A 72089-nucleotide genomic window follows, 5' to 3' on the forward strand; every position below is an offset into this window, starting at 1 on the left:
TAATACTGATATTCACACACTGACTATACCCCTGTGATATCGTTGCTGTAATTCTGATATTCACACACTTTACCTGTGTTATCAGTGCTCTATTTCTGATATCCACACACTGTCTGTACTTGTGATATCGATGCAGTAATTCTGATATTCACGCACTCTACCTGTGATATCACTGCTTTAATTCTGATATTCACACAATGTACCTGTGATATCACTGCTGTAATTCTGATACTCACACAGAGACTGTACCTGTGATATCGGTGGTGTAATTCTGATATTCACACACTGTGCCTGTGATATCAGTGCTTTAATTCAGAAAATTCACACATTGTACCCATGGTATCAGTGCTGTCATTCTGATATTAACACACTGTACCTGTAATAGCAGTGTTGTAATTCAGAAAATTCACATACTGTACCTGTGCTATCGGTGCTGTAATTCTGATATTCACACACTGTATCTATGATATCAGTGCTGTAATTCTGATATTCACACACTGTACGTCTGATATCAGTGCTGTAATTCTGATATTCACACACTGACGATGCATGTGATATCGTTGCTGTAATTCTGATATTCACACACTGACTATACCACAGTGATATCGGTGCTGTAATTCTGACATTCACACACTGTACTAAGATATCAGTGCTGTATTTCTGATATTAACACACTGTACCTGTGATATCAGTTCTGAAATTCTGATACTCACACAGAGACTGTACCTGTGATATCGGTGCTGTAATTCTGATATTCACACACTGTACCTGTCATATCGGTGCTGTAATTCTGATATTCACACACTGTACCTGTGATAGTGGTGCTGTAATTCCGATATTCACACACTGTACCTGTGATATGGTGCTGTAATTCCGATATTCACACACTGTACTTGTGCTATCGGTGCTGTAATTGTGATATTCACACTCCGTACCTGTGATATCGGTGCTGTAATTTTGATAGTCGCACATTGTACTTGTGATATCAGTGCTGTAATTCTGATATTCACATACTGTACCTGTGATATCAGTGCTGTAATTCTGATATTCACATGCTGTACCTGTGATATCAGTGCTGTAATTTTGATATTCACACACTGTACCTGTGATACCGGTGCTGAAATTTTGATATTCACCCTCTGTACCTGTTGTAGCAGTGCTGTAATTCTGATATTCACATACTGTACCTGTGATATCGGTGCTGTAATTCTGATATTCACACACTGACTATAACCCTGTGTTATCGTTGCTGTAATTCTGATATTCACACACTGTACCTGTGTTATCAGTGCTCTATTTCTGATATTCACATACTGTCTGTACCTGTGATATCGATGCTGTAATTCTTATATTCACGCACACTACCTGTGATATCACTGCTTTAATTCTGATATTCACACAATGTACCTGTGATATCACCGCTGTAATTCTGATACTCACACAGAGACTGTACGTGTGATATCGGTGGTGGAATTCTGATATTCACACACTGTGCCTGATTTCGATGCTGTAATTCTGATATTCACGCACTGTACCTGTGATATCAGTGCTATATTTCTTATATTCACACACTACCTGTGATATCGGTGCTGTAATTCTGATATTCACACACTGTATCTGTGATATCGGTGCTGTAATTCTGATATTCACGCACTGTACCTGTGATATAAGTGCTGTAATTCAGAAATTCGCGCACTGTACCTGTGATATCGGTGCTGTAATTCTGATATTCACACACTGTACCTGTGATATCGGTGCTGTAATTCTGATATGCACATACTGTACCTGTGATATCAGTGCTGTAATTCTGATATTCACACACTGACTATACCTGTAATATCGGAGCTGTAATTCTGTTATTCACACATTTTACCCGTGTTATTAGTGCTTTATTTCTGATATTCAAACGCTGACTGTACCTGTGATATCGGTGCTGTAATTCTGATATTCACACACTGTGCCTGTGATAACGATGCTCTAATTCTGACATTTACACACTGTACCTGAGATATCAGTGCTGTAATTCCGATATTCACACACTGTACCTGTGATATCAGTGCGGTATTTCTGATATTCACATACTATACCTGTGATATCAGTGCTGTAATTCTGATCTTCACACAATGCACCTGAGATATCAGTGCGGTATTTCTGATATTCACATACTATACCTGTGATATCAGTACTGTAATTCTGATACTCAGACAGAGACTATACCTGTGATATCTGTGCTGCAATTCTGATATTCACACACTGTACCTGTGATATCAGTGCTGTAATTCTGATATTCAAACACTGTACCTGTGACATAGGTGCTGTAATTCTGATATTCACACACTGGACCTGTGATATTGGTGCTGTAATTCTGATATTCACACATTGTACCTGTGATATCGATGCTGTAATTCTGATATTCACACACTGTACCTGTGATATAAGTGCTGTAATTCTGATATTCACACACTGTAACTGTGATATCGGTGCAATAATTCTGATATTCACACACTGTACCTGTGATATAAGTGCTGTAATTCTGATATTCACACCCTGTAACTGTGATATCGGTGCAATAATTCTGATATTCACACACTGTACCTGTGATATCGGTGCTGTAATTCTGATATTCACACACTACCTGTGATGTCGGTGCTGTAATGCTGATATTCACACACTGTACGTCTGATATCAGTGCTGTAATTCTGATATTCACACACTGTATCTGTGATATCGGTGCTGTATTTCTGATTTTCACACACTGTATCTGTGATATCAGTGCTATAATTCTGATATTCACACACTGTACCTGTGATATCAGTGCTGTAATTCTGATATTTACACACTGTACCTGTGATATCGGTGCTTTGATTCTTATATTCACACACTGTACCCGTGTTATCAGTGCTGTAATTCTCATATTCACAAACTGTACCTGTGATATCAGTGCTGTAATTCCGATATTCACACAATGTACCCGTGTTATTGGTGCTGTAATTCTGATATTCACACACTGTGCCTGTGATATCACTGCTGTAATTCTGATATTCACACACTGTACCTGTGATATCGGTGCTGTAATTCTGATATTCACACACTAACTATACCCCTGTGATATCGTTGCTGTAATTCTGATATTCACACACTGTACCAGTCATAGCAGTGTTGTAATTCAGAAAATTCACATACTGTACCTGTGATATCGGTACTGTAATACTGATATTCACACACTGACTATACCCCTGTGATATCGTTGCTGTAATTCTGATATTCACACACTTTACCTGTGTTATCAGTGCTCTATTTCTGATATCCACACACTGTCTGTACTTGTGATATCGATGCAGTAATTCTGATATTCACGCACTCTACCTGTGATATCACTGCTTTAATTCTGATATTCACACAATGTACCTGTGATATCACTGCTGTAATTCTGATACTCACACAGAGACTGTACCTGTGATATCGGTGGTGTAATTCTGATATTCACACACTGTGCCTGTGATATCAGTGCTTTAATTCAGAAAATTCACACATTGTACCCATGGTATCAGTGCTGTCATTCTGATATTAACACACTGTACCTGTAATAGCAGTGTTGTAATTCAGAAAATTCACATACTGTACCTGTGCTATCGGTGCTGTAATTCTGATATTCACACACTGTATCTATGATATCAGTGCTGTAATTCTGATATTCACACACTGTACGTCTGATATCAGTGCTGTAATTCTGATATTCACACACTGACGATGCATGTGATATCGTTGCTGTAATTCTGATATTCACACACTGACTATACCACAGTGATATCGGTGCTGTAATTCTGACATTCACACACTGTACTAAGATATCAGTGCTGTATTTCTGATATTAACACACTGTACCTGTGATATCAGTTCTGAAATTCTGATACTCACACAGAGACTGTACCTGTGATATCGGTGCTGTAATTCTGATATTCACACACTGTACCTGTCATATCGGTGCTGTAATTCTGATATTCACACACTGTACCTGTGATAGTGGTGCTGTAATTCCGATATTCACACACTGTACCTGTGATATGGTGCTGTAATTCCGATATTCACACACTGTACTTGTGCTATCGGTGCTGTAATTGTGATATTCACACTCCGTACCTGTGATATCGGTGCTGTAATTTTGATAGTCGCACATTGTACTTGTGATATCAGTGCTGTAATTCTGATATTCACATACTGTACCTGTGATATCAGTGCTGTAATTCTGATATTCACATGCTGTACCTGTGATATCAGTGCTGTAATTTTGATATTCACACACTGTACCTGTGATATCGGTGCTGAAATTTTGATATTCACCCTCTGTACCTGTTGTAGCAGTGCTGTAATTCTGATATTCACATACTGTACCTGTGATATCGGTGCTGTAATTCTGATATTCACACACTGACTATACCCCTGTGTTATCGTTGCTGTAATTCTGATATTCACACACTGTGCCTGTGATAACGATGCTCTAATTCTGACATTTACACACTGTACCTGAGATATCAGTGCTGTAATTCCGATATTCACACACTGTACCTGTGATATCAGTGCGGTATTTCTGATATTCACATACTATACCTGTGATATCAGTGCTGTAATTCTGATCTTCACACAATGCACCTGAGATATCAGTGCGGTATTTCTGATATTCACATACTATACCTGTGATATCAGTACTGTAATTCTGATACTCAGACAGAGACTATACCTGTGATATCTGTGCTGCAATTCTGATATTCACACACTGTACCTGTGATATCAGTGCTGTAATTCTGATATTCAAACACTGTACCTGTGACATAGGTGCTGTAATTCTGATATTCACACACTGGACCTGTGATATTGGTGCTGTAATTCTGATATTCACACATTGTACCTGTGATATCGATGCTGTAATTCTGATATTCACACACTGTACCTGTGATATAAGTGCTGTAATTCTGATATTCACACACTGTAACTGTGATATCGGTGCAATAATTCTGATATTCACACACTGTACCTGTGATATAAGTGCTGTAATTCTGATATTCACACCCTGTAACTGTGATATCGGTGCAATAATTCTGATATTCACACACTGTACCTGTGATATCGGTGCTGTAATTCTGATATTCACACACTACCTGTGATGTCGGTGCTGTAATGCTGATATTCACACACTGTACGTCTGATATCAGTGCTGTAATTCTGATATTCACACACTGTATCTGTGATATCGGTGCTGTATTTCTGATTTTCACACACTGTATCTGTGATATCAGTGCTATAATTCTGATATTCACACACTGTACCTGTGATATCAGTGCTGTAATTCTGATATTTACACACTGTACCTGTGATATCGGTGCTTTGATTCTTATATTCACACACTGTACCCGTGTTATCAGTGCTGTAATTCTCATATTCACAAACTGTACCTGTGATATCAGTGCTGTAATTCCGATATTCACACAATGTACCCGTGTTATTGGTGCTGTAATTCTGATATTCACACACTGTGCCTGTGATATCACTGCTGTAATTCTGATATTCACACACTGTACCTGTGATATCGGTGCTGTAATTCTGATATTCACACACTAACTATACCCCTGTGATATCGTTGCTGTAATTCTGATATTCACACACTGTACCAGTCATAGCAGTGTTGTAATTCAGAAAATTCACATACTGTACCTGTGATATCGGTACTGTAATACTGATATTCACACACTGACTATACCCCTGTGATATCGTTGCTGTAATTCTGATATTCACACACTTTACCTGTGTTATCAGTGCTCTATTTCTGATATCCACACACTGTCTGTACTTGTGATATCGATGCAGTAATTCTGATATTCACGCACTCTACCTGTGATATCACTGCTTTAATTCTGATATTCACACAATGTACCTGTGATATCACTGCTGTAATTCTGATACTCACACAGAGACTGTACCTGTGATATCGGTGGTGTAATTCTGATATTCACACACTGTGCCTGTGATATCAGTGCTTTAATTCAGAAAATTCACACATTGTACCCATGGTATCAGTGCTGTCATTCTGATATTCACACACTGTACCTGTAATAGCAGTGTTGTAATTCAGAAAATTCACATACTGTACCTGTGCTATCGGTGCTGTAATTCTGATATTCACACACTGTATCTATGATATCAGTGCTGTAATTCTGATATTCACACACTGTACGTCTGATATCAGTGCTGTAATTCTGATATTCACACACTGACGATGCATGTGATATCGTTGCTGTAATTCTGATATTCACACACTGACTATACCACTGTGATATCGGTGCTGTAATTCTGACATTCACACACTGTACTAAGATATCAGTGCTGTATTTCTGATATTAACACACTGTACCTGTGATATCAGTTCTGAAATTCTGATACTCACACAGAGACTGTACCTGTGATATCGGTGCTGTAATTCTGATATTCACACACTGTACCTGTCATATCGGTGCTGTAATTCTGATATTCACACACTGTACCTGTGATAGTGGTGCTGTAATTCCGATATTCACACACTGTACCTGTGATATGGTGCTGTAATTCCGATATTCACACACTGTACTTGTGCTATCGGTGCTGTAATTGTGATATTCACACTCCGTACCTGTGATATCGGTGCTGTAATTTTGATAGTCGCACATTGTACTTGTGATATCAGTGCTGTAATTCTGATATTCACATACTGTACCTGTGATATCAGTGCTGTAATTCTGATATTCACATGCTGTACCTGTGATATCAGTGCTGTAATTTTGATATTCACACACTGTACCTGTGATATCGGTGCTGAAATTTTGATATTCACCCTCTGTACCTGTTGTAGCAGTGCTGTAATTCTGATATTCACATACTGTACCTGTGATATCGGTGCTGTAATTCTGATATTCACACACTGACTATACCCCTGTGTTATCGTTGCTGTAATTCTGATATTCACACACTGTGCCTGTGATAACGATGCTCTAATTCTGACATTTACACACTGTACCTGAGATATCAGTGCTGTAATTCCGATATTCACACACTGTACCTGTGATATCAGTGCGGTATTTCTGATATTCACATACTATACCTGTGATATCAGTGCTGTAATTCTGATCTTCACACAATGCACCTGAGATATCAGTGCGGTATTTCTGATATTCACATACTATACCTGTGATATCAGTACTGTAATTCTGATACTCAGACAGAGACTATACCTGTGATATCTGTGCTGCAATTCTGATATTCACACACTGTACCTGTGATATCAGTGCTGTAATTCTGATATTCAAACACTGTACCTGTGACATAGGTGCTGTAATTCTGATATTCACACACTGGACCTGTGATATTGGTGCTGTAATTCTGATATTCACACATTGTACCTGTGATATCGATGCTGTAATTCTGATATTCACACACTGTACCTGTGATATAAGTGCTGTAATTCTGATATTCACACACTGTAACTGTGATATCGGTGCAATAATTCTGATATTCACACACTGTACCTGTGATATAAGTGCTGTAATTCTGATATTCACACCCTGTAACTGTGATATCGGTGCAATAATTCTGATATTCACACACTGTACCTGTGATATCGGTGCTGTAATTCTGATATTCACACACTACCTGTGATGTCGGTGCTGTAATGCTGATATTCACACACTGTACGTCTGATATCAGTGCTGTAATTCTGATATTCACACACTGTATCTGTGATATCGGTGCTGTATTTCTGATTTTCACACACTGTATCTGTGATATCAGTGCTATAATTCTGATATTCACACACTGTACCTGTGATATCAGTGCTGTAATTCTGATATTTACACACTGTACCTGTGATATCGGTGCTTTGATTCTTATATTCACACACTGTACCCGTGTTATCAGTGCTGTAATTCTCATATTCACAAACTGTACCTGTGATATCAGTGCTGTAATTCCGATATTCACACAATGTACCCGTGTTATTGGTGCTGTAATTCTGATATTCACACACTGTGCCTGTGATATCACTGCTGTAATTCTGATATTCACACACTGTACCTGTGATATCGGTGCTGTAATTCTGATATTCACACACTAACTATACCCCTGTGATATCGTTGCTGTAATTCTGATATTCACACACTGTACCAGTCATAGCAGTGTTGTAATTCAGAAAATTCACATACTGTACCTGTGATATCGGTACTGTAATACTGATATTCACACACTGACTATACCCCTGTGATATCGTTGCTGTAATTCTGATATTCACACACTTTACCTGTGTTATCAGTGCTCTATTTCTGATATCCACACACTGTCTGTACTTGTGATATCGATGCAGTAATTCTGATATTCACGCACTCTACCTGTGATATCACTGCTTTAATTCTGATATTCACACAATGTACCTGTGATATCACTGCTGTAATTCTGATACTCACACAGAGACTGTACCTGTGATATCGGTGGTGTAATTCTGATATTCACACACTGTGCCTGTGATATCAGTGCTTTAATTCAGAAAATTCACACATTGTACCCATGGTATCAGTGCTGTCATTCTGATATTCACACACTGTACCTGTAATAGCAGTGTTGTAATTCAGAAAATTCACATACTGTACCTGTGCTATCGGTGCTGTAATTCTGATATTCACACACTGTATCTATGATATCAGTGCTGTAATTCTGATATTCACACACTGTACGTCTGATATCAGTGCTGTAATTCTGATATTCACACACTGACGATGCATGTGATATCGTTGCTGTAATTCTGATATTCACACACTGACTATACCACTGTGATATCGGTGCTGTAATTCTGACATTCACACACTGTACTAAGATATCAGTGCTGTATTTCTGATATTAACACACTGTACCTGTGATATCAGTTCTGAAATTCTGATACTCACACAGAGACTGTACCTGTGATATCGGTGCTGTAATTCTGATATTCACACACTGTACCTGTCATATCGGTGCTGTAATTCTGATATTCACACACTGTACCTGTGATAGTGGTGCTGTAATTCCGATATTCACACACTGTACCTGTGATATGGTGCTGTAATTCCGATATTCACACACTGTACTTGTGCTATCGGTGCTGTAATTGTGATATTCACACTCCGTACCTGTGATATCGGTGCTGTAATTTTGATAGTCGCACATTGTACTTGTGATATCAGTGCTGTAATTCTGATATTCACATACTGTACCTGTGATATCAGTGCTGTAATTCTGATATTCACATGCTGTACCTGTGATATCAGTGCTGTAATTTTGATATTCACACACTGTACCTGTGATATCGGTGCTGAAATTTTGATATTCACCCTCTGTACCTGTTGTAGCAGTGCTGTAATTCTGATATTCACATACTGTACCTGTGATATCGGTGCTGTAATTCTGATATTCACACACTGACTATACCCCTGTGTTATCGTTGCTGTAATTCTGATATTCACACACTGTGCCTGTGATAACGATGCTCTAATTCTGACATTTACACACTGTACCTGAGATATCAGTGCTGTAATTCCGATATTCACACACTGTACCTGTGATATCAGTGCGGTATTTCTGATATTCACATACTATACCTGTGATATCAGTGCTGTAATTCTGATCTTCACACAATGCACCTGAGATATCAGTGCGGTATTTCTGATATTCACATACTATACCTGTGATATCAGTACTGTAATTCTGATACTCAGACAGAGACTATACCTGTGATATCTGTGCTGCAATTCTGATATTCACACACTGTACCTGTGATATCAGTGCTGTAATTCTGATATTCAAACACTGTACCTGTGACATAGGTGCTGTAATTCTGATATTCACACACTGGACCTGTGATATTGGTGCTGTAATTCTGATATTCACACATTGTACCTGTGATATCGATGCTGTAATTCTGATATTCACACACTGTACCTGTGATATAAGTGCTGTAATTCTGATATTCACACACTGTAACTGTGATATCGGTGCAATAATTCTGATATTCACACACTGTACCTGTGATATAAGTGCTGTAATTCTGATATTCACACCCTGTAACTGTGATATCGGTGCAATAATTCTGATATTCACACACTGTACCTGTGATATCGGTGCTGTAATTCTGATATTCACACACTACCTGTGATGTCGGTGCTGTAATGCTGATATTCACACACTGTACGTCTGATATCAGTGCTGTAATTCTGATATTCACACACTGTATCTGTGATATCGGTGCTGTATTTCTGATTTTCACACACTGTATCTGTGATATCAGTGCTATAATTCTGATATTCACACACTGTACCTGTGATATCAGTGCTGTAATTCTGATATTTACACACTGTACCTGTGATATCGGTGCTTTGATTCTTATATTCACACACTGTACCCGTGTTATCAGTGCTGTAATTCTCATATTCACAAACTGTACCTGTGATATCAGTGCTGTAATTCCGATATTCACACAATGTACCCGTGTTATTGGTGCTGTAATTCTGATATTCACACACTGTGCCTGTGATATCACTGCTGTAATTCTGATATTCACACACTGTACCTGTGATATCGGTGCTGTAATTCTGATATTCACACACTAACTATACCCCTGTGATATCGTTGCTGTAATTCTGATATTCACACACTGTACCAGTCATAGCAGTGTTGTAATTCAGAAAATTCACATACTGTACCTGTGATATCGGTACTGTAATACTGATATTCACACACTGACTATACCCCTGTGATATCGTTGCTGTAATTCTGATATTCACACACTTTACCTGTGTTATCAGTGCTCTATTTCTGATATCCACACACTGTCTGTACTTGTGATATCGATGCAGTAATTCTGATATTCACGCACTCTACCTGTGATATCACTGCTTTAATTCTGATATTCACACAATGTACCTGTGATATCACTGCTGTAATTCTGATACTCACACAGAGACTGTACCTGTGATATCGGTGGTGTAATTCTGATATTCACACACTGTGCCTGTGATATCAGTGCTTTAATTCAGAAAATTCACACATTGTACCCATGGTATCAGTGCTGTCATTCTGATATTCACACACTGTACCTGTAATAGCAGTGTTGTAATTCAGAAAATTCACATACTGTACCTGTGCTATCGGTGCTGTAATTCTGATATTCACACACTGTATCTATGATATCAGTGCTGTAATTCTGATATTCACACACTGTACGTCTGATATCAGTGCTGTAATTCTGATATTCACACACTGACGATGCATGTGATATCGTTGCTGTAATTCTGATATTCACACACTGACTATACCACTGTGATATCGGTGCTGTAATTCTGACATTCACACACTGTACTAAGATATCAGTGCTGTATTTCTGATATTAACACACTGTACCTGTGATATCAGTTCTGAAATTCTGATACTCACACAGAGACTGTACCTGTGATATCGGTGCTGTAATTCTGATATTCACACACTGTACCTGTCATATCGGTGCTGTAATTCTGATATTCACACACTGTACCTGTGATAGTGGTGCTGTAATTCCGATATTCACACACTGTACCTGTGATATGGTGCTGTAATTCCGATATTCACACACTGTACTTGTGCTATCGGTGCTGTAATTGTGATATTCACACTCCGTACCTGTGATATCGGTGCTGTAATTTTGATAGTCGCACATTGTACTTGTGATATCAGTGCTGTAATTCTGATATTCACATACTGTACCTGTGATATCAGTGCTGTAATTCTGATATTCACATGCTGTACCTGTGATATCAGTGCTGTAATTTTGATATTCACACACTGTACCTGTGATATCGGTGCTGAAATTTTGATATTCACCCTCTGTACCTGTTGTAGCAGTGCTGTAATTCTGATATTCACATACTGTACCTGTGATATCGGTGCTGTAATTCTGATATTCACACACTGACTATACCCCTGTGTTATCGTTGCTGTAATTCTGATATTCACACACTGTACCTGTGTTATCAGTGCTCTATTTCTGATATTCACATACTGTCTGTACCTGTGATATCGATGCTGTAATTCTTATATTCACGCACACTACCTGTGATATCACTGCTTTAATTCTGATATTCACACAATGTACCTGTGATATCACCGCTGTAATTCTGATACTCACACAGAGACTATACGTGTGATATCGGTGGTGGAATTCTGATATTCACACACTGTGCCTGATTTCGATGCTGTAATTCTGATATTCACGCACTGTACCTGTGATATCAGTGCTTTAATTCAGAAAATTCACACACTGTACCCATGATATCAGTGCTGTAATTCTGATATTCACACACTGTCCCTGTAATAGCAGTGTTGTAATTCAGAAAATTCACATCCTGTACCTGTGATATCGGTGCTGTAATTCTGATATTCACAAACTGTATCTGTGATATCAGTGCTGTAATTCTGATATTCACACACTGTACATCTGATATCATTGCTGTAATTCTGATATTCACACACTGACTATACATGTGATATCGTTGCTGTAATTCTGATATTCACGCACTGACTATACCCCTGTTATGTCGGTGCTGTAATTCTGACATTCACACACTGTACCTGAGATATCAGTGCTGTATTTCTGATATTCACACACTGTAACTGTGATATCAGTTTTGAAATTCTGATACTCACACAGAGACTGTACCTGTGATATCGGTGCTGTAATTCTGATATTCACACACTCTACCCGTTTTATAGGTGCTGTAATTCTGATATTCACACACTGTACCTGTTGTATTGGTGCTGTAATTCTGATAGTCACACACTGTAGCTGTGATATCAGTGCTGTAATTCAGAAAATTCACACACTGTATCTGTGATATTGGTGGTGTAATTCTGATATTCACATCCTGTACCTGTGGTATTGGTGGTGTAATTCTGATATTCACACACTGTATTGTGATATCCGTGATGTCATTCTGATATTCACACACTGTACCTGTGATATCGGTGCTGTAATTCTGATATTCACACACTTTACCTGTGATATCAGTGCTGTAGTTCAGAAAATTCACATACTGTACCCGTGATATTGGTGCTGTAATTCTGATATTCACATACTGTACCTGTGGTATTGGTGCTCTAGTTCTGATATTCACACACTCTATCTGTGCTCTCAGTGATGTAATTCAGAAAATTCACACACTGTACCTATGACATCGCTGATGTAATTCTGATAGTCACGCACTGTAGCTGTGATATAGCTGCTGTAATTCTGATATTCACACACTCTACCTGTGATATCGGTGTTGTAATTCTGATGTTCACACACTGACTATACCCCTGTGATATCAGTGAAGTAATTCTGATATTCACGCACTTTACCTGTGTTATCAGTGCTGTATTTCTGATATTCACACACTGTGTACCTGTGATATCGATGCTGTAATTCTGATATTCACACAATGCACCTGTGATATCACCGCTGTAACTCTGATACTCACACAGAGACTGTATCTGTGATAGTGGTGCTGTAATTCTGATATTCACACACTGTACCTGTGATAGTGGTGCTGTAATTCTGATATTCACACACTATACCTGTGATATAGGTGCTGAAATTCCGATATTCACACACTGTACCTGTGCTATCGGTGCTGTAATTATGATATTCACACTCCGTACCTGTGATATCAGTGCTGTAATTCTGATGATATTCACATACTGTACCTGTGATATCAGTGCTGTAATTCTGATATTCACATGCTGTACCTGTGATATCAGTGCTGTAATTTTGATATTCACACACTGTACCTGTGATATCAGTGCTGTAATTCTGATATTCACATGCTGTACCTGTGATATCAGTGCTGTAATTTTGATATTCACACACTGTACCTATGATATCGGTGCTGTAATTCTGATATTGACAGACTGTACCTATGATATCGGTGCTGAAATTTTGATATTCACCCTCTGTGCCTGTTGTAGCAGTGCTGTAATTCTGATAATCACATACTGTACCTGTGATATTGGTGCTCTAATTCTGATAGTCACACACTGTACCTGTGATATCAGTGTTTAATTCAGAAAATTCACACACTGTACCTATGATATCGGTGCTGTAATTCTGATATTGACACACTCTACCTGTGATATCGGTGCTGTAATTCTGATACTCACACACTGACTGTACTTGTGATATCAGTGCTGTAATTCTCATATTCACAAACTGTACCTGTGATATCGGTGCTGTAATTCTGATATTCACACACTGTACCTGTGATATGAGTGCTGTAATTCAGAAAATTCACATACTGTACCTGTGATATCAGTGCTTTATAACTGATATTCACACTCTGTACTTGTGATATCAATGCTGTAAATCTGATATTCACACAGTGTACCTGTGATATCAGTGCTGTAATTCAGAAAATCTCACTTTACCTGTGATATCGGTGCTGTAATTCTGATATTCACAAACTGACCGTACCTGTGATATCGGTGCTGTAATTCTGATATTCACTCACTGCACCTGTGATATCGGTGCTGTAATTCTGATATTCACGTACTGTATCTGTGATATCGGTGCTGTAATTCTGATATTCACACACTGTACCTGTGATATCAGAGCTGTAATTCACAAAATCTCACACTGTATCTGTGATATCGGTGCTGTATTTCTGATATTGACGCACTGAATTGGAGGGAAATTATGCAGACCTTCAGAAAACTCGGGAACCCAAAACAACCCAAGGGCCTACACAATGGCTACAGGAGGCCAACGCAATCAACACCTACTCAAACCTTGAGTAGGTTAACATCCTGCATTAATCTAAAAACCCGCAATAATCTAAAACTGCTGCATTTTTCAAAATCACAAAGCCCACCAATGGGAAGGATCGATTTCAGCACGCGAGGCGGACTGGATAATCTGGCTATCAAAAGGGGTTTCTGACCCAGTGTGTGTGGTTCTGCTCTCATGATCCAACAACCAGCAAGCCTCTTGACACTGAAGGAAAACCAGTGTCCGAAGACACCGAAGATAGAAGAAACAAACCACTAGACTGCAGAAGGCACAGTAGTGAGTATAACCTCTGGTCCCCAGAACTCCCAACTCAGTTAGGCCAGGAAAGGTGGGAGGTTGGGCATTGTACTGTTAAACTTGTGTAAAAATTTTCGTTGTGTCCGTTTAGTGGGATTTAAGGGAATTGTTTTGTTGGTGTATTGCTGTTTGTTGAGATACACCTTGTCAAATAAATTGGAAGCCTAAGTTCCTCTTGGAATCACCTTGTCTCAGTTCTATTGTATTACATCTCCTGATTGTGAGTCTTATGTCAGAACAGTGTAAGGGAAGCTAGGAGCACCTCGAAAATGCTCAACTGTGTGTCACCGGCTAGGGAAGAAGGGGTTAGGAGTGTTTGACACTCACAGGTGCCTCACAGGCTAGGCATAAGCTGTGGGGACGCACGAGTCTCAAAACCCCCTTCATAAGCTGTGGACACAGTCTCTCCAGTGGTGCTCTTGAAGCACTCAGGGTACCTCACAGGCCAGGCATAAGTTGTGAGGGCAGAAACCCAGAGAGAGACACCCAAGGCACAACAACACTCCCTTACAGAACATGGTGACCGTGGCAGGACATAAGCAAAGAGGAGATGTTAATATAACAGATGAGGTGATAAGAGAGGAAACTAAAATGGAGGAGAGAATTTCCTCATACATTTTTGGCAAGGTGAACCTCACCAAACCTTGGGTGCAAGCCCTCACTCGGGCAGAGTGCCCAGTGGATGCTGCTGCCCAGTGGACAGCAGGGAAGGACCACAACCGCAGGGTGGAAAAGGCCATCTGGCTTATCTGCTTCACCCGCCAAGTCCGAAAGCTCGACCAGCAGGTGAAGGACTTGGAACAGAGTCTTCAGAAATCAGAGGAGCTCCCTGCTATCCAGGCTGCGGCTGGGGACAACCTGCTGGCCGAATTAGCTGAGGAGCAGCAAGGGAAGAGGCAGTTGGAGGAGACCTTCCAAAATAGCCGGGACTATCTTCAGTGTCAGGCCACTGAGGCCAAGGGTAGTGAGGGGTCCCTCCGGGAACAGAACTCTCGGTACACCCAGAAAAATTTGGAACTAGAGAATAAATTAAAAGACGTACAGGCAGCCTATAAAGTGGCCAGTAGCAGTGAGTTTGCAGATCACTGTCCCTGCCAGGAGAGGATTAAAACTCTCACCCACGCTCTATCCCAGGCAAAGGGGATGGTCGCCCTGATTGGACCTGGAGGGTCCACAGGGGACAAAGGAGAGTTTTGGGGGGTAGAGGAGAATCCAAAGGCAAGAGACGCCCGACCACCTCCTGAGGCACCGGTGGTTTGTCCGGTGGGGTACCAGGAGGGGCGGGGTACGCAGGTAGTAGCATACCCAGGGCTGGGGGCAGGACCAATGTGTCCCGCTCGGCAGCAGGGATGTGAGGCTCCAGCCGAGGGTCAGTTAAAGGTTGGATCAGGTGACCAAGCACTGTCTGCTGCACCGGGTATGGTGGGACAGCCGGAGGTAGAGGGACCAGCGCAGAAAGATCCTGAACCAGGGCGGATGTGCCCGGTCAGGCAGCGCAAGTACGGTCCTCCACAGGGAGGTGGCCAAGGTCAGGGAGAGCGACTTTATTATTCCCCATGGAGTTCAATCACTCAGGGCCATGGTGGCCCATTTGGCCAAACTCACTCGCAGCGGGAACCCGTCTATCCACTTCATGGAGGTGATGCAGGCAGGGGAAATCAATGGGTGCGACGAGGAAGAGACAGCCAAGCTGCTGCTCTTCTCTCTGGACAGCAAATTGTACCAGGCCCTACTGGCAGAATGCCGGAGGGGGCAGCGCACATTTACTGAGGTCCAGAGGGCCGTCCTTGAGGCTATGGGCTTCGATGACGGCAGTCCTTTCGAACGGGTCTGTGGGGAGCTCCTGTGGGGAGCTCCTCGACCGGGCGAATCTTTCCGTGGTACAGACTGGCCGATGGCTGAGGATGCTGGTGGCAAACTGCTTGCCCTGGCTCAAGGCCAGGGCAGAACTGTGGTTTGATTCCCGGGACCCCAACCTCACCGAGGAAGCAGTGGTCAGGCAACTGGCACTGGTCCAATGGAATGGAGGAGGGGAGGAGGAGAAAACCTCCAACGGTCGGGTAAATGAAGTAAAACCCAACTCGATTCCCAAAAGGGAATGGCACCAGGAGGGTGGCCACTCATCTGAAAAGGAGGGAGTGTGCTACTGGTGCGGGAAAGCTGGGCATTTTAAAAGGGATTGCAGGAGCCCAGTAAAGAGATATGGGGGGAGAAGTTCTTTAGGAGCCGCCCAGAGTGGGGGAAGTGGAGTGAGCTCCTCACCATCCCTTGATGAGATAGTAGCTGCAGTGAGGACAGCGCTGGAGGGGACTGGGAAGGTAGCCGCAGCAACAGGCAGGGAAGCACCAGCAACCCTGACAGTACAGAGGCCGTGACTAGCCCAGACCCAGCCTGCCTACCTGTGCCCACTAGAATACGACCCCTGAGGACGACCCTGGGTCAAGATGGAGGTTGAGGGTGTATTGGGTACTTACCTTTTGGACACTGGTGCTTCCAGAATGATAGTCCATTCGGAGGACCCCGCAACATCACCTCTATCAAACGGGGTGCCGTATCAACTAGTTGGGTTCACAGGAAATGAGAAGGCTGGGTTTTTCTCAGTCCCACTCGCAGTTCATTTAGGAGCACTCCAAACACAATGGAAGTGCGTCCTGATGAACTGGGAGCAGGTGGGAAAAGGGATCTTGGGGGCTGATTTCATCATCGCTCGCCAGCTCGAGGAATCTCTGTCTATGGGCACAGTGGGCACGGGAGCAGAGGGAGAAGTCATGATGATTGATAAGAAACAGGGAAAAGGGACTCTGTGTACAATGAAGCCAAGAGGGGGTTACGACCTGGAGGTTCTGGTCGGTAACACCCCGGCCGAGTACCGGGCCTATGTGCAAGCAAATCTTGCAGCATTTGCCACGCATAAACACGACTGTGGGAGAGTCACAGGAGTGGAGGTTCGAATAGATGGGGATCCCATGTCCCGCCCGCAAAAGCAGTATGGCTTTCCCCGAGAGGCAGAAGCAGACTTGGAGACAGCGTTAAGCTCGCTTGTCGAGCAGGGTGTTTTGAGACCCATAGCCACCCATGTCAACTCCCCGCTTTGGCCGGTTAGGAAACTGGACAATTCTTGGAGGGCTACAGTGGATTATAGGGTGCTCAATAAAAACATCCCAGCTTGTGCCCCCACAGTAGCGGCGGTTGCAGATCTGATAGGGGAAATCCCTGCATCCGCAACCACGTTCACAGTGTTGGACATATCCAACGGGTTCTGGTCTATCCCTGTACGAAGGGAAGACCAGTACAAGTTTACCTTCACCTTCCAGGAACAGCAGTATACATGGAGCTGCCTCCCACAGGGCTTTCATAATAGTCCCAGCATCTTTCACCAATGCATGGCGAAATGCTTAAAAGGCATCAGCCTACCACATCAGCTGGTCAAGTATGTGGACGACCTGTTGTTGTTCACAGACAGCAGTGAGGAACACGGTCCACTGCTGGCCGAACTGCTGGTCTTACTGAAGGAAGAGGGTTTTAAAGTTAACCCCAAGAAAGCCCAGATAGGTCTAGGAGAGGTAAAATTCCTGGGCCTGACGATAAGGGCAGGAGAAAGGGCCATTGATGAGGCTAGAAGAAAGACAGTGCAGGAACTCCCTGTCCCTAGGGATGTGTCGGGGGTAAGGTCTTTCCTGGGAATCACTGGCTACTGTAGGGACTTCATCGAGGACTATGCAGCCACTGCCGCCACTCTGCTCAGACTCCTACATGAGGGGGTCGAGTGGGAATGGGACGAGGGCTGTGAGGTAGCATTTGTCCATCTTAAGAGAGACCTGCAGGTAGCACCAGCCCTAGGGGCAATTGATGGGGGGGAGGAATTCTTCCTGGAGGTGGCAGCCAGTGGCGACAGCTTAAGTGCAGTGTTGCTCCAGGAGCGAAACGGTCAGCTGAGACCAGTGGTGTACTCCTCCAGGGTCCTCACGGAGGTAGAAAAGGGATACTCCAATTGTGAGAGGCACTTGCTTGCCACCCACTGGGCAGTAAAGAGAGCTCAGATCTTTACCGGAGTATCCCCCATTACACTCCTCACCCATCATACCCCGACGCAGATGCTGTTGGACGGGAGGATTAAGGACGGGACAGTGAGCAGTGCTAGAATCACTCGCTGGACCCTCCTCCTCTCCCAAATGACTTTAAAGGTCAAGGGCCTCTGCGAGCCCAGGCTCGTAGCAAATTTAATCTATCCAGGGCAGCCGCATTAGATGCTCTGTGGAGGGGGTATGGGACATCAACTTTGGATTTCGGGCAGGGATACACCCCACAGGCCGCGAGATCTACGTTGACGGCTCCAGTTCAGTGCCCGCGGGTACAAGACTCACAGGCTGCGGAGTTTGGGATCGCAAGGCAGGGATTGCCTTGGCTCTTAAACTCCCATGCACCCTGAGCGCCCAGCAGGCGGAACTCTCGGCGGTGATGTATGTGGTCACACACCCCGAGGAATTCCCTACCCCACACACAATTTGCTCGGACAGCATGTTCACTTGCAATTCGTGTACAGAGTATCTGGCGATTTGGTCACGCCGGGGGTACACCTCTGCGGATGGGAAGCCCCTTGTGACCAAACCCCCGCTAGAAAAGGTCGTGGCTGCAGTGAGAGAAAACGGGGATGTATATATCCATAAGGTAAAGGCCCACTCCAAAACTGAGCCACGGGGGTGAAGGTAACCAGCAGGCAGACCTGCTGGCAAGGGAAGGTGCTTGCACAGGTCGCCCATGGGACCAATACGAGGCAGGCAGGATAGCAGCAGCAAGAAGCAAGCCAGGGACACAAGGGAGCGTAGGGGCAGCTGTGGCTCCGGACCTTAAAGTAGTCCAGATGCAGGATCCGGTCCTGAAGGCTGCCTTGGCTGCTATCAAAAAGGGGGGAAAAGGCGGAGGGCCCATACAGTGCTGCAGATATTGCTGTGCGGGAAGGCATGTTGTTTAAAGGGGACAAATGGGTAGTGCCGCCACAACACCGGAGGGAATTCCTTCAGCTGGCCCATGAGGGTCCAGTTGCGGGACACCCCGGGCCGGAATCTACCTGGCAACGGGTAGAAAAGGCAGGGTGGTGGCCAGGCCTCCGGGAAGACGTCCGCAACTTCTGTGCGGGCTGTCTGGTTTGCGCTGCAAACAACCCAGACCCTCAGAAAAGGAAGGCGTCTATGGGACACGTCAGGCGGGTAGAGGGACCATGGCAGTCGATCCAGATCGACTACATCGGACCCCTACTGGCCGCCCAGGGAGGTTATAAATATTGCCTCGTCCTGGTGGATGTGTTTTCCAAGTGGGTGGAAGCCTTCCCTTGCCGAACAGCTACCGCGGTGGGGACTGCAAAAATCCTGGTGAGGGAGGTGTTCTCTCGGTGAGGTCTACCTCAAATCGTGGAGTCCGACCGGGGAAGCCACTTCACCAGCCAGGTGATGCAGGCCACCCTAAAGATGCTGGGGATAAGAGCCAAATGGCATGTCGCCTACAACCCTCAGTCCTCAGGCCCCGTAGAACGCCTGAACCGGACCCTAAAGGAAAGGCTGCGCAAGGAGACGGGAGACTCACCGAACAAGTGGGTGGAGGTCTTACCGTTGGTCCTCATGGGAATCCGGGCCAGTCAGTCAAAGAGCACAGGGTACTCACCCCATGAGCTGATGAAGGGCCGGATCATGAGAACCCCAGTGCATGTGTTGCCGCCGGTTCTCACCGAAGGGCAGCTTCGAGAGGTGAACCGGGACCGCTTTGTCAGGAATCTGTTCGAACAGCTTCAACACATTCACTGGCAGGCGGCCAACAACATGGGCAAACAGCACCGTGCCAATCGGCTGCTGCTGGAACCCCGCAGTCACCATGATTGGGAGGTGGGTGACCAGGTGATGGTGAGAAGCTTCGCCCAGGTCGGGGTATTTGAACCACTGTATATGGGACCATACAGCATAGTCGACAAGGCTAGCCCTATGGTCTATGCGGTTCAATTGCCTCGCCGGGTGAAGTGGTATCACATTAATCAGTGTAAATTGTTTGACCCCAAAAGAGGTAAAAAACAGAGGGGACGAGCAAGGGAAAGGAATCAGGCACTGGGGGAAGAACAGGCCCCGGTGGATTTGGAGGCTCCGGAGGAGGCAGCGGGCCCCGAAGCTCTAAAGCCGGGGCTGGTTCACTGCTGCAGTAAAGCTATCCCACCACTGGGTAGAGGTTCCCAGCCCACTAACAGAAGTAGGGAGAAAGGCTCTACCATTAGCAAGTCCAAGGGGAAGCTGAACCTCCCATGGTGGATCAGCTGGGGCTAGCCCAAGAGGTGGAGGACTCTGCACCGACAGTAAGGAGGAGTGACAGAGTGCCACATCCCAGGGCGCCGTGGTCCCCTGTTTACTTAGCCTCCCGCCCCAGACCGAGAAGGCGAAAGACAACAGGGAGGGTGCTCTGTTGTGCTAGCAAGGGTCTCCCACCGATTATCCGGGGCTGGGGAAGGCCTTGGAGGGCAGCACAAGACTCATTAAGGGGGACTATACGAGCCCCTCAGCGGAGGGCATCCTGGTCCCTAGGGTACGATCAGCCGAGTGGTCGACGACGCCTGTACAGTGACAGGATGTAGCCTGGCCACCCAGGGACGGGTGGCGGTGTATATATTTTCCCTTTCTGTTTTGTTACTTTGTGTTGTGAGTATATGTGTTTAGGTAAGGCAGTGATGGTTGGGTACAGCATTTTTGTGTTTGGAACATGTTACGCGGGCCGAGCCTGGAGAGGTCTCTCAAGGCAAGGCCATGTTCTTCTTGCCTTTCAAATGTCAACACCTCCCTACTGGACGTTAGTGATGCTGGTATCGCTAAGGATCTGCACCGGGCACCGAGGGGACACCGAGGACTCCCTGGTTTTCGGATGCTCCGGGGGCAGAGCGCCTACAGTGACCACAGGAGAAGGGACTCCGGCGGCGGATGGCCGGGTCACCTACTCCCATGAGAGGAGATGGCCTGGGTGGTTGGGATCAAACTCCACCAAGTACTCCAACCATAAGGACTTTACCTACGGAGAGACCTCCATCCCCTGCCCTGAGATCACTGTGACCACTTCCAGAGTGAGAGTGACAGAAGGCAGGAAGGTATGCCTAACTTGCCAAGGGGACATACCTCTGGGACGGTGGTGGTGGCTCAGAAAGCTCAAGAGAGACGTGGGAGACCGACACTCGGACTGGGAACATCTGGATAATAATAGAATCTGATTACCTTGAGTAGGTTAACATCAGTGGAAAAAACCCGCAATAATCTAAAACTGCTGCATATTTCAAAATCACAAAGCCCACCAATGGGAAGGATCGATTTCAGCATGAGAGGCGGACTGGATATCTGGCTATTAAAAGGGGTTTCTGACCCAGTGTGTGTGGTTCTGCTCTCGTGATCCAACAACCAGCAAGCCTCTCGACACTGAAGGAAAACCAGTGTCCAAAGACACCGAAGATAGAAGAAACAAACCATCAGACTGCAAAAGGCACAGTAGTGAGTATAACCTCTGGTCCCCAGAACTCCCAATTCAGTTAGGCCAGGAAAGGTGGGAGGTTGGGCATTATACTGTTAAACTTGTGTAAAAATTTTCGTTGTGTCCGTTTAGTGGGATTTAGGGGGATTGTTTTGTTGGTGTATTGCTGTTTGTTGAGTTGCACCTTGTCAAATAAATTGGAAGCCTAAGTTCCTCTTGGAATCACCTTGTCTCAGTTCTATTGTATTACATCTCCTGATCGTGAGTCTTATGTCAGAACAGTGTAAGGGAAGCTAGGAGCGCCTCGAAAATGCTCAACTGTGTGTCACAGGCTCGGGAAGAAGGGGTTAGGAGTGTTTGACACTCACAGGTGCCTCACAGGCTAGGCATAAGCTGTGGGAACGCACGAGTCTCAAAACCCCCTTCATAAGCTGTGGACACAGTCTCTCCAGGGGTGCTCTTGCAGCACTCAGGGTACCTCACAGGCCAGGCATAAGCTGTGAGGGCAGAAGCCCAGAGAGAGACACCCAAGGCACAACAACACTTCCTGAGAACCCCTTACAGGGGGCAGCGCTGTGCAGCGAGGACAGGCTGGTAGCTGAACTCCAGAACACAGTAGATGTATTTACTGAGGCGTACGAAAGCATAGGCCTTACACTAAACATTCGTAAGACAAAGGTCATCCACCAGCCTGTCCTCGCCTCTGTTTAACGTCACATCCGAAAGATGAAAGAGATGGTAGAGAAGCGGAGATGTTTAGGCAGGGAATTCCAGAGCATAGGGCCCAGGTAGCTGAAGGTACAAGAATGAATAATACAAAATGTCTGCCCACTCCCTGCAGGTGTACTTTCCCCGGGCTGCAGTAAAGGTGGAACTGGTGGGATTTCTGGCAAGGGAGGGGGCAGATGTCATTCCCCAAGTCTTTGAGGAAGATAGGAATAGGAGTCGGCTATTCAGCCCCTTGAGCCTGCTCCGTCATTCAGTGAGATCATGGCTGATCTGTATCTTAACTCAATCCACTTGCATTGGCTCCATATCCTTTCATACCCTTGTCTAGCAATAATCTATCAATCTTGCAATTAAAATGATTCATTACCAATTGAGCTAGCATCTACTGCTGTTTGTGGGAGAGAGTTCCACACTTCTACCATCCTTTGTGTGAAGAAGTGTTTTCTAACTTCTCTCCTGAATGGCCTGGCTCTGATTTTAAGGTTATGTCACAGCCGGGGTCCCAGTCCAAATTGCAGCCCTCCCCCCAGACTTCGATCCTCAATCCTCAATCCACCATCCCCAGGCCCAAGAATGTTGGTGCCTTTGAGTTTTATATGTTTGACATTCAAAGAAATGAAGATTTGCCAGTCAGTGTGCCTGATAACAGTGACCGTTTAAGAGGACAGATTGTGAAATGAGTTCACAATAACCCGAGGGAAATGAAACTGAAAGTAAAGTGAGGCGCAGAATAAGGAACAGCGACTGAGATGGCCGTCAGTAAACAGGTCTTCACCCTGACCGAGGATTTAACCTGCTCCATCTGCCTGTCTCTGTTTGTGGAGCCGGTGCGCCTGGACTGTGAGCACAATTTCTGTAAATCCTGTATCCAGAAGTATTGGGAACACCGGGATCAGGCCGTGTCCTGCCCAGAATGTCGGCTGGTTCTCCCCCGGAGAAGCTACACCAGGAACAGGGTGTTGGCCAATCTCTCCGAGAAAGCTCAGCAGCTGGAGCTTGACCTGAAGCTGGAGAAGGAGCGGTCTGACTGTGAGGGACACGGGGAGGTGAACCGGGACACGGAGAAGGAGCGGTCTGACTGTGAGGGACACGGGGAGAAGCTGGTAATGTTCTGTGAAGAGGATGAGATTCTGATGTGCGGCAGTTGTGCAGAATCTCCTGCACATTCAGACCACAGGTTCCTGCCGCTCCGGAAGGCAGTTCTGAAGTACAAGGTAAGGAGACACAGTGAGTTACCCGTCTCCATCGCTCACCGTGTTTATTGGGCTGTTTGAAGTTAATGAAAAACTTTTGGTCAGAACTTTCAGCTCAACACTGAAATTTGACAGCGAAGAATCTGAGATAAGACCAGTTAATAGTGTGGACTAGTGTGTTACAGGCTGTATTTACACTGCTATATAATGCAGCTCCCAGTAACACTTTCCCCATTACAGGCTGTATTTACACTGCTGTATAATGCAGCTCCCAGTAACACTTTCCCCATTACAGGCTGTATTTACACTGCTGTATAATGCAGCTCCCAGTAACACTTTCCCCATTACAGGCTGTATTTACACTGCTGTATAATGCAGCTCCCAGTAACACTTTCCCCATTACAGGCTGTATTTTCACTGCTGTATAATGCAGCTCCCAGTAACACTTTCCCCATTACAGGCTGTATTTACACTGCTGTATAATGCAGCTCCCAGTAACACTTTTCCCCATTACAGGCTGTATTTACACAGCTGTATAATGCAGCTCCCAGTAACACTTTCCCCATTACAGGCTGTATTTACACTGCTGTATAATGCAGCTCCCAGTAACACTTTCCCCATTACAGGCTGTATTTACACTACTGTATAATGCAGCTCACAGTAACACTTTCCCCATTACAGCCTGTATTTATACTGCTGTATAATGCAGCTCCCAGTAACACTTTCCCCATTACAGGCTACAATAGACAATTTTTGAACTATGTCCGCCTTGAATATATTTAATGACCCAACCTCCACAGATCTCTGTGATAGAGAATTCCAAAGGTGCATGACCCTCAGAGAAGAAATTCCTCCTCCGCCCTGTCATAAATGGGCGACCCCTTATTCTGAAACTATGCCCCCTAGTTTTAGATTCCCCCACGAGGGGAACATCCTCTCTGCATCTACCCTGTCGAGTCTCCTCAGAATCTTTTATGTTTCAATAAGATCATCTCTCATTCTTCTAAACTCTGAGTATAGACCCAACCTGCTCAACCTTTCTTCATAAGAGAACCCCTTCATCTCAGGAATCAACCTAGTGAACCTTCTCTGAACTGGCTCCAATGCAAGTATATCCTTCCTTAAATAAGGAGACCAAGACTTTACGCAGTACTCCAGGTGTGGTCTCACCAATGCCCTGAACAGTTATAGCACGATTTCCCTACTTTTATATTCCATCCTCCTTGCAATAAAGGCCAACGTTCCATATGTACGAGGACCCTCATGTTATGTCTGCAATTACCATCGAATAACTCCACGAGGCCTTGTACTGTGAGTAAGAACTGTGTGACTTCAGTCCATTTAATACAACTGTAAAGTGAGGAGCAGTATGACTGACCGCCTTTTATATGCCCCTGCATACCTGGGCAGGTAACCCCTGGAGCCTCTAACAGCAGCACCCTCAGGTGATACATCGTACATAGTGAATACAAAGAGTTTGCATACATGATATTCCCCCCAAAGTTGATTACAGGTTAAGGTGACCCGGAGCCCTGCACTCCCTGGTTGACCATCTGAGTGTCGCTTCTGGCCTAGGTGAGTTGGTTGGACCACTGCTGTCTTGGGCTGGTCGGGCTGGACTGTTGGGGATGGTGGGATCATCCTCGTGGTTGGCAGTGAGGTCTGTTGTCGATTGGGCATGTGTCGGTGGGTCGCTGAAGATGAGGTCCTCTTCCGGTGGTTCCTGGTTGTCTGTGAATTGTAATTTGGTTTGGTCCAAATGTTTTCTGCACATTTGACCGTTAAGCAGTTTGACAACAAACACTCTATTCCCCTCCTCTGGCTAATACAGTGCCGGCAACCCATTTGGGACCTTGACCGTAATTCAGCACAGACACAGGGTCAGTTACAGTGATGTCGCGTGATACAGCCGCGCGATCATGGTATGTGTTTTGCTGATAACGCCTGGTTTCCACCTAATCAATGAGGTCAGGGTGTACTAAAGAGAGCCTGGTTTTGAGTGCTCGTTTCATTAGTAATTCTGCAGAGGGAACCCCGGTAAGTGAGTGGGGTCATGTCCTGTAGCTGAGCAGTACCCGGGACAGGCGGGTTTGTAAGGAGCCTTCCATGACATGTTTCAAGCTCTGCTTTATGGTTTGGACTGCCCGCTTCACTTGGCCGTTGGATGCAGGCTTGAACAGGGCAGATCTGACATGCTTGATGCCAGATTGAATTCTGAGCTGGTGAAGCACGGACCATTGTCACTGACAAGAATGTCGGGTAAGCCATGGTGGAAAACATGGCCCTGAGGCTTTCAATGATGGCTGCGGACGTGCTGGATGCCATTATTACATGTTCAATCCATTTGGATTAGGCATCCACAACAACAACCAGGAACATCTTTCCCAGAAAGGGGCCCACATAATCCACATGGATCCTGGATCATGGTTTTGAGGGCCAGGACCAGAGACTAAGTGGAGCCTCCCTGGGAGCATTGCTCAGTTGTGAGCATGTGTTACACTGGTGCACGCATGACTCCAGGTCCGAGTCAATGCCGGGTCACCAGACGTGGGATCTGGCGATAGCCTTCATCATGACTATGCCTGGGTGGGTGCTGTGTATGTCACATATGAAGGTTTCCCTGCCTTTCTTTGGCAAGGTAATGCGGTTGCCCCATAAGAGGCAATCTGAATGGATCGACATTTCGTCTTTACGACTGAAAACGGCTTGATCTCGTCTTGCATGTCTCTAGGGACCGCTGACCTGCTCCCATTGAGAACGCAACTTTTTACAAGGGATAACAGAGGATCCTGGCTGGTCCAGGTCTTAATTTGGCGGGCTGTTATGGGTGACCCTTCGCTAACAAAGGTATCCATGGCCAGTAGCAGGTCTGCGGGCTGCGCCGATTCCACCCCAGTGGTGGGCAACGGTAGTCGGCTGAGAGCATTGGCGCAGTTTTCAGTGCCTGGCCTGTGGCGGATCATATCTGTTACATTTTGTGGTGTGGGTGCATTCTTGATGGCCTCTGTCTTTTGAGTCTGTGGGTCTGATGCCGTCTGCCACAATCTTCCTCCCCAGGAATTCTACCTCTGGCGCCAGGAAGACACATTTGGATCGTTTCAACCGGAGTCCAACTCTGTTTAATCGACTTAAAACTTCTTCCAGATTGTGTAGGTGTTCAGAGGTATTGTGGCCAGTGATGAGGATGTCGTCCTGAAATACGATGGTGCGTGAAACGATTTCAACAGACTCCCCATGTTTCTTTGGAATATGGCTGCAGCCGAGCGTATCCCAAGCAGACTCATGTGGTACACGAACAGTCCTTTGTACGTGTTAATGCATGTTAATTTTTTTGACGACTCAACCAGCTCCTGGGTCATGTAAGCGGAGGTTAGATCCAGCTCGGTGAACGCCTTTCCCCCGCTAATGTCGCGAAAAGGTCATCGGCTTTGGGTAGTGGGTACTGGTCCTGTAATGAGACTCGGTTGATCATTACTTTGTAGTCGCCGCAGATTCTGACCGTGCCATCGCTCTTTAGTACCGGGACAATCTGGCTGGCCCACTCGTTGAACTCAACTGGCGATATGATTCCCTCGCGTTGAAGTCTGCCCAATTCGATTTCCACTTTCTCCCTCATCATGTAGGGGACCGCTCGAGCCTTGTGATGAACGGGTTGTGTCTCGGGGACCAAGTGGATCTGTACTTTGGCGCCTGTGAAGTTGCTGATGCCTGGTTCAAATAAAGATGGGAACTTGCTTAGCACTTGAGCACAGGAAGCATTGTCCACTGACGATAATACTTTGACGTCTTCCCAATTCCACTAAATCTTCCCCATCCAGCTTCTGCCAAGCAGCATTGGCCCATCGCCTGGTACAATTCACAGTGGCAGCTCAGGTCATCCGTCATCGGATACTTTTACATTCGCACTGCCAATAACTGGCATCAGTTCCTTAGTGTAAGTGCACAGCTTTATCTGAATTAGGCTCAGCTTGGGTCATTGTGCTTTGTTGTTGCCCCACAGCATTTCAATTGCCTTCTGGCTCATCATTGACTGACTCGCCCCCATGTCCAGCTCCATGAATACAGGAACACCATTTAATTTGACTTATCATCATGGGAGGACTTTTTGTGGCGAGGGTGTGCACCCCGCACACTGCTCCCTTGGGCTGAGTTGTCTCTCTAGCTTGTCCTTTGTGATCCACTCTGAATCGGGACTCTTCTGCCGACTCCACTGCCACGTGGTGAGTCGCATACGTTTGCACATTCGCTGGAGGTGGCCCCTTGTTCTGCAGCTTTTGCACGCATAGTCTTTAAATCGACATTGATGGATCCCATGATTACCCTCGCAACGCCAGCATTGTATTAATGATTTCGCATTTACACCCCTTGGCGGCCTAGCAGCAGCAGGCATGCAGGCTCTGCTTTGTACAGTACAGTTCTTATTAGTTCAACAGTTCTGCCTGCATTCGGCGTTATTTTATGTACAGTACTTACCAGTGGGCTCTGATTCTGGTAGGAAGTCATCTGTATGGTATCGCGACTCGAGGACAAGAACGCCTGGCTTATGGTGATGGCCACCTTCAGGTCAACGGTTTCGGCAGCCAGTAGCTTGCGAAGGATATCCTCGTGGCCTATGCCCATCACAAAGCGTCTCGCAACTCATTGTTCAAAAATCCCGCAAATTCACATGGCCCCACGAGCCGTCTCAAGTCGGCGACATACTTCGCCACATCCTGGCCCTCCGGGCGGCGGTGTGTGTAGAAGCGATACCTAGCCATTATGATGCACTCCGTTGGTTTGAGGTGTTCCCAAATCAGCGTGTGCAGCTCTGCGTATGACTTCTACGTTGGTTTCACTGGTGCAAGCAGATCCCTGATGAGGCTGTCGACCATGGACCAGCAGCTGGTCAAAAGAATCGCCCTGCGTTTTCCTTCCAGTGCCTCGCCGTCCAGGTCGTTGGCCACAAAGTGCTGGTCAAGCTGCTCGATAAAGGCTTCCCAATCTTCACCCTCTGCATACTTTTCTAAAACACCAATGGAAGCCATGACTGCGTAAAAGTTCGTGATCTGTAACTCAGCGTCAGTTATTATGTCTGCAATTACCATCGAATAACTCCACAAGGCCTTGTACTGTGAGTAAGAGCTGTGTAACTTCAGTCCAGTTAATACGACTGTAAAGTGAGGGGCAGCATAGCTGACCACCTTTTAAATGCCCCTGCACACCTGGGCAGGTAACCCCTGGGGTGGTACATAGTTACATAGTGAATACAAAGAGTTTGCATACCTGACACCCCAGATCCCTGTGTATCTCAGCATTGTGTAGTCTCTCTCCATTTAAGTAATAATTTGCATTATTAATCTACCTACCAAAGTAGATAACCTCACAAATTATATTCCATCTGCCAAATTTTTGCCCACTCATTTAACCTATCTATATCCCTTTGAATATTCTTTGTGTCCTCCATCCAACTTGCTTTTCCACCTGTCTTTGTATCATCAGCAAATTTGGCTGCATTACCCTCGCTCCCTTCATCCAAGTCATTCATATGGATTGTAAATATTTGTGGCACCCCACTAATTACAATTTGCCAATCTGAAATTGACCCATTTATTCTGATTTTTGCTAGTTAGCTAATCCTCTATCCATGCTAATATATTACCTCCAACCCCGTGAGCTCTTATCTTGTGCAATAACCTTTTATGTGGCATGTTATCGAATGCCTTCTAGAAATCCAAATACACTACATCTACTGGTTCCCCTTTATCCACCCTGCTCATTACATCCTCAAAGAACTCTAGTAAATTTGTCAAACATGATTTCCCTTTCAAAAACCCATGTGACTCTGCTTGATTGTATTATGATTTTCTAAATGTCCTGCTACTACTTCCTTAATAATGGATTCCAGCATTTTTTCAATGACCGATGTTTCCTGCTTTCTGTCTCCCTCCTTTCTTGAAAACGGGTGTTACATTTGCGGTTTTCCAATCCGCTGGGACTTCTCCAGAATCCAGGGAATTTTGGTAGGTTACGACCAATGCATCCACTATCTCTGCAGCCACATCTTTTAAGACCCTTGGATGCAGGCCATCAGGTCCAGGGAACTTATCTGCCTTTAGCCCCATTAGTTTGCCTAGTACTTTTCCTCTAGTCATAATGATTGTTTGTTTTAAATTCCTCCCTCCATAGAACAGCTTGATTATCTATTATTATTGGGATGCTTTGAGTGGCTTCTCCCGTGAAGCACCGCCTTCCCAGCCAATTGGAAAGCAAACAACTCTTCATTACCTGATTGAATGATCTTGATGGTCAGTCAAACAGCCTTTTCTCCATCGCCAATATTTTTATCACAAAAAACAAGAGTGTTCAGAGAAAATGAAAAACAAACACAATTTTTTAATGCCCCAATAATTTTTCTCCCGGGTTTGCGCGCAGCCGTGTGCTAGAGATGAATCTTCTTCAATTCCCTGAGTCCAGGACAATGCTCAATGAGAATCAGCATGGACTGATAGTGGGAGCGAGGAAGAGTGCAGGCAAAGATTACATAGAAACATAGAAAATCTCTTGTGTGGGACCTTGTCAAAAGCTTTTTGAAAGTCCAAATACACCACTTCCACTGGTTCTCCCTTGTCCACTTAACTCGTTACATCCTCAAAAAATTCTAGAAGATTTGTCAAACATGATTTCCCTTTCATAAATCCATGCTGACTTGGATCGATCCTGTCACTGCTTTTCAAATGTGCTGCTATTTCATCTTTAATTAATTCCAACATTTTCCCTATTACTGATGTCAGGCTAACCAGTCTATAATTCCCCGTTTTCTCTCTCCCTCCTTTTTTAAAAAGTGGCGTTACATTAGCTACCCTCCAGTCCATAGGAACTGATCCAGAGTCGATAGATTGTTGGAAAATGATCACCAATGCATCCACTATTTCTAGGGCCACTTCCTTAATTACTCTGGGATGCAGACTATCAGGCCCTGGGGATTTATCGGTCTTCAATCCCATCAATTCCCCTAACACAATTTCCCACCTAATAAGGATTTCCTTCAGTTCCTCCTTCTCACTAGACCCTCGGTCCCCTAGTATTTCCGGAAGGTTATTTGTGTCTTCCTTCGTGAAGACAGAACCAAAGTATTTGATCAACTGGTCTGCCATTTCTTTGTTCCCCATTATAAATTCACCTGATTCTGACTGCAAGGGACCTACGTTTCTCTTCACTAATCTTTTTCTCTTCACTAATCTTTTTCTCTTCACATATCTATAGAAGCTTTTACAGTCAGTTTTTCTGTTCCCAGCATGCTTCCTCTCGTACTCCATTTTCCCCCTCCTCATTAAACCCTTTATCCTCCTCTGCTGAATTCTAAATTTCTCCCAGTCCTCAGGTTTGCTGCATTTTCTGGCCAATTTATATGCCTCTTCTTTGGATTTAACACTATCCTTAATTTTCCTTGTTAGCCACAGTTGAGCCACCTTCCCCGTTTTATTTTTACTCCAGACAGGGATGTACAATTGTTCAAGTTCATCCATGTGATCTTTAAATGTTTGCCATTGCCTATCCACCATTAACCCTTTAAATATCACTCGCCAGTCTATTCTAGCCAATTCAAGTCTCATACCATCGAAGTTACCTTTCCTTAAGTTCAGGCCTCTAGTCTCTGAATTAACTGTGTCACTCTCCATCTTAATAAAGAATTCTACCATATTATGGTCACTCTTCCCCAAGGGGCCTCGCACAACAAAATTGCTAATTAGTCCTTTCTCATAACACATCACCCAGTCGAGGATGGCCAACCCTCTCATTGGTTCCTCGACATATTGGTCTAGAAAACCATCCCGAATACACTCCAGGAAATCCTCCTGCACCGTATTGCTACCAGTTTGGTTAGCCCAATCTATATGTAGATTAAGGTCGTCCATGATAACTGCTGTACCTTTATTGCACGCATCCCTAATTTCTTGTCTGTGTACAGACCACCAAACATTAGTAGTGAGATTGGGGACAGCACTAGCGTTTTCTTCCCTTTGGTATTCCGCAGTTCCACCCATACAGATTCCACATTATCCAAGCTAATGTCCTTCCTTACTATTGCATTAATTTCCTCTTTAACCAGCAACGCTACCCCACCTCCTTTTCCTTTCTGTCTATCCTTCCTGAATATTGAATACCCCTGGATGTTGAGTTCCCAGCCTTGATCACCCTGGAGCCATGTCTCCATGATGCCAATTATATCATATTTGTTAATTGCTGCCTGCGCTGTTAATTCATCCACCTTATTACGAATACTCCTCTCATTGAAGCACAGAGCCTTCAGGCTTGTTTTTTTTAAACATGCTTTTCCCCTTTAGAATTTTGCTGTAATGTGGCCCTTTTTGATTTTTGCCTTGGGTTTCTCTGCCCTCCACTTTTACTTACTACTTCCTTTCTTTTGCTTCTGCCCCCATTCTACTTCCCTCTGTCTCCCTGCCTAGGTTCCTATCCCCCTGCCATATTAGTTTAACCCCTCCCCAACAGCACTAGCAAACACTCCCCCTAGGACATTAGTTCCGGTCCTGCCCAGGTGCAGACCGTTTGGTTTGTACTGGTCCCACCTCCCCCAGAACTGGTTCCAATGTCCCAGGAATTTTAATCCCTCCCTTCTGCACCACTCCTCAAGTCACATATTCATCTTGGCTATCTTGCAATTCCTACTCTGACTAGCACATGGTACTGGTAGCAATCCTGCGATTACGACCTACTTTTTGAGGTCCTACTTTTTAATTTATCTCCTAGTTCCCTGAATTCAGCTTGTAGGACCTCATCCCATTTTTTACCTTTATCGTTGGTACCTATATGCACCATGACAACTGGCTGTTCACACTCCCCCTCCAAAATGCCCTGCAGCCGCTCCGAGACATCCTTGACCCTTGCACCAGGGAGGCAACATACCATCCTGGAGTCTCAATTGCAGCTGCAGAAATGTCTATCTCTTCCTCCTTTTATAATAAAATCCCCTACCACTATAGCTCTCCCACTCTTTTTCCTGCCCTCCTGTGCAGCAGAGCCACCCACAGTGCCATGAACTTGGCTGCTGCTGCCCTCCAACAGTACCCAAGGCGGTGTATCTGTTTTGGAGGGGGATGACCGCAGGGGACCCCTGCACTACCTTCCTTCCACTGCTCTTCCTGTTAGTCACCCATTCCCTATCTGCCTGTGTGACCTTTACCTGCGGTGTGGCCAGCTCACTAAACGTGCTATTCACGATATCCTCAGCATCGCGGATGCTCCAGAGTGAATCCACCCACAGCTCCAGTGCCACACTGCCATTTGTCAGGTGCGACAGCAGGATACACTTCCTGCACATGTAGTTGTCAGACACACTGGAAGCGTCCCCGAGTTCCCACATAATACAGGAGGAGCATAACACGTTGGAGGGGAGAGAGTGTTTCTGTGAAAGGTTGGAGAGTTGGATGGGGTATAGTGTGTGAAGGGTGGAGGGTTGGATGGGGTACAGTGTGTGTGTGTGAAAGTGTGGGGAGTTGAATGGGGTACAGTGCGTGAAAGAGTGGGGAGTTGGATTGTACTGTTTCTCTGTACTAGGTCTGAAGAGGTAAAACTAGCTCATTAACTAAGACAGCGGTTTCGATGTGGGAGGATATTCTGGTAACTTTCACGCTTGTTGGAAACCCTAACATCTGTCTGAGGCTGAATCACTGTTCGCAACCTTGGTGTCACATTTGACCCTGAAATGATCTTCCGATCACATATCCATGGCACAACTAAAACCACCTATTTTCACCTGTGCAACTTTGCCCGTCTCCACCCTTGCCTCAACTCATCCGCTACTGAAGCCCTCATCCGTGCCTTTGTTACCTCTACACTTGACTATTCCAACGTACTGCTGGCTGGCCTCCCACATTCTAGCCTATGTAAACTTTAGGTCATCCAAAACTCTGCTGCCCATGTCCTAACTCGCACCAATTCTCGGTCCCACATCACCACTGTGCTCTCTGATCTACATTGGCTCCTGGTTATGCAACGCCTCGATTTCAGATTTCACATCCTTCTTTTCAAATCCCTCCATGGCCTCGCCCCTCCCTATCTCTCTCATCTCCTCCAGCCCCACAACTGCCCCCCAGAGATATCTGCACTCCTTTAATTCTGCCCTCCTGAGCATCCCTGATTATAATCGCCCAACCACTACGCTCTTGAATTCCCTCCCTGCCTCTCTACCTCTCTTTCCTCCTTCAAGAGGCTCCTTAAAACCAATCTCTTTGGCCTAGCTTTTGGACATCTGCTCTAATTTCTCTTTATCTGGCTCAGTGTTAAATTTTCCGTCTTATAATATTCCTGTGAGGCACCTTGGGACGTGCTTATTTGTAGGGCAAAAATGGCCACCATACTCCACCCTTTGTCTATGATTGGTCCGCTTGGAGGATAAGCCACACCCTGAAGTTCCACAGGAATGTGTAAGTGGAACCCCATCCCAAGGTCTCACTGACTTTACAAATTGTAACACGATGCACCTTGATTTCCTGATGTGACGGAGGACAGAGCTGCCCAGAAGACAGCAAGGGCCAGCCCAAGTGCCTTATCCCAGTTCAAGTACAACCCTCCCTCAGCCAAAGTGCCTTACCCCAGTCCAGTTGCATACTCCACCACCAATTACCACCACCATCACCATCATAGATGGGGCAGGCATTGTGTATGGATTTTAACGGGTTTTTTTTTGTATGAAGTGAATAGTGACAGTGTCGTGATTTCTGGATATCATCCACTCCAATGATGTCCTTTTGTAGGGAGTTCGAAGAACATGATCCCTCTTCCCTAAGTTCCCTCTCTCCCCTCCGATTATCCACTCACCCGTGTCTCTCCCCCCACCCCAACCTCGCCCCACCGCAGTCTCCTCTCTTCCCTCTCTCTGTCTCCAGCCCCTCTCTCTCTCTCTCTCTCTCTCTCTCTCTCTCTCTCTCTCTCTCCAGCCCCTCTCCCTCTCTCTCTCTCTCTCTCTCTCTCTCTCTCTCTCTCTCTCTCTCTCCAGCCTCTCTCTCTCTCTCCAGCCTCTCTCTCCTCTCTCTCTCTCTCGCTCTCTCCTCTCTCTCCAGCCTCTCTCTCTCTCTCTCTCTCTCTCTCTCTCTCTCTCTCTCCTCCCATCCCCTTCCAGCCTCTTTCTCTCTCCCCTCCCCACGCCCCCACCTCCAGCCTCTTTCTCTCCCCACCCCCTCCAGCCTCTCTCTCTTTCCCCCCCCCCCCGCCTCTCTCTCTTTCTCCCCACCGCCCCCCCCCCTCCCCCCAGCCTGCACCTCTCTTTCTCCTCCCCCCAGCCAGCCTGCCTCCCACACACACACACCCCCCCCCCGGCAGTCTCGCCCGGCTGCTCGCCCTCACCCGGCCACTCTCCCTCGCCCGTCTCACCCTCCCCCCGCCCCCCACTGCCGCTCTCGGGTGTCAGGCGGTCGGGGGAGGGGGGGTGCGCAGGGGAAAGAGAGGCCAAGGTGGGGTAGGGGCAGGGGGAGAAAGAGAGGTCAAGGTGGGTAGGGGGAGGGAAAGAGACTCGGGGCCTGAGCAGGTGAAGTGAGTCGGCGGGGGGGGGGGGGGGGGTGGCAGAGAGAGGAATCTCGGGCCTCAAATCCTGCTTCTCGGCCCCATGTGGAGGAAATGATTTGACACATGTCTGTCAAAAAAAGTACAGTACTAATAGTTACACTGATATAATTGAGTTGTTGTGGTTGTTGGTCTGTTGAAAATACAAATGCCATTGTAGCAATTTGTTTTGTGCTGGTGTGGTTTGATTTGTTTTTGATCATATAATATTTCTGCAATGTTAGAATCTGTTTACTAGGGACTAACTCCCAAGATATTACACCCAATGATTTTTTTTTAACAATAAGCCAGTATACATGCATTATTCACAACCATAGTCACTTAAAATGATAGTTAACTGTTTAATGGGAGGGTCACTATGTACAATGTGAAACACTGCGTGCCATTGTGAGAAGATCAGTTTGTGCAATACCTGAGGGTTCAGATGCCATCACATTCCATTGGCCCAGGGGGCTTAGTAAAACCGACATATAAAAGCCCGCTGATACTGCATCAAAGGGTCAGGTTCCACTCAGGGTCATAACTCTTTGGTAATGTTTACAACCATATGTGTAAGACTTGCCACCAGGGGGCACACCTGTGGGAGACCCAGGGGTCACTGCACACCCTGGGCAAGCAGGTATAAAAGGCAGTCTACCATGCTGCTTTCTCACTCTGGATTTACCATAAAGAGACCAGGGTCACAACAGTTTGAGTTTAAGATATACAGTCTTGTGGAGTTATTCTGAACATAACAATTGACGACGAGTAACAGATCACGAACTTTCACATGGTTATGATTGCCATTGATATTCTTGAGAAATTTGTTGAGTGTGATGATTGGGAAGCCTTCGTTGAGCGTCTTGACCAGTACTTCGTGGCCAACAAGCTGGAAAAGGAAGAAACCGCGGTCAAGCGCAGGGTGATTCTCCTCACCATTTGCGATTTCACAACATATGGCCTCATTAAAAATCTGCTAGCACCGACTAAACCAATGGAGAAGACATATGCAGAGTTGTGCATGCTGGTTCGGGAACACCAAGCCGAAGGATAACATCTTGATGGCCAGGTATCGCTTTTATACGCACCATCGCTCTGAGAGCCAGGACGTGGCGAGCTATGTTGCTGACCTAAGATGCCTTGCGGGACCGTGCGTATTTGCTGGATTTTTGGGGGAAGTGTTGCGGGACTTTTTCGTGCTTGGAATCAGCCACGAGATCATTCTTCACAAACTGCTGTCTGCCGAATTCCTAGATCTGAGCAAAGCCATTACGATAGCCCAGGCTTTTATGTCCACGAACGCTAACACTAAACGGATATTATTGCAGCATCAAAACTCACCAGTAAGTACTGTGCATAAAATAATACCTTCACCAGGCAGAACTGTACTTGGCAGGGCCTACACGCCCGCTGAGGCCAGACCTAGGATGACTCCGAGTCCGCTGTGGGGCGTGAATGTGAATCCGTTAGTACCATGTTGGTGCTGCGGGGGTAATCATTGAGCCCATCAATGTCAATTCAAGCACTACGTGTGCAAGGGCTGTGGAACAATGGGGTACCTCCAGCGAATGTGCAGATGTGCCACGAGGCAGAGTCGGCAGAAGATGACCGATCCGGGGCGGATCACGCTGAACGAGTAAGAGAGGCAATTCAACCCGAGGCTGAAGAGGAAGTGTATGGGGTACACACCTTCACCACCAATAACCCTCCGATAATGTTAAGTCAAATTAAACGGCATTCCAGTTTCCATGGAATTGGACATGGGGGCGAGTCAATCAATTATGAGCCGAAGGCTTTTGAGAAACTGTGGAGCAACAAGGCACAAAGGCCAAAACTAAGCCCGATCCCCACCAAGCTGCGCACTTACACCAAAGAGCTCATACCAGTCATTGGCAGTGCGGCAGTGAAGGTATTGTGCGATGGAGCTGTGCATGATTTGCCACTATGGATTGTACCAGGCGATGGTCCAATGCTGTTCAGCAGAAGCTGGCTAGGAAAGATCCGATGGAACTGGGACGACATCAAAGCGCTGTCTTCGGTGGATGACTCCTCGTGCGCCCAAGTGCTAAACAAATTCCCGCCGTTATTCGAACCAGGCATCGGCAACTTCACAGGCGCCAAAGTGCAGATCCATCTAGTCCTTGATGCGCGACCCGTTCATCACACAGCCTGAGCGGTTCCAATCATGATGCGAGAGAAAGTCGAGACCGAGCTGGACAGACTTTAACGAGGGGATCATATCGCCAGTCGAGTTCGAGTGGGCCAGTCCAATTGTTCCGGTGTTAAAAAGCGACGTGTTAGTCAGAATCTGTGGGGACTACAAGGTAACGATCAACCGAGTATTGTTACAGGACCAGTATCCATTACCCAAAGCGGATGACCTGTTTGCAACGCTGGCAAGGGAGGAAGTCATTCACCAAGCTAAATCTAACCTCTGCTTATATGACACAGGAGCTGGCTGAACCTTCGAAAAAACACGCACAGAGGACTGTTTATTTACCACAGATGCCCTTTTGGGATTCGCTCGGCTGTGGCCATCTTCCAGAGGAACATGGAGAGTCTGCTGAAATCGGTTCCCTGCACCGTGGTGTTTCAAGACGACATCTTGATCACTGGCTGCAACACCACCGAAAACTTGCACAACCTGGAAGAAGTTCTCAAGTCTGGACAGAGTGGGACTCAGGCTGAAACACTCCAAGTGTGTTTTCCTGTCGCCAGAGGTCGAATTTCTGGGGAGAAAGATTGCGGCAGACGGCGTCAGACCTACGGACTCCAAGACAGGCCATCAAGAATGCACCCAGACCACCGAATGTGACTGAGCTGTGTTTGTTCCTGGGACTCCTCAACTATTTTGGTAACTTTCTACCGGGGTTGAGCACTTTGCCGGAACCATTGCATTTATTGCTACACAAAGGTGACAACTGGGTTTGGGGTAAATCTCAAGAGACAGCCTTTAACATGACCAGAAACTTGCTATGTTCTAACAAGTTACTTGTATTGTATGACCCGTGTAAACGTTTAGTACTGGCTTGTGATGCATCTTCGTATGGTTGTGTATTACGGCAAGCCAATGGGTCAGGCAAACTGCAACCGGTTGCATATGCATCCAGAAGTTTATCTAAGGCTGAGAGAGCCTACAGTATGGTTGAGAAAGAAGCATTAGCATGCGTATACAGGGTTAAGAAAATGCACCAATACCTATCTGGACTCCGGTTCGAACTCAACCGACCACAAGCCACTATTTTGTTGTTCTCAGAAAACAAAGGTATTAACACCAATGCTTCGTCCCGCATCCAAAGATGGGCACTAACATTATCTGCATACGACTATGTAATCCGCCTCAAACCAGGCACTGAGAACTGTGCTGATGCCCTCAGTCGGCTACCGTTGCCTACCACCGGGGTGGAAATGGTGCAACCCGCAGACTTGCTTATAATGGATGCTTTTGAGAGCGAGGGGTCACCCGTCACGGCTCGCGAGATCAGGACCTGGACTCGCCAGGACCCGGTGCTATCACTAGTAAAAAGCTTGTGTCCTCAATGGGAGCTGGTCCACTGTTCCAGAGGAAATGCAAAATGAAATTAAACTGTTCCACCAACGCGAGGATAAAATGTCCAGCCATTCGGACTGTCTCCTATGGGGCAATCGAGTAATTTTGCCAAAAAAAGGCAGGGAAACGTTTATATGTGACCTTCACAGTATCCACCCAGGCATAGTCATGATGAAGGTTATCACCAGGTCGCATGTTTGGTGGCCCGGCATTGACTTGTAATTGGAGTCATGTGTACATCAATGTAGCACTTGCTCACAGTTGAGCAATGCACCAAGGGAGGTCCCACTGAGTCTGTGATCATGGCCTTCCAAACCGTGGTCCAGGGTCCACATAGATTTTCTAGGAAAGGTGTTCTTAGTAGCAGTGGATGCTTACTCTAAATGGATTGAATGTATAATAATGTCGTCATGTACGTCCACTGCCACCATTGAAAGCCTCTGGGCCATGTTCACCATCCATTATTTGCCCGATGTCCTTGTTAGTGACAATGGACCATGTTTCACCAGCTCGGAATTCAACAAGTTCATGACCCACAATGGCATCAAGCATGTTGGGTCTGCGCTGTTTAAGCCCGCATCCAATGGTCACGTGGAACGGGCAGTCCAAACCATCAAGCAGAGCTTGAAAGGCCTGGCGGACGGAGCTACCGCACGCGACCCCACTCGCTTACCGGGGTTCCCCCTGCAGAATTGTTAATGAAGAGAGCACTCAAAGCCAGGCTCTCCTTAGTCCACCCGGATTTCAGTGATCATGTAGAAACCCGGCGTCACCGGCATAACATGTACCATGATCGTGTGGCTGTATCACGTGACATTGAGGTGAATGACCGTGTTTGTTCTGGGGGAGGTGGGACCAGTACAAATCGGACGGTCTGCACCTGGGCAGGACTGGAACCAATGTCCTAGGGGGAGTGTTTGTTCGTGCTGTTGGGGAGGAGTTAAACTAATATGGCAGGGGGATGGGAACCAATGCAGGGAGACAGAGGGAAACAAAATGGAGACAAAAGCAAAAGACAGAAAGGAGATGAGTAAAAGTGGAAGGCAGAGAAACCCAAGGCAAAAAACAAAAAGGGCCACTGTACAGCAAAATTCTAAAGGGTCAAAGTGTAATAAAAAGGCAAGCATGAAAGCTCGGTGCCTCAATGCAAGGAGTATTCGGAACCCGGGAGAGGGCTCTGAGCTAGTTAGAGTGGATGAGAGCTCAGATGAACAGGACCCCAAGAAAGAATGTAAAAGACAGGAGGCAACAGAGCAGATTAGCAGGGGGGTACGTGTAAACCACAAGGTGATAGGAAGGGACAATATTTATGAATATAAAGGGGCTGCAGGAGGGGTCAAAACTAAAAATCATGGTTTAAAAACTAGTATTAAAACACTCTACCTAAACGCACGCAGCATTCGAAATAAAGTAAATGAGTTGACGGCACAAATCATTACAAATAGGTATGATTTGGTGGCCATTACAGAAACGTGGTTGCAGGGTGGCCAAGACTGGGAATTAAACATACAGGGGTATCTGACAATTCAGAAAGATAGACAAGGAGGTGGAGTAGCTGTGTTAATAAAGGATGAAATCAGGGCTGTTGTGAGAGACGATATTGGCTCAAATGAACAAAATGTTGAATCATTGTGGGTGGAAATTAGAGATAGTAAGGGGAAAAAGTCACTGGTGGGCGTAGTTTATAGGCCCCCAAATAATAACTTCACGGTGGGGTGGGCAATAATCAAGGGAATAATGGAGGCATGTGAAAAAGGAACGGCAGTAATCATGGGGGATTTTAACCTACATATCGATTGGTCAAACCAAATCGCACGGGGTAGCCTTGAGGAGAAATTCATAGAATGCATACGAGATTGTTTCTTAGAACAGTATGTTACAGAACCTACAAGGGAGCAAGCTATCTTAGATCTGGTCCTGTGTAATAAGACAGGAATAATAAACGATCTCCTAGTAAAAGATCCTCTCGGAATGAGTGATCACAGTATGGTTGAATTTGTAATACAGATTGAGGGTGAGGAAGTAGTGTCTCAAACGAGCATACTATGCTTAAACAAAGGGGACTACAGTGGGATGAGGGCAGAGTTGGCTAAAGTAGACTGGGAACACAGACTAAATGGCACAATTGAGGAACAGTGGAGGACTTTTAAGGAGCTCTTTCATAGTGCTCAACAAAAATATATTCCAGTGAAAAAGAAGGGTGGAAAGAGAAGGGATAACCAGTCGTGGATGACCAAGGAAATAAAAGAGAGTATCAAATTAAAAACCAATGCGTATAAGGTGGCCAAGGTTAGTGGGAAACTAGAAGATTGGGAAAATTTTAAACGACAGCAAAGAATGAAAGCAATAAAGAAAGGAAAGATTGATTACGAAAGTAAACTTGCGCAAAACATAAAAACAGATAGTAAAAACTTTTACCGATATATAAAACGGAAAAGAGTGACTAAAGTAAATGTTGGTCCCTTAGAAGATGAGAAGGAGGATTTAATAATGGGAAATGTGGAAATGGCTGAGACCTTAAACAATTATTTTGCTTCGGTCTTCACAGTGGAAGACACAAAAACCATGCCAAATATTGCTGGTCACAGAAATGTGGGAAGGGAGGACCTTGAGATAATCACTATCACTAGGGGGGTAGTGCTGGACAGGCTAATGGGACTCAAGGTCGACAAGTCCCCTGGTCCTGATGAAATGCATCCTAGGGTATTTAAAGAGATGACGGAAGTTATAGCAGATGCATTCGTTATAATCTACCAAAATTCTCTGGACTCTGGGGAGGTACCAGCGGATTGGAAAGCAGCTAATGTAACGACTCTGTTTAAAAAAAGGGGGCAGACAAAAGGCAGGTAACTATAGGCCGGTTAGTTTAACATCTGTAGCGGGGAAAATGCTTGAAGCTATCATTAAGGAAGAAATAGCGGGACATCTAGATAGGAATAGTGCAATCAAGCAGACGCAATATGGATTCATAAAGGGGAAATCATGTTTAACTAATTTACTGGAATTCTTTGAGGATATAACGAGCATGGTGGATAGAGGTGTACCGATGGATGTGGTGTATTTAGATTTCCAAAAGGCATTCGATAAGGTGCCACACAAAAGATTACTGCAGAAGATAAAGGTACGCGGAGTCAGAGGAAACGTATTAGCATGGATAGAGAATTGGCTAGCTAACAGAAAGCAGAGAGTCGGGATAAATGGGTCCTTTTCAGGTTGGAAATCGGTGGTTAGTGGTGTGCCACGGATCGGTGCTGGGAACACAACTGTTTACAATATACATAGATGACCTGGAAGAGGGGACAGAGTGTAGTGTAACAAAATTTGCAGATGACATAAAGATTAGTGGGAAAGCGGGTGGTGTAGAGGACACAGAGGCTGCAAAGAGATTTAGATAGATTAAGCGAATGGGCTAAGGTTTGGCAGATGGAATACAATGTTGGAAAATGTGAGGTCATCCACCTTGGGGGAAAAAAAAAAACAATAAAAGGGAATATTATTTGAATGGGGAGAAATTACAACATGCTGCGATGCAGAGGGACCTGGGGCTCCTTGTGCATGAATCCCAAAAAGTTAGTTTGTAGGTGCAGCAGGTAATCAGGAAGGTGAATGGAATGTTGGCCTTCATTGCGAGAGGGATGGAGTACAAAAGCAGGGAGGTCCTGCTTCAACTGTACAGGGTATTGGTGAGGCCGCACCTGGAGTACTGCATGCAGTTTTGGTCACCTTACTTAAGGAAGGATATACTAGCTTTGGAGAGGGTACAGAGATGATTCACTAGGCTGATTCCGGAGATGAGGGGGTTACCTTATGATGATCGAATGGGTCTTTACTCGTTGGGAGTTCAGAAGGATGAGGGGTGATCTTATAGAAACATTTAAAATAATGAAAGGGATAGACAAGATAGAGGCAGAGAGGTTGTTTCCACTGGTCGGGGAGACTAAAACTAGGAGGCACAGCCTCAAAATACGGGAGAGCCAATTTAAAACCGAGTTGAGAAGGAATTTCTTCTCCCAGAGGGTTGTGAATCTGTGGAATTCTCTGCCCAAGGAAGCAGTCGAGGCTAGCTCATTGAATGTATTCAAATCACAGATAGATAGATTTTTAACCAATAAGGGAATTAAGGGTTACGGGGAGCGGGCGGGTAAGTGGACCTGAGTCCACGACCAGATCAGCCATGATATTGTTGAATGGTGGAGCAGGCTCGAGGGGCTAGATGGCCTACTCCTGTTCCTAATTCTTATGTTCTTAATTACAGTCATGGTCCCAAATGGGTTGCTGGCACTGGGTTAGCCAAGGAGGGGAATAGAGTGTTTGTTGTCAAACTTTTGAATGGACAAACGTGCACTTGGATCAGACCAAACTGCGGTTCACTGACAACCAAGAACAGTTTGAAGAGGACATTACCATTATTGATCCACCCACACACACCCAACCAGCAATCGACCTCGCGGTCAGCCATGAGGATGAACACACCATGCCCGACAGTCCGATCAGACCAGCCACACCTCAGTGCAGCAATGATCCGACCGACTCACCCATGCCAGGACCTCAACTCAGGCGATCAACCCGGGAATGCAGAGCCCCAGATCTCCTCAACTTGTAAATAACTTGAATCTAAAACTTTGGGAGGGAATGATGTTATGTATGTAAATATTACCAATATGTAAGACTTTCCACCAGGGGGCACTCCTGTGGGAGACCCAAGGGTCAGCTGCACACCCTGGGCAAGCGGGTATAAAAGGCAGTCTACCATGCTGCTTCCTCACTCTACAATAAAGAGACGAAGGTCACAACAGTTTGAGATTAAGATATACAGTCTTGTGGCGTTATTCTGAACATAACAATGTTGATAGTTCAGAAGCTGGAATTCCCCATCTCATAGACTTAAGGCTGGTGACAAATGAGTCTCTCTCCCTCTCCCAGACACACAGAGTAAGTTGTGTTCCCACATCAGCAGTGAGACTAGTTGCGATCACCTGGATGTGTCGGTGAGAAATTTTCCAAGATTTTATTCCCCCAATTGGCCTGGGTATTTATCTGGTTTTTGCCTCTCCCAGGAGATCACATGGCTCTGGTTAGGGTAGAGTGTAAAATGTTGCAGTGCAAGGGGTATCACAGTTGTGTGGGGCAGATTGGTTGGGCTGGGTGCTCTTTACATTTCCGCCATTGTTCATTGTTCATAGGTTTATATGTAATCTCCAGGGCTGCTGAATGAGGGCCGTATGGCTCATGTCGGCCGGGGAGGAGATGATGGGCCGAGATGGCCTCCTGCGCTGTAAATTTCTATGTTTCTAGAAGCTGTCCATGGATTAAAATTCTGGAATGGCTGGTTTCAAGAGCTGAGCTAGTGAAGGTGAGCCAGTGTTTGAAGAGTGTTCCATATTGATTGTATTTAATAACTGGAGCGAGGAAACTGCTTGTTCTCACTGAAATCTGTACAGGATTAGAATCCACAGCACAGGAACAGGCCATTCGACTGTAACATAACCAGTCTCTGGGTAAACAGGTGTCACAGGATGTAGGGGAAGACGAAAACCCCCTCATTTTACCCAGAAGGAAAAGGGCTGTGGGATCAGTCTGTGCTGTGAATTGAAACCGATGGAAGGAAAACTTTGGAACACAAATGGAGACCCCCCCCCCCTCAGTGTTTGGACTCATAGGAAAGGGAATTTAATTTGGAACTATCTACCAGAAAGTTTGAAATCCTAAAGTACACATGGAAGAAACTATGAACTTTAATTGAATTTGGGATTTTTTTAAAGGTCTGCAAGAAAAGGGGTGGAGTCAATATCAAAAGGGCCAGTTTGGACATTGGAACTAATCAAATTGTCTGGGAACTGTATACCCTCGAAACTTGCCCCTTGAAAACATTAGCATTTAAACAATGCCACATACATATTCCAACACCTTTTTCATCAGGCATAGAAATATCTGGCTCAGGCCAGACTAGCACAATGGCTACAGGAGGCCAATGCAATCAACACCCACTCAAACCTTGAGTAGGTTAAGATCAGTGGGGAAAAAAACCTAAAAACCTCAAACTGTTGCATTTTTCAAAATCAAAAGTCCACCAATGAGAAGAATCGACTTCAGCAGGAGAGGCGGACTGGATAACCTGGCTATAAAAAAAGGGGTTTCTGACGAAGTGAAGGAGAGGAGTGATGATTTTCCCTGCCCTGGTGATTCAACAACCACAACCACAGGCCTCTCGACACGGAAGGAAAACCAGTGTCCGAAGACACTGAAGATAGAAGAAACAAACCACCAGACTGCAGAAGGCACAGTAGTGAGTATAACCTCTGGTCCCCAGAACTCCCAACTCAGTTAGGCCAGGAAAGGTGGGAGGTTGGGCATTGTACTGCTAAACTGGTGTAAAGATTTTCGTTGTGTCCGTTTAGTGGGATTTAGGGGGATTGTTTTGTTGGTGTATTGCTGTTTGTTGAGATGCACCTTGTCAAATAAATTGGAAGCCTAAAGTTCCTCTTGGAATCACCTTGTCTCAGTTCTATTGTATTACATCTCCTGATCGTGAGTCTTATGTCAGAACAGTGTAAGGGAAGCTAGGAGCACCTCGAAAATGCTCAACTGTGTGTCACAGGCTAGGGAAGAAGGGGTTAGGAGTGTTTGACACTCACAGGTGCCTCACAGGCTAGGCATAAGCTGTGGGAACGCACGAGTCTCAAAACCCCCTTCATAAGCTGTGGACACAGTCTCTCCAGGGGTGCTCTTGCAGCACTCAGGGTACCTCACAGGCCAGGCATAAGCTGTGAGGGCAGAAGCCCAGAGAGAGACATCCAAGGCACAACAACCCTGTGAAAACCCCTTACAAGGAACATAACCAGTCTCTGGGTAAACAAGTGTCACAGGAACATAACCAGTCTCTGGGTAAACAGGTGTCACAGGAACATAACCAGTCTCTGGGTAAACAGGTTTCACAGGAACATAACCAGTCTCTGGGTAAACAGGTGTCACAGGAACATAACCAGTCTCTGGGTAAACAGGTGTCACAGGAACATAACCAGTCTCTGGGTAAACAGGTGTCACAGGAACATAACCAGTCTCTGGGTAAACAGGTTTCACAGGAACATAACCAGTCTCTGGGTAAACAGGTTTCACAGGAACATAACCAGTCTCTGGGTAAACAAGTGTCACAGGAACATAGTTTCTCCTGAATTCCCTATAGGATTTATTAGTAAGTGTCTTATATTAATGGCCCCTAGTTTTGGACTCCCCCACGAGGGCAAACATCTTCTCTATGTCGACCCGATCATTCCCATTGATATATTTAATGTACCATAAACCAGCTGTTGGTTTGAAGCTGTGCCTGGTCTGTGAGTACTTTTCACTCTGCCTTTTTGTAAACATAGAGTTACACACTAGTGGCACAGGCAACGTTCCCTGACACCTCTCCCCGCAGTTTGGGAATAAACAGCAGACATTGCAATGGGTTATGGTGAGATCTGATTCCATTTTTAGGACCAGCTGAAATCGGCCTTGGATTCCATGGAGGGTGAAAGGAAAAGTAAAAGTGAATTAAAATGGCAGCAGGAGGGGAAGATTTCAGAGCTGGATGTGAGTATTACCTTTTACCTTTAAACACTGTCACCCTTTAACAACACGTTGGTTAAATGATCTCTCTCTCTCCAACTTAGGAACTCACAGGATCCCTGGAGCAAGACATCTCCACACAATTTGCCAAAATCCATCGATATCTTGAAGACAAAGAGAAACATTTGATCGAAGAGCTGAGGAGACAAAAGGAGGAAGATCTGCGCCCAATGGAGAAGAGCTTGGAAAGAATTGAAGAGGAACTGACATCACTTGAGGAGAACATACTGAACCTTTGTGCAGACATCGAGCAGCAAGACAGTATCTCTTTTCTCAAGGTGACCCTTTATAACCCAATCCCCAAACTGTTGATGTAAGTGTAAACAGTACTTTATAATAGGGCTCAAACCCACCCCAACAGTGCACAATGTGCGGTATAACTGAGGACCAACAGGTATCAGTCAGGATTGAGCTGAGTGTCGAGGAGACTGTCCCACACTGTCAGGCCCTCACACTGGCCGCAGTATAACTGGAACCCGAGTGAAAGGTCCAGAAAAGGAGTGGGAGAGAAGTAATGGGCTCCACCCAAACCAAGGAGGGGCAAAGAGATTTGGGAGGGACATTGAGGCAGCAATGGGAAACCATTCAGACGAGAGAGGTGGGGGGAGGGCTGGGAGGAAACCAGAGCGGAGACAGACCGTAGGGCAGAGCGGAGCGGGGCGGAGCGGAGACAGACCGTAGGGCAGAGCGGAGCAGGGCGGAGCGGAGACAGACCGTAGGGCGGAGCAGAGCGGAGACAGACCGTAGGGCGGAGCAGAGCGGAGACAGACCGTAGGGCGGAGCGGAGACAGACCGTAGGGCGGAGCGGAGACAGACCGTAGAGCGGAGCGGGGCAGAGCGGAGACAGACCGTAGGGCAGAGTGGAGATAGACCGTAGGGCGGAACGGAGACAGACCGTAGAGCGGAGCGGGGCAGAGCGGAGACAGACCGTAGGGCAGAGCGGAGACAGACCGTAGGGCAGAGTGGAGACAGACCGTAGGGCGGAACGGAGACAGACCGTAGAGCGGAGCGGGGCAGAGCGGAGACAGACCGTAGGGCAGAGTGGAGACAGACCGTAGGGCGGAACGGAGACAGACCGTAGGGCGGAACGGAGACAGACCGTAGAGCGGAGCGGGGCAGAGCGGAGACAGACCGTAGGGCAGAGTGGAGACAGACCGTAGGGCAGAGGGAGCGGGGCAGAGCGGAGACAGACCGTAGGGCGGAGCGGAGACAGACCGTAGGGCGGAACGGAGACAGACCGTAGAGCGGAGCGGGGTAGAGCGGAGACAGACCGTAGGGCGGAGCGGAGACAGACCGTAGGGCGGAACGGAGACAGACCGTAGAGCGGAGCGGGGCAGAGCGGAGACAGACCGTAGGGTGGAGCGGAGACAGACCGTAGGGCGGAACGGAGACAGACCGTAGAGCGGAGCGGGGCAGAGCGGAGACAGACCGTAGGGCAGAGTGGAGACAGACCGTAGGGCAGAGGGAGCGGGGCAGAGCGGAGACAGACCGTAGGGTGGAGCGGAGACAGACCGTAGAGCGGAGCGGGGCAGAGTGGAGACAGACCATAGGGCAGAGTGGAGACAGATCATAGGGCGGAGCGGAGCAGAGCGGAGACAGACCGTAGGGCAGAGTGGAGACAGACCGTAGGGCGGAGCGGAGCAGAGCGGAGACGGACCGTAGGGCGGAGCGGAGCAGAGCGGAGACGGACCGTAGGGCGGAGCGGAGCGGAGACAGACCGTAGGGCGGAGCGGAGCGGAGACAGACCGTAGGGCGGAGCGGAGCAGAGTGGAGACAGACCGTAGGGCAGAGTGGAGACAGACCGTAGGGCGGAGCGGAGCAGAGTGGAGACAGACTGTAGAGCAGAGCGGAGACAGACCGTAGGGCAGAGCGGAGACAGACCATAGGGCAGAGTGGAGACAGACCGTAGGGCAGAGCGGAGCAGAGCGGAGACAGACCGTAGGGCAGAGCGGAGACAGACCGTAGGGCAGAGCGGAGCAGAGCGGAGACAGACCGTAGGGCAGAAGGTTGTTAGGCCGTTCCACACACACAAGGGGAGAAATTCCTCTCGGGCGGCAGTGTGAAACGGGCGATAGACAATCGGCAGCTCACTTTACATTCGCACAATTTTCTCTTCCGTTAATGGATTCTCACACACACACATAGAGGGCAGAGGAAGTTGTGATCACACCGCACAGTTGTTCTGGTCAGAACCCACCTTGAATAGAGGGAAGGATTGAGAAGCAGGGAAGTTATGTTAAACCTGTATAAGGTAGAAGGGAGAGTAAACAGTATGGAGAAGGCAAATCCAAATCATACTTTAATAGTTGCAGTGGGACAAGGGAAACTAGGAAATGCCATTTTACAAGTGATATCAGGAAGTTTATCTCACACAACAGTGATAAACACATGGAATGAGCTAATGGGCAGCAGTAGGACAGGAACCGATTCGATGCCGCAGTGTGGGGGTGGGGCACCGTTAGTCTGTCTAGATGGAGGAAATGACGGGCCGAATGGCTTCCCTCACCTGTAAATATCCTGTGAACTCATCATCTGAATATCTCCTACAGGTTACTGAGATTTCCTCATTGAGGGTTTGTGCTGTTGGCCCCTTCGTTTTCTCCCCTTCACTTCTATCCTAGGAGCAGTGACATGTTGGGGTTCAGTCCATGGGTGCTGGCCCTGAGAGCAGTGACATATTGGGGTTCAGTCCATGGGTGCTGGCCCTGAGAGCAGTAACATGTTGGGGTTCAGTCCATGGGCGCTGGTCCTGGGAGCAGTGACATGTTGGGGTTCAGTCCATGGGTGCTGGCCTGAGAGCAGTGACATGTTGGGGTTCAGTCCATGGTTGCTGGCCTGAGAGCAGTGATATGTTGGGGTTCAGTCCATGGGTGCTGGTCCTGAGAGCAGTGACATGTTGGGGTTCAGTCCATGGGTGCTGGCCCTGGGAGCAGTGACATGTTGGGGTTCAGTCCATAGGTGCTGGTCCTGGGAGCAGTGACATGTTGGGGTTCAGTCCCATGGGTGCTGCCTCTGGGAGCAGTGACATGTTGGGGTTCAGTCCCATGGGTGCTGGTCCGGAGAGCAGTGACATGTTGGGGTTCAGTCCATGGGTGCTGGTCCTGGGAGCAGTGACATGTTGGGGTTCAGTCCCATGGAAACTACCAATGCTCTTTCCAAACAGAGCAGAATGAGGCTATTTGACTGTGGGCCTGACAATGAGCCTAATCCAGTTCTCGTCTGATGTGTACACAGGTGCATGTTGGCCCAGAGCTGCCTGGAAGTGTCCAGGAGCAGGTACATAGGCTGTTGTCCCCCGATCAAGGGGATGCTGAGGTTAGGTGTAACATCACTGATTTTACTGAAACCACTGATTACACATCATTAAACAGGACAATCTAAACAGCACCATGTATTTATTGAAATGTTTCTGATTCTTTGTTCTGCAGGAACTGAAAGGATTGAGAGAAAGGTGAGTATCCAATCCAAACTCTCACGGTCTGACACTGTGATCAGTTTGTATCCAGCAGTGAGTGACTAAATCAATCCCATTCAAACAGATACCTGGACAAAGGTGAGGATGGTGAAGATGAGGAGATACTGGTGTCGGCTAGTCTGAAATACACAGCATTTCGAGGCCCATTACTCTACGCAGTGTGGAAGGAAATGAAACAGATCATCTCGCCAGGTCAGAAACTCCCCAGCTTTGTGTCCACTTTCTGTAGTTTCCTGCTCTCTGCCCCCTCTCCTGAAGGTGCTGCCTGTTGCTGGGTACAGGTCACTGGGGCAGCAGGCTCTGAGGCCTCACTCAAGGGGCCGTTCTTTATGTGGGACCTTAGATTGGGCAATGATCAGACTGGGACCCTGGGCTGATTGTGTTCCTCTCTGACCCAGGACTCACTGGACAGTGATCAGACTGGGACCCTGTAATATCTGTTCATACTGCAGTCTGGGAATATATCTGACTGTACACTGTACCCAGTCTGTAATATCTGTTCACTGTACATACTGCAGTCTGGGAATATATCTGACTGTACACTGTACCCAGTCTGTAATATCTGTTCACTGTACATACTGCAGTCTGGGAATATATCTCACTGTACACTGTACCCAGTCTGTAATATCTGTTCACTGTACATACTGCATTCTGGGAATATATCTAACTGTACACTGTAACCAGTCTGCAGTATTTACTGATACAGAAATTATGGACTGGTTGCCGATTCCAATTATACAGACACCAGATATTAACCTGTGTCCATCCACCTTCCTCGGTCTAAAATATTGAACATTATATTTTTATTTCCCCAGTCCCAGCCTCGCTGACCCTGGACCCAAACACAGCACATTGTTGGCTCATCCTGTCTGAGGACCGGACCAGTGTGAGACTCGGTGACAGAGAATTACAGCTTCCTGATAACCCGGAGAGATTCAATTATGCTGGCTGTGTCCTGGGGTCACAGGGATTCACATCAGGGAAGCACTACTGGGAGGTGTGGGTCGGGAACAAGACTGAGTGGGATGTGGGTGTGGCCAGAGAGTCAGCCAATAGGAAGGGAGCGGTAACACTGGGTCCTAAACGTGGATACTGGGCTGTGCGGCTGAGAAATGGGAATACGTATGGAGCTCGTGACAGCCCATGTGTCCCACTGACCCCGAGTGTGAAGCCCAGGACCATCGGAGTTTACCTGGACTATGAGGGAGGACAGGTGAGCTTTTACAATGCTGATGATATGTCCAATCTCTACACTTTCACTGACACATTCACTGAGAAACTCTTTCCTTATTTCCATCCTGGATTGTGTGATGAGGGTAAAAATGCTGCTCCTCTTAAACTGTGGCATTTCGAGCCGTAGCTTCCTAAACTGATGTGTGAGTGCGCAGAGAATAGGCCGGTGGTGACTGGAGCTGGTTTGGGGAGGGGGAGGGGGAGGGGCGGGGGGGCGGAGAGAAATATAGAAACTAGGTGCAGGAGTAGGCCATTCGGCCCTTCGTGCCTGCATCACCATTCAATCAGATCATGGCTGATCATTCGCCTCAGTACCCCTTTCCTACTTTCTCTCCATACCCCTTGATCCCTTTAGCCATAAGGGCCACATCTAACTCCCTCTTGAATATATTCAATGAACTGGCATCAACAACTCTCTGGCAGGGAATTCCAATGTTTCCCCAAAATGAAGAATAACATCACATTGCACCTTTTGGCCTACATAGTGGTCGGAGCAGGACCGCTGGCCATTCCCTCTCTCTAACCCGGGGGTAGATCACCCCTACATAGTGCATTGTGATCGGAGCAGGACCCCTGGCCATTCCCTCTCTCTAACCCGGGGGTAGAGGACCCCTACACAGTGCACAATGATCAGCGCAGGACCCCTGGCCATTCCCTCTCTCTAACCCGTGGGTAGATCACGTCTACACAGTGCACCGTGATTGGAGCAGGACCCCTGGCCAGTCCCCCTCTCTAACCCCAGGGGTAGAGCACCCACTGGGTGCAGTTAAGCTGCTGACCGAGTCTTCGAGATCCTCCTTGTTTTCCCCGACCTCTGTAGCCTACTCAAGTGTTGCCTCCCTTCAGTCCTCCGACTCTGGGCCTTATTGCATCCTTCCCTCTCTTCATCCCACTATTAGTGGCAGAAACATCTGTCTCCTCAGCCACACTCCCTGGAATTCCCTCCCGAAACCCCTCCAGCTCTCTATCTCTCCGCTCCCTTTTAAACCCTCCTCATCACTGATCTTTCTGACCTTCGGTCCCCTCTCCTGATCTCTCTGCCATTGTTTGCCATCTGTTGCCCTGCTCTGTAAAGGACCTTGGACTTGTAACACTTTATAGGTGAAACCTGTTGGCTCATGTAATATCCTGGGCAATTTCAGAGGCTGTTAATGTAAAACCTTGACCAGTGTCACCAGCTTCCTCACTTATTCCAACACTTGCCTCCATTTCACAGCCTCCAGGTCATCGGTTGTCCATCCTCCAGCTCTGAACCCTAGCGATTCGCTCTGGGGTATCGACCCAGCCCGCCGCTTCACTGACCTCTGACCCTCACTGACCCGGGCTCTCCCTTTTTCCCCCCCCCCCCCTTCACTGACCCCCGCCTCACCGACACCCTCCTCACCCCTCACTGACCCCGGACGCCATAGCCGCTGCCCCAATCTGCAACTGACCAGCGCATGCACCCTCCCCTCCCGCCATCAACCCACGCCGCACTTTTCAGGGAGGAGAGACTGTCGTGTATTTCACCAAATTGCAATGACAATAGTTATGTAACTGTAACTCCTGTACACTGTACCTGTACCCTTGAAATGACCACAGGGGGTGAGCTTGTGGGAGACACTTCTCACCTGGGTTTCCAGGTATAAAAGGGGAGGTCCCACCCAGGGTCAGCACTCTTTGCTCCTGGGAATAAAGTGAAGGTCACAGAGTGACTGTGTCTTATATATACATGCCTCGTGTGAGTTTGTAACAAGGTGCAGAGCCACTACATCTGGCGACGAGAAACGGGAATCACCGAACCATGAGGATGGCCACCGGTGGCACAGAGGAACGCTACTGTATGGATGAAGACTGGGACGACTTTGTGGAAAGACTCCAGCAGAGACAGCGGCTGACAAGCGGAGGGCGTATCTACTGACCAGCTGTGGTCCACAGACGTATGCGCTGATGAAAGACCTGCTCGCACCCAAAATGCCAGCGGACAAGTCTTTCGAAGAGCTCAGCCAGCTGATCAGTGAGCATCTCAAGCCGGCAAGTAGTGTACTACTCTCACCGGCGTCGGGAGGGTCAAAATGTCTCGGACTTCGTGGCGGAACTGCGGTGTTTGGCCAGTCTCTAAGTTCTCCGATGCCTGCAGGGGGGAGATGTTAAGGGACTTTTTCATCGAGGGCATTAATCATGCCGGCATTTTCAGGAAGCTCATAAAGACCGAGGACCTGACTTTAGAAGGGGCGGCGTTGATAGCTCAGGCCTTTGTGCCTGGGGAAGAGGAGACCAAGCTAATTTATGCACGCAGTCCTGGTTTTAACGTTGTGATGAACCAGGGAGTTAATGTTGTAAAAGTGATACAGAACACAGAACCGTAGGCAGGCAAGGGCAATTCGACACTGCCCAGGCAGCAACAAACTCCAGGGTGGGCCCGCAACAGGGACAATGGAAAGGGGATCGGCAATTCACGCCATCACGAGGAACAATGCATCCCGTGATGGGACCATTCAGAATGCTAAGAAACAGCCAAACGGGCCATCAGAGAGGAATGCCTGGGAATAGTCCTTTTGTTAACAGCAATCTCAGCTCATGTTGGAGATGTGGGGGTAAACACACTGCCAAAAGCTGCAGGTTCCAGCTTTATACCTGCAGGATTTGTAATGTCAGTGGACACTTGGCCAGGATGTGCAAAAAGGCAGTAGCGAGGCTAGTCTGCGAGACAGAGGAACCAGATGAGGGGTCTGCAATGCAGGATGAGGCCTGGGGAACAACCATGGATGCGGAAGTTCAGAGAGTTCATGTGGCTGACGTCCACAGCTCATACACCAAAACGCCACCCGTGATGATGAAAGTCTTACTAAATGGCATCCCGGTGCACATGGAGCTGGATACGGGAGCTAGCCAGTCTCTCATGAGCGCCCAACAGTTTGAGAGACTATGGCCACACAGAGCTAGCAGGCCCAAACTGGAACACATTGAGACGCAGCTACGTACGTACACCAAAGAAATCATCCCAGTGCTAGGCAGTGCAAACTTGGTGGTAACGCAGAATGGATTACAGAACCGGCTGCCACTCTGGATTGTTCCGAGAAATGCCCCGCACTTTTGGGAGGAGTTGGCAAGCTGAGATGAATTGGAAATGGTGGGGATGTGCATGCCATTTCATCCGTGGAGTGAAGTTCATGCTCGCAGGTCTTGCAAAAATTCGAGTCAGTTTCAACCCGGTGTCGGTACGTTCAAGGGCACTAAAGTAGTGATATGCATCACTCCGGATGTCAGACCAGTGTACCACAAAGCCAGAGCGGTGCCGTACGTGATGCGTGAGAAAATTGAAAGTGAACTGGACAGGCTGCTCAGAGAGGGCATAATTTTGGCCATTGAATTCAGCATCGTTCCCATCCTCAAAGCAGATGGCTCGGTTAGGATTTGTGGCGACAACAAAGCCACCATCAACAGAGTGTCGCTGCAAGACCAATACCTGCTCCCGAGAGCGGAGGACCTTTTTGCCATGCTGGCAGGTGGCAAGCTGCTACAGGATGGTAGAAAAGGAAGCGCTTGCATGTGTATATGCAGTAAAAAAAAATGCACCAGTACCTGTTTGGCAGGAAATTTGAGCTGGAGACAGATCACAAACCCCTAACGTCACTTTTGGCCGACAACAAGGCCATCAATGCAAATGCGTTGACCCGCATACAGAGTCGGGCACTCATGTTAGCCGCCTATGACTATACCATACGGCACAGACCGGGCACTGAAAACTGCGCCGATGCACTCAGCAGGCTCCCACTAGCTACCACCAAGGGGGCAACCGAGCATGGTGCTGAGATAGTCATGGCTGTTGAAGCTTTCAAAAGCGAAGGCTCACCTGTGACAGCCCGTCAGATCAAAATCTGGACAAATAGAGACCCGCTACTTTCTTTAGTCAAGAAATGTGTCCTGAGTGGGGACTGGGCAGCCATGTACGGGGCATGCCCTGAGGAATTTAAACCATTTCACAGGCGCAAGGATGAACTCTCGATTCAGGCTGATTGCCTACAATGGGGAAACCGAGTAGTCATGCCCCAGATGGGCAGAGAGATGTTCATCAGAGAACTCTACAATGAGCACCCGGGCATTGTCATGATGAAGGCAATTGCCAGGTCACACGTTCAGTGGCCAGGGATAGATGCAGACCTGGAACTCTGTTCACAGGTGTAACACGTGCCCAGCTGGGCAATGCGCCCAGGGAAGCCCCCTGAGCCCCTGGTCCTGGCCTGCCAAGCCATGGTCACGCATCCATGTGGACTACGCAGGTCCTTTTATGGGTAAAATGTTTTTGGTTGTAGTAGATGCCTACTCCAAATGGATCGAGTGCGACATTCTCAATTCAAGCACATCCTCTGCCACAATAGAAAGTCTACGGGCAATGTTCGCCGCCCATAGTCTACCGGACGTATTGGTCAGCGACAATGGCCTGTGCTTTACTAGCATTGAATTCCAGGACTTCATGCAGGAAATGGTATCAACCATGTCAGAACGGCACCGTTCAAGCCGGCCTCAAACGGCCATCCGGAATGAGCTGTGCAGATAATCAAACAGGGGATGCTCAGAATCCAAGGGGGTTCCCTACAAAGCCACTTATCACGCCTCCTGTTGGTCAATAGATCCCGACCACACTCGCTCACAGGGGTTTCACCCGCAGGGCTGCTAATGAAAAGGACGCTCAAAACCAGGTTATCCCTTATACACCCCACCATGAAAGAAATTGTTGAGAGCAGGCGCCAGTCACAATGTGACTACCATGACAGGAATGCGAGGGCACGATGTATTGATGTCAATGACCCTGTCTTTGTCCTCAACTACGCTGCAGGGCCTAAATGGCTCACAGGCACTGTGATTGCCAAAGAGGGGAATAGGATTCTGGTAGTTAAACTTACCAATGGACAAATCTGCCGCAAACAAAAAGGAGGTTCAGCAACCCCATAGAAGAAGCAGAGGAAGAACACAACATAGAGTTTACTCCACCACAGGTGACCGAACACCGGAACCAAGTGGAGGAGAGCCCAGACACTGTGGGCAATCCGGACAGGCCTATGGCATCGCAAACAGCAGACACTCAGGCCAGCGCCCAACAACCGGAGCTCCAACTCAGGCGCTCTACAAGGGAGCGTAAACCACTAGAGAGACTTAACCTGTGATCCCAATAAGACTTTGGGTGGGAGGTGATGTCATGTATTCAACTGTCATTGTAATCCATGTATAAACTGACCGAAGTTGTACACCGTGAGAACATTGACCACTAGGTGGTGAACTTGTGGGAGACACTCCTAACCTGGACTTTCAGGTATAAAAGGGGAAGCGGCACCCATCTTCTTCACTTCAGTGCTGGCTAATAAAGGTTACTGGTCACAGATTGACCTTCTCTCTAGTATGGGCCTCGTGTGCATCTGTACTGTATAGTAAGGACATATTAGCCACATACGGTCCAAACTCCCAAGGCGGCACCCCACTCCTGGCTAAGATCGGGGAAACACTCATCAAGGACACCGAGGCAGTCAAGGCCCGCTGGAAGAAGCACTTTGAAGATCTCCTCAATTGAGACTCTGCCTTTGACTCGAGTGTTCTCAACTCCATCCCGCAGCATGCAACCTGCCACCACCTCAGTGAAACCCCAACAATGCACAAGGTAGGCAAAGCCATAAAACAGCTCAAGAATAACAAGGCCATGGGTACGGATGGAATTCCTGCTGAGGCACTAAAGTATGGCGGAGATGCGCTGTTGGCGTGGATACATGACCTCATCTCTCTCATTTGGAGGGAGGAGAGCATGCTGTGATTTGACCATTTTTAAAAAGGGAAACAAGTCATACTGCGTCAACCACAGGGGAATCTCCCTGCTATCAGCCACTGGGAAGGTTGTCACTAGAGTTCTCCTCAACCGTCTTCTCCCTGTGGCCGAGGAGCTCCTCCCAGAGTCACAGTGCAGATTTTGTCCCCTACGGGGCACAACGGACATGATCTTTGCAGCACGACAGCTGCAGGAAAAATGCAGGGAGCAGCACCAGCCCTGATACATGACCTTCTTCAATCTTACAAAGGCCTTTGACACTGTCGACTGTGAGGGCTTATGGAGCGTCCAGCTCCATTTTGGATGCTGTTATGTATGCAATAACTGTAAGATCAAGTACTGTTCAACTGTAAAAGGTACAACCTTAGCTTGGCTTTATTAAGCCCAAAGTGCCGAACACGCAAAATGGCTGGCCTTTTATACTTGGGCTGCACTATGTGCATGCAACCCAGAGGCCTCCGACAATGATGCCATCTAGTGGCTACAAAACTCATTATGTACATACATGACAATACCCTCTTCTGAGATCTTAGCACAGTCTTTTACTAATTGAGAAGGTCCGGTGTTTTATGCTCCCGGGTTGACCGTCTTAGTTCAAACCCAGCCTTGGATGAGTGTTCAGAGTCTGTTGTGACTGGTGGCTGGGTGGCTGACCTGGTGGGAGTGGCAATGGCCATGTCAGGGATTGAAAATCCCTTTCCATTGAACATGTCAGTGATAGAAAGTTCAGATTCACTGATGATCCTTGAGTCCTCTGAAGATTGGTCGTCGATGGTTTCTTCCTCCGACTGTTCCGGTTCATCTGTGTGCTGCAGTTTTGTCTGATCTATATGTTTCCTGCATGTTTGCCTATTTTTGAGCTTTACAATAAATACTCCATTGCCCTGCTTGCCCATGACCGTACCAGCGATTCATTTGGGACCCTGGCCATAGTTCAGAACATATACAGGTTCATTTACAGAAATATCGCATGACACAGCTGCGTGATCGTGATACTCTTGTGACTTTGTCTTCTATATTCAACGTGACTATTCAAATAGGGTGCACCAGGGATCGCTTGGTCTTAAGACCTCTTTTCATCATTAATTCAGCAGGCGAGTCCCTGGTGAGCATGTGTGGTCTTGTCCTGTAGCTAAGCAGTTTGCTAAACAGGCGGGTCTGCAGTGACCCTTGGGTTACTCGCTTCATGCTCTGCTTTATTATTTGAACAGCACATTCTGCTTGCCCGTTGGATGCAGGTTTGAACGGTGCTGACCTTACATGTTTAATGCCATTGAGTTTGGTGAACTGTTGAAACTCCTGACCACTCACCACTATGTCAGATAGACCATGTGTTGTGAACATGACACTGAGATTCTCAATGGTAGCTGTGGACGTGCTGGACGACATGATTATCCACTTTGCATATGCATCCACCACAACTAAAAACATCTTCCCCAGGAAGGGACCTGCAAAGTCTGTGTGGATCCTGGACCATGGCTTGTACAGCCACGACCACAGACTCAGCTCCACCCTGTGACCAGTGTGTGTACACTGGGGAATATCCCCTGTGACCAGTGTGTACAGTGGGGAATATACTCCAGCTCCGCCCTGTGCCCAGTGTGTGTACACTGGGGAATATCCCCCAGATCTGCCCTGTGACCAACGTGTGTATACTGGGGAATATCCCCCAACTCTGCCCTGTGACCAGTGTGTACACTGGGGAATATAGCCCAGCTCCGCCCTGTAAGAATATCCTCCAGTTCCGCCCTGTGACCAGTGTACACACACTGGGGAATATCCCCCACCTCTGCCCTGTGACCAGTGTGTATACATAGGAGAATATCCTCCAGCTCTGCCCTGTGACCAATGTGTGTACACTGGGGAATAGCCCACAGCTCCGCCCTGTGGCATGTACAGAGGGGAATATCCCCCAGATCCCCCCTGTGACCAGTGAGTACACTGGGGAATATCGCCCAGCTCCGCCCTGTGTCCAGTGTGTACACTGGGGAATATCCCCTGCTCCGCCCTGTGTCCAGTGTGTGTACACTGGGGAATATCATCCAGCTCCTACCTGTGCCCAGTATTTGTACACTGGGGAATATCCCCTTCTCTGCCCTGTGTACAGTGGGGAATATACTCCAGCTCCACCCTGTGAATAGTGAATACACTGGGTAATATCCCCTAGCTCCGCCCTGTGACGAGTGTGCACACTGGGGAATATCCCCCAGCTCCGCCCTGTGTCCAAAGTGTGTACACTGGCGAACATCCCCCTGCTCCGCCCTGTGACCAGTGTACACTGGGGAATATACCCCAGCTCCGCCCTGTGACCCGTGTGCACACACTGGGACATATCCTCCTGCTCCCCCCTGTGACCAGTGTACACACACTGGGGAATATCCTCCAGCTCTGCCCTGTGACCAGTGTGTACACACTGGGGGAAACCTCCCAGTTCCGCCCTGTGACCAGTGAGTATACACTGGGGAATATCCCCCAGCTCCATCCCGTGCCCACTGCTTGTACACTGGGGAATATCCCCCCAGCTCTGCCCTGTGACCAGTGTAGACACACTGGGGAATATTCCCCAGCTCCGCCCTGTGCCCAGTGTGTGTACACTGCGGAATATCCCCGAGCTCTGTCCTGTGCCCAGTGTGTGTACACTGGGGAATATCCCCCAGCTCCGCCCTGTGACCAGTGTAGACACACTGGGGAATATCCCCCAGCTCCGCCCTGTGTCCAGTATACACACACTGGGGAATATCTCCCAGCTCCGCCCTGTGACCAGTATACACACACTGGGGAATATCTCCTAGCTCCGTCCTGTGACTAGTGTGTGTACACTGGGGCATATCCCCCAGCTGCGCCCTGTCACACACTGGGGAATATCTCCTAGCTCCGTCCTGTGACTAGTGTGTGTACACTGGGGCATATCCCCCAGCTGCGCCCTGTCACACACTGGGGAATATCTCCTAGCTCCGTCCTGTGACTAGTGTGTGTACACTGGGAAATATCCCCCAGCTGCGCCCTGTCACACACTGGGGAATATCCCTCAGCTCCGTCCTGTGACCAGTGTACACACACTGGGAAATATCCCCCAGCTCCGCCCTGTGACTACTGTACCAGTGTACCACTCGATCTTGCTGACTCCACAGACACAGACCCACTCACACGGTGCGAGACGGCTTTCAGCAGTGATCCCGAGCCCAGAGATTTGCTGTCAATGGTGAACAACAGTGGTGCCAGCACCGATCCCCGTGCAACAGCAGTACGGTGAAGCTGTAACGGGGCTCGGTGCGCGGTGCGGGCCTGTGGCCGGTTCCTGGTGGAGCACGAGCGGGTAACTGAGTGGGGCTTGGGTTAGCCGCCGGCTGGTGCTCCCAGGGGAGTGAGTGGCCCTGGATGTGTGAGCCTCGCAGCGAGAGACTCAACTGGTCAGAACATCGGGAGAGACGCCTTGAGACTGCGATTGGTCCGGTTCGGGCACTCGATGCTGGGAGAGCCCAATGGGGCGAAATTGGACAGGGCGGGGAGGCAGAAACCGGCCAAAACCCGACAGTTGTGTTCGTGTCAGTGGAACTGAATGTGGGGCGGGATGGACAATGGGCGTCGGGTGCACTATCGCGTCCTTCACATTGCCGCCCTCATGTCCATCTTCACCCCACCACTGCCGCCACTGGATGGTTCCCGACAGGCTGCTGATCCTGTTTCTCTTACTGACTTACACCAGCAAGAGTCCCAACCTGTTCTGCCTTCATAGGCCGCTTGAACCCCAAGCGCCGGAGCCTCGGGCGGGGTGTGAACCCGCGCTGCCGTTTATACACCTTCCAAGTGGCTGATGCTGACACATCTCGCTTTTGTGATTCAGGCTTTATCCTCTCTCCAAGCCCGCAGGCCCACCAAATTCCACCAGGACGGGGCCACGATTGAGCACTAGAGGCGTAAGGTGGACCCAGTTGCATGGACTTTGCGGGCCTCTGGGCTGTAGTATCGGATATTCCCTGCTTTGAACTCTGGCCACCTGACTTGGTGTGGGACAACATTGTGAGTCTCCCACTACTGTGCAGATTCAAATTCTGCCATCTACTATTCTGTTCTCTTCTGCGCCGCTCTAATTCGGATTCCCGAGTCCAGATCAGTTACATAAATGGTGAAAAACATAAAGTGGTTCCAGCACTGATCCTTGTGGAACACAATTTCCCACCTTTCACCAGCCCTATTCTCTGTTTTGCACCCACCTTGCTAACCATTCTGCTACTTGTCATGACTCCACTTATCGAAGGTATTTTGAAAATCCAAATATATTACGTCCACTGCATTACCCTTGTCTACTCTTTCTGTTACATCTTCAAAGATTTCAGTAAGGTTGATCAAACATGCCCGTCACTTTTGGAATCCGTACTAACGACTCCATTATATTTTCAGTTTTGAGATGTTTTTCCATTACATCTTTGAGTAAAGGTTACATTGTCTTTCCCACCACTGACGTTAAGCTAATTGCTCTATAGTTAGGGTTATTCGATCTCCCTTTCTGTATTTAGGAATCACATTAGCTGTCCCCAGTCCTCCAGCACTATTCTCTTTCCTAATGAATATTCACATATGTAACAGTGCCGCTGCCATCTCTTCCCTAACTTTTTTTTCTAATACATGTGGATGACATCTACCTCGACCAGGGGTTCTATCCTCTCACGGTTTGATTATCAATGAACCGTTTCCATTTTTAATGTCTTTATATCTTATTTGATCTCTTCTAATCTCGTGCCCACGCTGTTAGACTCTCTGGTAAATACCGAGGCAAAGTAATTAGTAAATTTTCCCGCTATTTCGCTGTCATTACCTGCGAGTTTGTCGTGTGTAACTGTTTTGACATAATACAAAACAATGAGTATGCTACGGTTCCCCATTCCAGTGGATTGTCTTAATATCCAGTGTCTGCAGGCGGTCAGACAATTTTCCAGGGAAAGCCATCCAGTTCCCCAGAGGTCATCATCCAGTGTCCCCAGGGGTGACCAACCAGTTCCCCAGAGCTGACCATCCAGTGTGCCCAGGGGGTGATCATCCAGTTCCCCAGGGGTGACCATCCAGTTCCCCACAGGTGACCATCCAATGTCCCCAGGGGGTGAACATCCAGTTCCCCACAGGTGACCATCAAGTGTCCCCAGTGGTGAGCAACCAGTTCCCAAGAGTTGACCATCCAATGTCCCCAGGGATGACCATCCAGTGTCCCCAGAGGTGACCACTCAGTGTCTCCAGGGGGCGACCATCCAGTATCCCCAGGGTGACCATCCAGTTCCCCAGGGGGGGTGACCATCCAGTTCACCAGCGGTGACCATCCAGTTCCCCAGGGGGTGATCATCCAGTGTCCCCAGGGGTGACCAACCAGTTCCCCAGAGCTGACCATCCAGTGTGCCCAGGGGGTGATCATCCAGTTCCCCAGGGGTGACCATCCAGTTCCCCACAGGTGACCATCCAATGTCTCCAGGGGGTGAACATCCAGTTCCCCACAGGTGACCATCAAGTGTCCCCAGTGGTGAGCAACCAGTTCCCAAGAGTTGACCATCCAATGTCCCCAGGGATGACCATCCAGTGTCCCCAGAGGTGACCACTCAGTGTCTCCAGGGGGCGACCATCCAGTATCCCCAGGGTGACCATCCAGTTCCCCAGGGGGGGTGACCATCCAGTTCACCAGCGGTGACCATCCAGTTCCCCAGGGGGTGATCATCCAGTGTCCCCAGGGGGTGACCATCCACTGTCTCCAGAGGTGATCATCCACTGTCCCCAGCGGGTGACCATCCAGTGTCCAAAGCGGGTGACCATCCAGTGTCCCCAGGGGGTGACCATCCAGTGTCCCCAGTGGGTGATCATCCAGTGTCCCCAGAGATGACCACCCAGTTTCCCAAGGGTGACCATCCAGTGTCCCCAGGGGTGACCATCCAGTGTCCGCAGAGTGACCATCCAGTGTACACAGGGGGTGACCATCCAGTGTCCCCAGGGGTGACCATCCAGTGTCCTCGGGGGTTGACCATCCAGTGTCCCCAGAGGTAACGATCCAGTGTCCCCAGAGGTGGCCATCCAGTGTCCCCAGAGGTGACAATCCAGTTCCACAGAGGTGACCATCTAGTGTCCCCAGGGGTGATCATCCAGCGTCCCCAGGGGTGGCCATCCAGTGTCCTCGGGGGTTGACCATCCTGTGTCCCAGGGTGACCATCCAGTGTCCCCAGGGGGTGACCATCTAGTGTTCCCAGGAGATGATCATCCAGTTCTCCAGTGGTGACCATCCAGTGTCCCCAGGAGGTGACCATCCAGTGTCCCCAGGGGTGACCATCCAGTTCCCCAGGGGGTGACCATCCAGTGTCCCCAGGAGAATTACCATCCACAGTCCCCAGGGTGACCATCCAGTTCCCTGGGAGTGACCATCCAGGGCCCCAGAGGTGACCATCCAGTGTCCCCCAGGGGTGACTATCCAGTGTCCCCAGCTGACCATCCAGTGTCCCCAGGGGTGACCATCCAGTGTCCCCAGGGGTGACCATCCATTGTCCACAAAGGTGACCATCCAGTGTCCCCAGGGGGTGACTATCCAGTTCTCCAGGATGACCATCCAGTTCCCCAGCGGTGACCATCCAGTGTCCCCAGGGCTGACCATACAGTTCCCCAGGGATGACCATCCAGTGTCCCCAGAGGTGACCATCCAGTGTCCCCAGGTGACCATCCAGTGTCCCCAGGGGTGACCATCCAGTGTCCCTAGGGGTGACCATCCATTGTCCACAAAGGTGACCATCCAGTGTCCCCAGGGGGTGACTATCCAGTTCTCCAGGATGACCATCCAGTTCCCCAGCGGTGACCATCCAGTGTCCCCAGGGGGTGACCATCCAGTGTCCCCAAGGTGACCATCCAGTTCCCCAGCGGTGACCATCCAGTTCCCAAAGGGTGACCATCCAGTGCCCCAGACGTGACCATCCAGTGTCCCCAGGGCGACCATCCAGTTCCCCAGAGGGTAACCATCCAACTCCACAGGGGGTGACGATCCAGTGGCCATGGAGTGACCATCCAGTGTCCCCAGGGGGTGACCAACCAGTTCTCCAGAGGTGACCATCCAGTGTCTGCAGGGGCGACCATCCAGTTCTCCAGAGGGTGACCATCCAGTGACCCCAGGGGGTGGCCATACAGTGTCCATGGTGTGACTATCCAGTGTCCCCAGGGGTGACCATCCTGTGTCCCCAGGGGTGACCATCCAGTGTCCCCAGGAGGTGACCAGCCAGTGTCCGCATGGGTGACCATCCAGTTCCCCAGCGGTGACCATCCAGTTCCCCAGAGGGTAACCAGTGTCCCCACGGGTGACAATCCAGTACCTCAGAGGTGACCATCCAGTGTCCCAGGGTGACCATTGAGTTCCCCAGCGTTTGACCATCCAGTGTCCACAGGGGGTGACCATGCAATGTCCCCAGGGGGTGACCATCCAGTGTCCATGGAGTGACCATCCAGTGCCCCTAGGGAGTGACCATCCATGGTCCACAGTGGACCATCCAGTGTTCTCAGGTGGTGACCATCCAGTGTCCCCAGGGGTGACCATCCAGTGTCCTCGGGTGTGACCATCCAGTTCCCCAGGGGGTGACCATCCAGTTCCCCATATGGGACCATCCAGTGTCCCCAGCGGGTGACCATCCAGTTCCCCAGGGGGTGACCATCCAGTGTTCCCAGGCTGACCATCCAGTGTTCCCAGAGGGCGAACATCCAGTTCCCCAGCGGTGGCCATCCAGTGTCCCAGAGGTGACCATCCAGTGTCCCCAGAGGTGACCATCCAGTGTCCACGGGGTGACCATCCAGTTCCCCGGGGTGACCATCCAGTTCCCCAGTGTGACCATCCAGTGTCCCCAGGGGGTGGCCATCCAGTGTCCATGGAGTGACCATCCAGTGCCCCCAGGGGAATGGCCATCCACAGTCCCCAGGGTGACCATCCAGTGTCCCCAGGGTGATCATTCAGTTCTCTAGTGTGACCATCCACTGCCCCCAGGGGGTGACCATACAGTTCCCCAGGGGCCGACCATCCAGTTCCCCAGGGGCTGACCATCCAGTGTCCCCAGGGGTGACCATCCAGTGTCCCCAGGGGGTGACCATCCAGTGTCCCCAGGGGGTGACCATCCAGCTCCCCAGAGGTGACTATCCAGTTCTCCAGGGGGTGACCAACCAGTTCCCCAGGGTGTGACCATCCAGTGTCCACACGGAGTGACCAACCAGTACCCCAGTGTGGCCATCCAGTGTCCCCAAGGGTTGGCCATCCAGTGTCCCCAGTGGTGACCATCCAGTGTCCCCAGTGGTGACCATCCAGTGTCCCCAGAGGTGACCATCCAGTGTCCCCACAGGTGACCATCCAATGTCACCAGGTGGACCATTCAGTTCCCCAGAGGTGACCTTCCAGTGTCCCCAGAGGTGACCATCCAGTGTCCCCGGGGTGTCCATCTAGTTCCCCAGGGGGTGACCATCCAGTTCCCCTGAGGTGACCATCGAGTTCCCCGGGGATGGCATCCAGTGTCCCCAGAGGTGACCATCCAGTGTCCCCAGGTGTGACCATCCAGTGTCCACAGGGGGTGACCATGCAGTGTCCCCAGGGGGTGACCATCCAGTGTCCATGGAGTGACCATCCAGTGTCCCTAGGGAGTGACCATCCACGGTCCCCAGTGGACCATCCAATGTTCTCAGGTGCTGACCATCCAGTGTACCCAGGGGTGACCATCCAGTTCCCCAGAGCTGACCATCCAGTGTCCCCAGAGCTGATCATCCAGTGTCCCCGGGGTGACCATCCAGTTCCCCAGGGGGTGACCATCCAGTTCCCCAGAGGTGGCCATCGAGTTCCCCGGGGGGTGGCATCCAGTGTCCCCAGAGGTGACCATCCAGTGTCCCCAGGTGGTGACCATCCAGTGTCCCCAGGTGTGACCATCCAGTTCCCCAGGGGGTGACCATACAGTTCCCCATAGGGGACCATCCAGTGTCCCCAGCGGGTGACCATCCAGTGCCCCCAGGGTGGCCATTCAGTGTCCATAGGGGTGACCATCCAGTTCCCCAGGGGCTGACCATACAGTGTTCCCAGAGGGTAAACATCCCGTTCCCCAGAGGTGACCATCCAGTGTCCCCAGAGGTGACCATCCAGTGTCCGCAGGGGTGACCACCCAGTGTCCGCAGGGGTGACCATCCAGTTCCCCAGAGCTGACCATCCAGTGTCCCCAGGTGTGACCATCCAGTGTCCCCAGGTGTGACCATCCAGTTCCCCAGGGGGTGACTATCCAGTTCCCCAGATGGGACCATCCAGTGTCCCCAGGTGTGACCATCCAGTTCCCAAGGGGGTGACCATCCAGTGTTCCCAGGGTTACCATCCAGTGTCCCCAGAGGTGACCATCCAGTGTCCCCACCGGTGACCATCCAATGTCACCAGGTAGACCATCCAGTTCCCCAGGGGTGACCTTCCAGTGTCCCCAGAGGTGACCATCCAGTGTCCCCTGGGTGACCATCCAGTTCCCCAGAGGTGACCATCGAATTCCCCGGGGGTGGCATCCAGTGAGCCCAGAGGTGACCATCCAGTGTCCTCAGGTGGTGACCATCCAGTGACCGCAGGTGTGACCATCCAGTTCCACAGGGGGTGACCATCCAGTTCCTCATGGGGGACCATCCAGTGTCCCCAGCGGGTGACCATCCAGTGCCCAAAGGGTGACCATCCAGTTCCCCAGGGGCTGACCATACAGTGTTCCCAGAGGGTGAACATCCAGTTCCCCAGTGGTGACCATCCAGTGTCCCCAGAGGTGACCATCCAATGTCCGCAGGGGTGACCATCCAGTTCCCCAGAGCTGACCATCCAGTGTCCCCAGGTGTGACCATCCAGTTCCCCAGATGGGACCATCCAGATCCCCAGAGGTGACCATAGAGTTCTCCGGGGGTGGCATCCAGTGTCCCCAGAGGTGACCATCCAGTGTCCTCAGGTGGTGACCATCCAGTGTCCTCAGGTGGTGACTATCCAGTTTCCCCAGGCGTGACCATCCAGTTCCCCAGGGGGTGACCATCCAGTTCCCCATCGGGGACCATCCAGTGTCCCCAGCGGGTGAACATCCAGTGCCCCCAGGGTGGCCATCCAGTGTTCATAGGGGTGACCATCCAGTTCCCCAGGGGCTGGCCATACAGTCTTCCCAGGGGGTGAACATCTAGTTCCCCATTGGTGACCATCCAGTGTCCGCAGGCGTGACCATCCAATGTCCGCAGGGGTGACCATCCAGTTCCCCACGGGGTGAACATCCAGTTCCCCAGATGGGACCATCGTGTCCCCAGCATGTGACCATCCAGATCCCATGGGGGTGACCATCCAGTGTTCCCAAGGTGACCATCCAGTGTCCCCAGAGGTGATCATCCAGTGTCCCCACAGGTGACCATCCAATGTCACCAGGTGGACCATCCAGTTCCCCAGGGGTGACCTTCCAGTGTCCCCAGATGTGACCATCCAGTGTCCCCGGGGTGACCATCCAGTTCCCCAGAGGTGACCATCAAGTTCCCCGGGGGGTGGCATCCAGTGAGCCCAGAGGTGACCATCCAGTGTCCTCAGTTGGTGACCATCCAGTGTCCTCAGGTGTGACCATCCAGTGTCCCCAGGGGGTGGCCATCCAGTGTCCCCAGGTGTGACCATCCAGTGTCCCCAGGTGTGACCATCCAGTTACCCAGATGGGACCATCCAGTGTCCCCAGCGGGTGACCATCCAGTTTCCCAGGGGGTGACCATCCAGTTCCCCCGAGGTGATCATCCAGTGTCCCCAGGGATGACCCCCCAGTTCCCCAGTGGGGGTCAATACAGTTCCCCGGGGAGGACCATCCAGTGTCCCCAAGGTGTGACCATCCAGTGTCCGCACGGGTGACCATCCAGTTCTCCAGAGGGTGACCATCCAGTGACCCCAGGGGGTGGCCATACAGTGTCCATGGTGTGACTATCCAGTGTCCCCAGGGGTGACCATCCCGTGTCCCCAGGAGTGACCATCCAGTGTCCCCAGGAGGTGACCAGCCAGTGTCCGCATGGGTGACCATCCAGTTCCCCAGCGGTGACCATCCAGTTCCCCAGAGGGTAACCAGTGTCCCCACGGGTGACAATCCAGTACCTCAGAGGTGACCATCCAGTGTCCCAGGGTGACCATTGAGTTCCCCAGCGTTTGACCATCCAGTGTCCACAGGGGGTGACCATGCAATGTCCCCAGGGGGTGACCATCCAGTGTCCATGGAGTGACCATCCAGTGTTCTCAGGTGGTGACCATCCAGTGTCCCCAGGGGTGACCATCCAGTGTCCTCGGGTGGTGACCATCCAGTGTCCCCAGGTGTGACCATCCAGTTCCCCAGGGGGTGACCATCCAGTGTCTGCAGGGGTGACCATCCAGTGTCCCCAGCGGGTGACCATCCAGTGACCCAGGGTGGCCATCCAGTGTCCATAGGGGTGACCATCCAGTTCCCCAAGGGCTGACCATACAGTGTTCCCAGAGGGTGACCACCCAGTTCACCAGTGGTGACCATCCAGTGTCCCCAGAGGTGACCATCCAGTGTCCGCAGGGGTGACCATCCAATGTCCGCAGAGGTGACCATCCAGTGTCCCCAGGTGTGACCATCCAGTGTCCCCAGGGGGTTACCATCCAGTGTCCGCAGGGGGGGGCCCAAACAGTCCCCCGGGATGACCTTCCAGTTCCCCACAGGTGACCATCCAATGTCCGCAGAGGGTGACCATCCAGTTTCCCAGGGGTGACCATCCAGTGTCCCCAAGTGTGACCAACCTGTTCCCCCGTGGGTGACCATCTAGTTCCACAAGGGGTGAACATCCAGTTCTCCAGATGTGATCATCCAGTTCCCAAGGGGGTGACCATCCAGTTCCCCAGGGAGTGACCATCCAGCTCCCCAGGGGGTGACCATCCAGTTCCCCAGAGGTGACCATCCAGTTCCCCAGAGGTGATCATCCATTGTCCCCAGGGATGACCATCCAGTTCCCCGGGGGGGTCAATCCAGTTCCCCGGGGAGGACCATCCAGTGTCCCCAAGGTGTGACCTTCCAGTGTCCGCACGGGTGACAATCCAGTGTCCCCAGGGGCTAACCATCCAGTGTCCCCAGGGGCTGACCATCCAGTGTCCCCAGGGGTGACCATCCAGTGTCCCCAGGGTGTGACCATCCAGTTCCCCAGGGTGTGACCATCCAGTTCCCCAGATGGGACCATCCAGTGTCCCCAGCATGTTTCCATCCAGTTCCCAAGGGGGTGACCATCCAGTGTTCCCAGGGTGACCATCCAGTGTCCCCAGAGGTGACCATCCAGTGTCCCCACAGGTGACCATCCAATGTCACCAGGTAGACCATCCAGTTCCCCAGGGGTGACCTTCCAGTGTCCCCAGAGGTGACCATCCTGTGTCCCCGGGGTGACCATCCAGTTCCCCAGAGGTGACCATCGAGTTCCCCGGTGGGTGGCATCCAGTGAGCCCAGAGGTGACCATCCAGTGTCCTCGGGTGGTTACCATCCAGTGACCCCAGGTGTGACCATCCAGTTCCACAGGGGGTGACCATCCAGTTCCTCATAGGGTACCATCCAGTGTCACCAGCGGGTGACCATCCAGTGCCCCCAGGGTGACCATCCAGTGTCCATAGGGGTGACCATCCAGTTCCCCAGGGGGTGACCATACAGTGTTCCCAGAGGGTGAACATCCAGTTCCCCAGTGGTGACCATCCAGTGTCCCCAGAGGTGACCATCCAATGTCCGCAGGGGTGACCATCCAGTTCCCCAGAGCTGACCATCCAGTGTCCCCAGGTGTGACCAACCCGTTCCCCAGATGGGACCATCCAGTGTCCCCAGCGGGTGACCATCCAGTTCCCCGGGGGTGACCATCCAGATCCCCAGAGATGACCATCGAGTTCCCCGGGGGTGGCATCCAGTGTCCCCAGAGGTGACCATCCAGTGTCCCCAGACGTGACCGTCCAGTTACCCAGGGGGTGACCATCCAGTTCCCCATAGGGGACCATCCAGTGTCCCCAGCGAGTGACCATTCAGTGCCCCCAGGGTGGCCATCCAGTGTCCATAGGGGTGACCATCCAGTTCCCCAGGGGCTGACCATACAGTCTTCCCAGAGGGTGAACATCCAGTTCCCCATTGGTGACTATCCAGTGTCACCAGAGGTGACCATCCAGTGTCACCAGATGTGACCATCGAGTGTCCGCAGGGGTGACCATCCAATGTCCGCAGGGGTGACCATCCAATTCCCCAGAGGTGACCATCCAGTGTCCGCAGGGGTGACCATCCAATGTCCGCAGGGGTGACCATCCAGTTCCCCAGAGCTGACCATCCAGTGTCTCCAGGTGTGACCATCCAGTGTCCCCAGGTGTGACCATCCAGTTCCCCACGGGGTGAACATTCAGTTCCCCAGATGGGACCATCGTGTCCCCAGCATGTGACCATTCAGTTCCCAAGGGGGTGACCATCCAGTGTTCCCAGGGTGACCATCCAGTGTCCCCAGAGGTGACCATCCAGTGTCCCCACAGGTGACCATCCAATGTCACCAGGTGGACCATCCAGTTCTCCAGGGGTGACCTTCCAGTGTCCCCAGAGGTGACCATCCAGTGTCCCCGGGGTGACCATCCAGTTCCCCAGAGGTGACCATCCAGTTCCCCAGGGGGTGACCATCCAGTTCCCCATAGGGGACCATCCAGTGTCCACAGTGGGTGTCCATCCAGTGCCCCCAGGGTGACCATCCAGTGTCCATAGGGGTGACCATCCCGTTCCCCAGGGGCTGACCGTACAGTGTTCCCAGAGGGTGAACATCCAGTTCCCCAGTGGTGACCATCCAGTGTCCCCAGAGGTGACCATCCAATGTCCGCAGGGGTGACCATCCAGTTCCCCAGAGCTGACCATCCAGTGTCCCCAGGTGTGACCATCCAGTGTCCCCAGGTGTGACCATCCAGTTCCCCAGGGTGTGACCATCCAGTTCCCCAGATGGGGCCATCCAGTGTCCCCAGCATGTGACCATCCAGTTCCCAAGGGGGTGACCATCCAGTGTTCCCAGGGTGACCATCCAGTGTCCTCAGAGGTGACCATCCAGTGTCCCCACAGGTGACCATCCAATGTCACCAGGTAGACCATCCAGTTCCCCGGGGGTGACCTTCCAGTGTCCCCAGAGGTGACCATCCAGTGTCCCCGGGGTGACCATCCAGTTCCCCAGAGGTGACCATCGAATTCCCCGGTGGGTGGCATCCAGTGAGCCCAGAGGTGACCATCCAGTGTCCTCAGGTGGTGACCATCCAGTGACCCCAGGTGTGACCATCCAGTTCCACAGGGGGTGACCATCCAGTTCCTCATAGGGGACCATCCAGTGT

At 49.0% G+C, this 72089-nt stretch overlaps 1 protein-coding gene across 1 annotated transcript; it reads left to right on the forward strand.

Moving 5' to 3' along the window:
- The first annotated feature begins 24044 nt into the window (after positions 1 to 24044).
- LOC139229850 (zinc-binding protein A33-like) lies at positions 24045 to 52138 on the forward strand. Its single transcript, XM_070861467.1, has 6 exons — positions 24045 to 24570; positions 47114 to 47209; positions 47290 to 47523; positions 50674 to 50696; positions 50785 to 50912; positions 51536 to 52138. The coding sequence occupies exons 1-6, from the start codon at positions 24106 to 24108 to the stop codon at positions 52078 to 52080; spliced, it is 1491 nt and encodes a 496-aa protein (XP_070717568.1). The 5' UTR covers positions 24045 to 24105; the 3' UTR covers positions 52081 to 52138.
- The last annotated feature ends 19951 nt before the right edge of the window (positions 52139 to 72089 follow it).

This window comes from Pristiophorus japonicus, chromosome 19, assembly GCF_044704955.1.
Source record: "Pristiophorus japonicus isolate sPriJap1 chromosome 19, sPriJap1.hap1, whole genome shotgun sequence".
Lineage (NCBI taxonomy): Eukaryota > Metazoa > Chordata > Chondrichthyes > Pristiophoridae > Pristiophorus > Pristiophorus japonicus.

Bases quoted from the DNA above. Each gene is read 5' to 3' on its own strand.
- LOC139229850 (XM_070861467.1), top strand. From the start codon at position 24,106: ATGGCCGTCAGTAAACAGGTCTTCACCCTGACCGAGGATTTAACCTGC. The intron at 24,571-47,113 runs GTAAGGAGACAC...TTCCATTTTTAG, and splicing joins AGGCAGTTCTGAAGTACAAG to GACCAGCTGAAATCGGCCTT. The intron at 47,210-47,289 runs GTGAGTATTACC...TCTCCAACTTAG, and splicing joins GGAAGATTTCAGAGCTGGAT to GAACTCACAGGATCCCTGGA.